Here is a 72,089-nt window from a genome sequence, read left to right on the forward strand (position 1 = left end):
ATATACTCAATAATATCGTCGCACTTTATGCTCCTATCATGGGCCACTTTGTTCAACACGACACGAAGTACTTATTAAATGGGTTAAGCGGGTTGAAAACGGGTAACCCGTTCAATAAATAGGTTGGGTTTTGGTTTAAATTTTTGACACGATTATTAAATGAGTTGGGTTTGTGTTTGTCTCTTGTGACACGACAAATACCTTAACCCAACACGACCCATTGATAGCCCTACTCGGAATAGGAAATCATTTCCATTCCATAAAGTTGTGTTGTTTGGTTAACTTTTCAGCCCTTAAAGGAAATGAAAAATTAGGTTTGACAGGAGTCAAATTCCATCAAACAACCTGAATTGATTTACCTACTACATGGTGGTATTCTAATTCCATTCAATCAGGAAATGTTAAATTACCTAAACTACCCCTTCTAAGACTGCTAAAGAACTCGATCAAGACTGCTAAAGAACTCATACAAACCTTTTATCATCAAAGCTATCTCACTTTTCAGATTGATATATTTTTTTATATTGGGATCAAGGCATCAAGCATGTTTTTGAAATTTCTTGCTGATAGATCTTGAAATCCTTTGAATTCTTGAGTCCTCTTGAAATTTTCATAAAAGGCGATATAGTTTAAGCTCCATTGCAATGATGAAGCTTCTATTTCATATGAAGGATGGTGCGTTCATCTTCTTCGCTGGTGGTGAGCGGTGGACACGACCAATTGGAGGAGAATAATGCCAATAACTCCATCATGTCGTTTATCATTTTTTTTTTTTTTGAAAGGGGTTTGGAACTTGGGAGGCTCAGCCCCACGCCCGGTTCCATTTATTATATTAATAGTAAAATTTTGCATCGGGGGGGGGGGGGGGGGAGACATATCACCTATACCCCGAGCTATAGATAAGCAATGACAATAATCCTCATAGAGAACATCTTGTATAATAGCAGGTGTCTCCCCTAAGCAAACATCATCAACGAAACAACTACTAGCAAGATGGGCAAGCCTATTTGCAACACCATTTGCTTCACGGTAAATATGTCAGATTCGAATGGATTGGAAAGCGTCAAAATAATCTTTACAATCATCCAAAACCCAACTTACCTCCGAGAAATTCTTCTCCTCACTCTTGAGAGCAGTAATCAGGATGGCAGAGTCGCTTTCAATGTCAACGTCAGCCCAACCTTGGTGAATACCAAGAAGTAGACCAGCTCTACACGCCTCCACTTCCATATTCAAAATCTAGTGTGCATGTACAAAAGGTCTAGCCAAAGCAGCAATACCCATGCCAGAGTCATCCCTCACCATTACTCCAATACCACCACGACCATCCTCCAAGCAATAAGCCCCATCAACATTAATTTTAAGTCTTCCACTCGGTGGACACTGCCACTTAACCTTTGGCCTGCTCTTTTTCCTAACTGCTTTGGGATGATATTTATGAAAATCCTCCAACAACCTCATCGTCCACTGAATCAAATTCATGGGTTGAAAACTAACCCCCTTCCACAAAATATTATTTCACTCGGTCCAGACTGCCCAAAGACCTATGAAAAAATAATCACGTACGCTGATCCATCGTGAAAAAATCCAGCATCTCCATTACCCAATCCACCACATTACCCGCTGGGTGTGTCCTAGCATTTAGTTTCAAGGGCCCAAAAAGCCAAAAACAATGAAGAGCAGGACATGATTTGAACACATGCGTACCTGTTTCCATTTCCCCTACAAAAAAGACAATGTGGGTCCTCTACCCTAATCTTCCTTCTCAAAAGGACTGACTTAGTAGGCAAACTATCATGCAAAAGACGCCAGACAAAGGACTTCACCTTTGGAGGCACCCGGGCCCCGGCCCCACATCACCACCCAATATTTGTGGTCCACTTTGCCGCACCCATTCAAAGATGTGGAAGCCTTGTCCTTATTGCACATGAAGCTATTAAGCACATGATACCTACTACGAACACTGTAAAGGCCTTTTTTTTTTTTTTTTTTATCATAATGTCAGATAAGACGATCCTCCACCCCACGCAAGCTTAGAGGGATGCATGCAATTTTCTCAACCTCACCCTCCGTAAACAGCTCCCTCATAAGCTCTACATCCCATTCACTTGTGTCAGCATCAATCAAATCCATCACCCTCAACTCCTCTGTACCCTCCATCATAGGAGAATAAGGCCTAAAATGACAAGGCTGTGGGACCCACGGGTCTTCCCACACTAAAATATTCTGGTCGTTCCCCACCTGATACCACAACCCCAATTTCAAAACCTCCCTACCTGAAAGAATACTCCTCCACGTGTAAGATTCCCCTCCTTTAAGCGCTGCATCCATGAAGGAACAGTGAAGAAAGTACTTGGCTTTTAGAAGCCTAGCAATGATCGACTTTGGTTGTTGGATAATACGCCAACCCTGCTTCGCTAAAAGTGCCAGGTTAAAAACCACCATGTTTCTAAACCCCAAACCTCCTTCCTTCTTCGACCGACATAGCTTCTCCCAAGCCATCCAATGAATATTCCTTGAATCACCCTCATCCCCCCACCAAAAATTAGCCATCAATTTATGCATTTTCGAACAAAGATGTTTGGGAAGCTCGAAACAGTTCATCCCCGCATTGAAGAAAATAAAAGAATCATCCGCAAAAAAATAAATGGCTTATACTAGGAGCTTCCTTACAAATTCTGACCCCCTGAAGAACCTGCCTCCTTTCCGCAATTAGTCGTTTATCAATTGGTAGTTAGAAGCTCTAGAATTCATCTTCTTCAATGTTGTTGAAGACCTTAATCAATATTTGGATTTGATGAGGATTAGATATTTTAAATCAAAATCAATGGATAATAGCTTACAACATAGAATTTTGGATCTTGAAATTTAAGGGTTTAAAGACATGGGTAATTATAGAAATTTAATAATTCATTTTGTATCTTCCTTTTCTCTATGCTAATTATATACCAAATGCCAGAAAGGAAACATTAAAACTATTTCATTCCCATCTCACTTGGAAAGGAATTCAACTCATTTCATGTTTCAACTTTCCTGTCAAACAAATGGGAGCCTAAGTGAAATAGAGAAACTAACCACAAATAGCACATTGATCAAACAAGACTGAAGATCATGAAAATTTCGATTGTAAGCAGTCAAAAATCTAATTAAATTATAACTAACAACAAAGTTCAATACATAGTCACGACTAGAAAAGAAAGAACGGTAGTTAAAAGAGAGTCTTGATACCAAAAATAAAATATAAACAACATGAGAGCTCTGCTCTCAATCAAACCTAGTCACCACGAGCTAAGATTTCAAAGTCAATTTCTGTCGACAATTGTATCCTCACGAGTGACATCACTATTCGCTTGGTGTGGGTCTAATCAAGAGATGGTTTGGTCATCATAGGGAATGTTTAGGGTGCTCTTCGGTTCATCTCATTCCACAAGGATGCACTACCAGTAGCAACAAGGGACATAGTTTTCTTGGCAATACCAGGCTTCTGTTTTCGGGGGAGATACTTTTCCTATGATTTTTTGTTGGGTCGTCGATGGCGTATCTGACTTAAGAGGTTCGACAACACGTCTTTTGGAGATGCATGGTTTTCAATGGGCTAGGATTGCTGGAGCAGTGGCAGTTTGCCTCAATTTGTACTTGCTTTCTTCAATCTGATTTCGATCAGAATTGGCGTTGGTAGCTTGGGCTGATTGAATCTGGGAACTCTAGACTCTATGGTTGATAGGAGCATTTTAATGCGACGTTTTAACTGCATTTCTCTACATTTTTCTGCGCCATTTCCTTGAAAAATCCTTGTTTTGGAAAGTTTCCATTCTTTGATTGGGAAAGTTCCTATTTGTATAAAGTTTCTATTTTTGTAGTTTTCATTTCTCATTTCTGGAAAGTTTCTATTTTTCATTTTTAGTAACTTTCTATTTTTCATTTTTAGTAACTTTCTATTTTTCATTTTTAGTAACTTTCTATTTTTCATTTTTAGTAATTTTCTATTTTTCATTTTTAGTAAGTTTCTATTTTTCAAATTAGGTAAGTTTCTATTTTCAGGACCTCCGAGCTAAAAAGTGGAAATGAACTCATAAATGGAAAGAGGAGCTTGCGAACATCAAGGGGAACAAAAATGAAGGACATTGGACCACAAAAATGAGCAGAAATGAAGAAAAGAAGTTTTCCTAGTCCAACCAGGAAACCCTGCGAAATGGAGGAGAGCTTACCAATGAAGTTTCCAACGCAACTATGAAAAGAAATGAAAGAAATGAAGTGTTTTGCGTTGGAAAATAAGAAGGCTTGAAGATAAAGCAACGAAGCCCAAGAACACTTTGAATTTTCGGCAAAATGGATCAAGGCCCATCAAGGCCCAAGCAACTAGGGTTTGTGACGCATGGAAGAAACCCTAGAAGGGTTTGCCGTCCAAAGCAAGAGAGAAAGAAGGAGTTTTGCCGTGAAAAATCAGAAAATAATAAGAAGATTTCGTGGAGATTTTATTGGGAGACTTTTAAGGTAAGAGAATATGTGTTGAACACAAAGAGCTCTCAAAAGAAGTCTAGATACATTCCTATATTCTCTAAAGGAGTTGTGGCCGAATTTTAAGAGATAAAATCAGAATATTATCATGGTATTTCGGCAAGAAAATCAAGGGGGATATTTTAGAGAATTATGTGATTGGTTGAGACACATCATAGGGCTTACTTGGCAAGATTTCATTGGAGGAAATTATGTGGAGTTATCAAGTCTTTGCCGTGAGAAACCCTAGAGACTTACACGGCTTGGAGACCAAGGCTTGCCGTCCCCTATATATGCTCCCTCTTTCTCAACGTCTAGGGGCCTCTCTTCGATACAATTTACACTTTAGAAAAAATCAGAAAAGTTCTCTAGAATAGCCGTGAGTTCTTCCATCCTCTAGAGCAAGCCACGAGTTCAAGCAAGGCCAAGGGAGAAGAAGAATTGCCGTGAGCATCATCATCCACCACCATCCTTGAAGCTTGCTTTCGAGATTCAAGAGACCACCACATCAATCGTTCATCACCATCTCCATCTCACGTTGTAATCTGATTCTCCTTTGTAACCTTTGCTTTGATTTCGTTGGTTTTGCTCTAGTTGACATATATGTTTGAATGAATATTAATTTCTGGAATTTTTTATGATTGAATGAAATTTTCAGATTCATATTATTGTTCTTCGAAAGTTGCTTATGTGAGTTTGGTTAATTAAATTTGCTTTATAGATATCTTTTGTATTTTAATCTTATGTGGTTGCAAACACTTAGGGTTTTTGTATGAATGGTGCTACAATTTAAGAACATGAATCAACTTTTTGGTTTTGTGTTCTTGAATCGAACAGTAGTAAAGGTTTTGTGCAAAAACCGAATTTAATTAAAGAGAATTGCAATTAGGTGGACTTTTCCATACTAAGTTGCACACTTGAGTTGATAGCCTTTCTATGTGTTTCATGCGTTAAGCATGTCATGATTTACTAGCTTTCTAGGGATTGAATGCATGTTTGATAGGATTAGTCTTTGTGCTTTCACTTAGATTAATTAGCATTGAAAAGTAAAATATGGGAAATTGTTTGCTTTCTAACATTTCACATGATCAACTCCTTTCTCATGACTTAGATGAACAATATTAGGGTTTGAATCGATTTTAATCATATGTTTCGGTTTTTGATCTTTGTTCTCTCATTCCATCTTTATTTTTATGTTTTTGCATTTTAATTGTTTTGTTAACTTAGTTTATTTTCGGAAAAACCAAAATCAAAAACCCCCTTTTTCGTGTACAATGTTTATAATTGTGAATATCTTTGTGAATATTATACTTTGTTTTAATTTTAATTGTTTAATTGTTTGACAATGACAGGTGTACCCTCAATCCCCGGAATAGAACGATCCCTATTTGCTTATACTACTAACGATATTTTCAGGGTTAAATTATGCGCTTGCTTTGAGCGTGTCAATGGTGGTGATGATGTGTAGAGTGTTGGGGAGTCCAGTGCTTTTGGGCTTGACTGCACTAATGAGCCTGGATTTATATATATTAGGCTTGCTACTACGCCTAGGCAGCTTTCGCATTGTCAAGAGAGTGTCTTGCCACCTTCACTTATTACTTAATGCTTCGGTGTTTTGCTTCAACTTGCATGTACAAAAATTTTCGAAGCAGCTTATACCATAAATCCTAAATCTTGCTCCAAATCCTACAAATTAAATCATGTTAGATCCTTTTCTTTTTAGCTTTTTGAGGAAATAAGATATCGTCTTGTTCAAAAAAGTAAATAAATAAAGAAATTAAGACATCGTATAGAGTTTAGGGTTTATAGTATATTGTTTAGGATTTAGGGTTTAGATTTTTAGTTAGAATTTTTAAGTTGGATATCAAATATGTCTTAATTTGAGTCATTAGACTAATCTAAGAGTGTAAAATGTGATTAGTTATATAACGTAAAGTTAACTTGGTCAGTTCTAGTGCCCTATTTATTTTTGGAGTAATTTTTTTTTTTTTTGAAAATGGATCTAATTAATTTTCCTTCACATGGATCCTATGAAGGTCTATTGATACACACACAGACACACACACATAGAGGCTTTATGGAACAGATTTCCAGTTTTTGGCCACGTTTCGATCACATATTCACATCTTAACCGTTCAACTTTTAGGTCCTAATGTATAGATCACTTTTGCAAAATTTCAGCCGAATTGATAATCGTTAAGGCATCAAAAACTGCAAGTTACACGAACGAACTGATTTTGTCAAACAGGAACCGTCCGTGTACATTGTTGTAAATTGCAGTTTTGAATGCTTTAACGATCATCAATTTGGCTGAAATTTTGGCAGAGATGATCTATACATTAGGACGTAAAAACTGAACGGTTAAGATGTGAATATGTGATCGAAAAGTGGCCAAAAACTAGAAATCCGTACCTAAGCTTAGGTAAGAATGTCCTTAGCCAAGAAGGATTGTATATATATATATATATTTTTTTTTTTTAATATCGAAACATACTGATAATACAGGATGGGATCCGAGATGAGCGAGGGCTCTCCTTGAAACCCTCTAGCTTCCACCTGTTGCTATCAACCATGGAAGGCACCATTACTTCCCTATTAATGATTACCTCGGCGCTCAAGCATACCAGAGTGCAGTGTGACCCGACTCAACGACTTTAAACCTTTTTCTTATCTAGATCGATTAGGTTTGAATACTTGACTTGATAATTGTGGTTTCAACAACTAATGGTTGAAGAACAGAATAGTCAACATTCAACATATTTCGTATTTGAGAGAAAAAATGAGCAAACCCTAGGTTTTCTTCCAACCCTTCTCAACATCCCTCGCCGCTCTCCTACAATGGTTGACGATATCTCTTTCCGCCTTGCTACTGCATTGACGATCTTTGACAAGGGTCAGGTTTCATTTGGAGTCACCGAAAAGTCGGTGTTCTCTTCTCACCACTATGTTGTAGGCCGACTTCTTTTTGTCAAGAAGAAGATCGATCCAATGGCCTTCATTAATCAAGGTTTGAGAGCAGCCGCACCGGCTCTTATTTCAAAAAAACAAACAAAAACAAAAACAAAAAAAAACCTTTTTTTTTTTTTTTTGGGTTCTTGACACAATGCACCAAAATAATCCCACTTACCTCAGCAGCAGATTTTTGTTCCCGCCTACACAATTTAATAGTATATGACCATTTTTCCCTTAACTTAATTAAGAAATCACATCATGCCACTCTATCTCTCTTATACCTCCAGCAAATTGATCTCCTCTCTCTCTCTCGCATCCCTCCGGCAGATCGATCCCTCCGTCACCATCGTCCTCGATAAGCCGGAGACCTGTAGAAGCCGGAGTGGAGGAGGCCAGGGTCTGTTTCTTTCTCACGGCGCGGGGATGACCTAGACCAGTTTTGGAAGGATGAAAGACTCAGCCGGTACTCCCATATTTGGCCGCAGAGCTGCGGTGGACCACAGGCGTTGGAAATGGCTCGACGTCGTCGACGTCTCTGTGGTATTGGTTTTCCATGAAAAGCAACGATGATGGAGAATCAAAGGAGAGAAGGTGACGACTTTTCCGATCGAGTTTTCTGATTCCTGCCCTTTTTTGGCGTTTCACCGATAGCTGAAGCTTATTCTTGACGCCGTGGACCTCCTTGTGCTCTTCTTTTGTTCATACAACGACCGATGACGAAGGAATGAAGCTCGGAGGCTGCAATAGTTTTCAGGCAGTTTCTGGGTAATTTCCAACTACGTTTAGTTTCAATTCAAGTATAATAGTTGCTCTATTGGTCGAGTTGCAGATGATGATATACATGAATTCGAGTTTTAGTCAAGATTAAAGAAACTGAAATTTTGGGGTCTGCTAACTATTTCGGGTTGATTGTGCTTGGCTGCAATTTTGAGGGCAATCGTAGGATTACTGGAATTTACATATAAACCAAGATGAAAAGCAAACCTCAGCTTTTGGTTGAATATTGTTTTGGACGTTTTGGACTACTGACAAAGAGAAAATGGGGGCTTTAGTCAAAACATTTTGGATGTTTTAGTTGAATACTGTTACAAATTTATCTTTTTGTAACCAGAAAAAGAAAAAGAAAAAGAGGGCAGAATGCTAGAAAGAAAGAAAAGAAAAAAAAAGTTTTATTAGGGGCAATAGACGTCTGTTGGGGGACAATAAATGTTGTGAATTGATGTAATCTCCTCGTTTTTTTTTCCTTAATCAAAGTTTTATTTGTCTAATTTAGGGAGATTAGTTCCCATTCCGGCTACCAAAAGGTCTATTGGGGGACAATAAACCTATCCGACCCTATATGAGATCTTCGACAACTTTTTTGGGGACATCCGCGAGGTTTCATAAACCTCTATTGTCCCCCAATAAAGGTCTATTGGGGGGCAATAGAGGTTTATTGGGAGGCAATACAGGTCTATTTGGGACAATAAACCTTTCCGGCGACCTATGAGATATCTGACGACCTCTTTAGAGACATTCAGCGAGGTTTTTAGAGAAGTCCGGTGGGTGGCGGCCGATGACCGGAATCTGGCGATCGTTGGCCGGAATCTGGTGACAGGTGACTGGACTCCGGCGGAGTCCCCTATGGCTTCCCTCTCTCTCTCTGTAACAAATGGGTGAGGGTAAAATAGTCTCAAAAAAAAAAAAAAAAAACATAATTGGTTATTAGGGAATACCTTATTAGAATCTTTATGGATAAGGGGAATTAAAAAAACTTAACGGGGTAAGTGGGAAAAAATACCTAGAATTAGGGTAAATGGACAAAATATCTTTATTTTTTTGGATAATTTAATTAAAATAGGTCCTCCTCATGTGCATTATCATCACTTGTGTCTGGGATTGGGCTCACTATGTAATTATTGTATTGTATTTGTTTGAATCTGCCATGCAATCTTTTCTTTAAAAAAAAAAAACAAAAAACAAAACAAAATTGGGTATGCCGTCACCACTTAAATGGATGTCCTACAAAACTCATTGTTGATTTACCTAAGGAATTATAAGTTTTTCACATTAATTATTAAGACCTAAAATGCTAGCACATCTTAATATGGATTTAATTACATGCTCTCAATCAAAGTATGCATCCAAAGGTCAATTAGATGCTCTCAATTAAAGTATGCATCCAAATATCAATCAACATTTAAGCGATGTGATTGAAGCACAAAACTAACACGCATGCATAAAACATATGAAATCGCAATTCACACTTTGAAAACCTAAAAGCTAAAACATGCTTCATAGTATTCGAAAACTAAACATTTGAAATCAATACTTCAATCTAACATGAAATCGCAAAAGCCAATTCAATAAAACAAAACTCAAATCTGAAATTGTTTTACAAAGTATCAAAACCAAAAACAAAATAGAGATGTTCATGGCTATACTCTTGAATTCTTCAAGGACGCAAGTAGCTTCAAAGGTGGTGGATTGAATGATGGCTATGGCAAGTATGCTTGAATGGAGAGGATGATGCTTCACGGTCTTGAACTTTGAAGAATGGAAGAATGCCGAAATCTTGAGAGTAGAAGGGAAGTGTTTGTGAATTTGATTTTGAATTTTGTGGTGGTAAAAACGTCTTCACATAGCCTCCTATATATAGTGCACGGCATAGCATAGAGTTTTGATTACTTTCTACTTCAATAACCTCATTCAACCAATCAAAATATTCCTTGAGAAGTCGAGAACAATCTTGATTCTTCATTGTAATCTTCTTTGCCGAAATTATTATGCACTTTCCCTCAATTTGGACTTCATTCAACTCGTATGCAATCAGGAAACCTAAATTAATATTTATTCTCTTTTATTTTCTTTTCCATAATTCACACGAAGTAGATATTCACCCAAACTCTCCAAATTTGAACTTTACCGAAATCTTCTAGTATTTTCCTCGTAATTCTCACGGCAATAATGAATAAATGTGGGACTAGGACACCTCCTTAACGTCAAGACTATTCTAGAACCTCACATGCAAGTCACATGCTTCAATCTTTGGGCCAGGCTTCTTCACTTGGACGTTTCAAAGCCCATTCTCTAGTTGTGATGCCAACTTTGTTATTCTAGAACATTCTTATACAATCTTGAGTCATCTTGAAGCTAGCCACAACATCTCCTATCCTTCCGAGGTATCCTAGTATCATCAGGGCTCCTAATGCTAACAGGTTTCCTAGTTCATTTAGGACTCTTTATTTCTGAGATGTTTTGGAACCTTCCGAAACTCTCCTTGTATAACAAGGACTCCTAGTCATGTTAGGTTTCCTCTTCCTGGCAGGAATGAGTTTCCTTGTCCAACTGGGATTCTGTCATTTCTCATTTTTGTATCATTTCGATGAGCTTACTCCTAGTTGACTTAGGATTCCTACTTCAACTGGGATTCCTTCTCCTAGTAGGATTGGGAAAACTTCATTTGTCCATTTCTACGCCATTTCTTCCTTGCCTGCCTTTATAGACTCAAAAGTATCTAAAAATATTTGCTATGATAATGTCGCTCTCATCATTAAAATCTTAGCAAATATCGCTCTCATCAATCATTGGCGTGAAGCGCAGCTAGACCTGTAAATGGACCGGATTGACCTAAATCTGAATCCGTTTAGTAATAAAAGATTTCAATCTAATCCAATCTGATAACCTGCTACAGATTGTTAATAGTGCTCAATCCAAATTCGTATCCGGTAGATTAACAGATACCCGAACGGCTTATCTGATCCATTCATAACAACAAATATTTTTAATTTTTAAATAATAATTAAACTTTTATCATAATACTTCATAGAATATTAATAAAATATTAAAATCAAATGAAGAGTATCACCGAAAAGTGAATTACATAACCAAAATATTTCTTAGAATGATAAGCTAAGGTAACCAAAATACTAAACAAAGCAATGCTTCATTGATTTTTTTTTTTTTGGAGAGCAAAAAGAACATAAGCATCAATAATCTTCAATTTCATATTCTCAATATTGACAATACTCTTAATTATCCCGTACTCTCAATATTATAAGCTTAATTAAGAAGACTACGTCCTTTAGGTATTTGCAAAAATTTTGTTATAATATATGTATATTTATTATTTTATTCAAAAAACTAATTAGTATTCTTGATATTTTATATTTAATATTTTCAAAATAACATTTTATTATTATAAAAACAGACCAGATTATTAATGGATCAGATCAACCTAAATCCGTGTTTAATCAGTTAAATAGACAGATTAACAGATCCGGACCACTAACACATCAACGGTTCAAATTTTCAATCCAAACATGTTCAATAACCATGGATCCGGAGCGGATACGGATCAAAATTCAGTCCATTTGCAAGTCTAAGTGTAGTGCCTCTTTGGCTATAGCGACATAAAGTAAAGTTGCAACAAGGAGGTTGTTCACCCTACCATTCCTGTGGCTCTGGACTTTGAGCTGAAGTTGGACCTTCCCAAAAAACAAGGGGACATTATTGGTGTCTCCTCTGAAGAAGAGAAAGATTGGTATATCGCTTGGAGCCTGCAACAAGCCAAAGATGGAGGATGTGGCGCCTTGAAAGGTGAAAACCAGTGTTGCTGGTGATAAGAAGCCCCGGAAGAAGAGAACCCTAAAGCCACTAGAGGGCAAAGTCAAGCGACTTCTATGCAATTAGATGGTGAAGAGATTGAGGAAGTTTTAGTGGACGAGTTAATGGACACTAGAGCTAAGTGTGCACTTCACGTGGTTGATTACACGCATTTTTATGTGCGTAATTGCACTCTAAATACTAGAATTAAGCTAATGTTTAAGTCAATTATTATGTAATTAATCCATTTTTATTTATTTGTAGGTTATAAGCGGAGTTGCGGAAATTGAGAGAAAATGGTGCGAAATTTGAGCAAATTAGAGTCAACTCCGACTAAAGGATGAAAAGTCAACTGGTTGACCACCGGATCAACCAAGTCAACTTGGCCCGATAGCATGAAGTCCAAGGCCCAAGACCAAAGAAGCACAAGTGAAGACCCAAGCCCATTTGTATTCAAATTTCAAATTCAAAATGGATGTAATGACAATAATAATAGTAGACCACACCTCACACACATCACACATGTGGATGAGATATTTATTTGTGTTCACACTAGACACACACTCACTTACACTTTTACCCTCCGGTTTTCTTTATATTTTCCAAAATGTTTTCTAATCTTCTAATTCTCTACATTTTTATTAGGTTGTTTTAGTCTTTTCATTTTACCAATTTTCTATTTGTTTTTGAGCCCTTGGATCTAGGGTAAAAGTCCAATCTTGACCCTTAAACCCAAGGGAGTATTTAAGCACCTTTGCACACACATTTCATAAGCTTAAGACCCATTTTTCTACACCCTAGGTGTCACGCCCCTGATTTTTAACACAATTAAAAATCGATATATAACCCCATAATTATACATGCGTGAACGTTCAGCCATCAATACCAAATACCTGGAAAACTTTTTCCCTTTATACAACATAGATATTGATGCCCTGAACCCACTATGTCAATATTGACCCGCCCACAGAGTCATATATTACATAAGCTTACGAATTAAATTGTCTACAACAAGATAAAACGCAAAAGCTCCTCAGAGTTTACTACATAGCGGAAGTCATAACAATGGCAAAGCTTCACACGCTTATACACAAGCATGTGACTCTTAGTCCTCTGTAGGTATCTCAATACCTTTTTGCCAGCAGTCCAATGCTTGTGTCCAGGATCAGATTGAAATCTAGACAACATGCCACTGCAAAGGATAAATCTAGCCTAGTGCACACTTGTGCATACATGAGACTGCCAACTAATCTAGCATATGGTACAGACTCCATTTCCTTTTTCTCAACACTTGTTTTAGGGCATTGATCCTTATTTAATTTATCTCCCTTAGATATTGGAACCACCCCATGAGCACAAGTAGCCATATCAAATCTCTGAAGTATTTTTGAAATGTAGGCTTGTTGAGATAATCCCAATAAACCTTGTGCTCTGTCTCTCTTTATCTCAATTCCTAATACATAAGAAGCCTCTCTCCTAGATCCTTCATATCAAAAAAATTCGACAGAAATATTTTGGTATCTTTCAGTAACTTAATGTTACTGCTAGCAAGGAGAATGTCATCTACATATAGGATAAGAAAAACAAACTGGTTTCCAACAACTTTAAGATAAACACATTCATGTACTAGATTTTCTGTAAAACCAAAAGATGCAACCACAGAATCAAATTTTCTATACCATTGTCTAGATGCCTGTTTAAGTCCATATATAGATTTCTTAAGCTTACAGACTAAGTTTTCTTTTCCAGTTTCAATATAGTCTTCTGGTTGTGACATGTATATCACTTCCTCCAGTTCACCATTTAAGAAGGCTGTTTTTACATCCATTTGATGTAACTCCATATCATAGTGAGCTACAAGAGCCATTATGAATCTAAAAGAGTCCTTAGTTGAAATTGGTGAAAATGTTTCTGTAAAGTCTATACCCTCCTTTTGTGTGAACCCTTTAGCTACAAGTCTTGCTTTGTGTCTCTCAATGTTTCCCTTGGCATCTCTCTTAGTTTTGAACACCCACTTGCTGCCTATAGGCTTGTGATTTGGATCTGGCTTCACAAGCTCCCACACTTCATTATTATACATGGATTCAAGCTCTGCATCCATGGCTTTCTTCCATTGTTTTGACTCATTACTTTCTGCAGCTTGCTTAAAATTTACAGGGTCATTATCATCTGCTAAAGTGCTCTCAACTTCTTGCAGATAAACCTCATAAATATAATTTTGACCACCAAAAGTTGGCTTCCTAGTTCTTTGTGATCTTCTAGGTTCAGCTACATTTTGTTGAGGTTCAGGAACATTTTGATCTGGTATAGGTTCAGCCACTTCAACATTTTGGTTTTCAAGTTCTAAGTCACCACCTACTGCATTGTGAACTTCACTTTCAGTTTCTGCATTATTTTTAAAGTTTGGCATTTCTATTTCTGTATCCTCACTTTCTGCAATTTCCTCAAAATCATTAGTTAAATCTTCAAATTTTGTATTGCAAATACTCTCCCCCAGAAATTTAACCTGATGAGTTTCAAAAATTCTAGGTGAGTAGTGAGGTGCATAGAGTTTATAACCTTTAGATTTTTCACAATAGCCTATAAAATGACAAGTTACAGATTTAGGGTCAAGTTTTCCTAAATTGGGATTGTAAATTCTTGCCTCAGCTTTACAACCCCATACATGGCAATGATGCAGACTAGGTTGCCTACCACACCAAGACTCAAATGGTGTTTTATCCACAGACTTGCTTGGGGACCTATTGCAAAGATAGTTTGCAGTTCTTAAAGCTTCTCCCCAAAACATTTTTGGCAACCCAGAATTACACATCATACTTCTTACCATATTCAACAGAGTTCTATTCTTTCTCTCTGCAACACCATTCTGTTGGGGATTGTATGGTGTTGTATATTGAGCTTTTATACCTACATCCTGCAGATATAAAGCAAATGGACCCTTTTGTTGTCCTTGCTCAGTATATTTACCATAAAATTCACCCCCCCTATCAGACCTCACAGTCTTAATTTTCATTTCTAGTTGATGTTCAACTTCAGTTTTGAAAATTTTAAATGCCTCAAGTGACTGTGATTTTTCTGACAATAGGTAGATGTAATAGTACCTTGAATAGTCATCTATGAATGTAATGAAATAAACATTTCCACATATTGTTCTATGCCTGAAGGGACCACATATATCTGTATGAATTAACTCTAGCAGTTCTTCACTTCTGCTAGCAGTCTTTTTTCTTAAGTTTGTCATTTTACCCTTAAAACATTCAATGCAGTCTGCTAGGTCTGAAAAGTCTAGTTCTGGAAGTGTTTTGTTCTTTACTAATATTTGCAGTCTTTCTTTTGAAATGTGGCCTAGTCTCCTATGCCACAAGTAAGCTGATTTATCATTGAACAAGGTCCTTTTAACACCTGTGATGGTGTTGTTACTTAATGTGTTATTTCTGTCTTCAACAAGTGAGATTACTTGTTGAGGTATTGAACAATTCAATTTCATATAATTATCCAAAATAAAACCATAACCATATAACAAGGAACCTTTAGAAATTTTTATTCCATCCAAATCAATGTAAAAACAGCAACCAGTCTTAACCAAAAGAGACATAGAAAGCAAATTCCTCTTAATAGAGGGAATGTAATAAACATCATCCAAAACTAAAAAATTTCCAAAACCTAGATCTAGTCTTAAGGTTCCTATAGCCTTCACTGCAACCCTCATGCCATTTCCCACACAGACATTGGTTTCCTCACTTCTTGGTGCCATCTTCTTTGTGAATCCCTGTAAAGAATTCGTAATATGCAAGGGTGTGCCAGAATCTAACCAATAAGTGTGAGGTTCAATATTGACAAAATTAATTTCTAAAGAAAAAGTTTCTGTAGTACTTAAGAAATTCTTACCCTTCTTCACCAACCAAGCCATAAAACCTGAGCAGTCCTTCGTCATATGTTCTACTTTCTTACAAAAGTAGCACTTGAACTTAAAAGCTTTGGTGGTGTTAGGTGCTGCAGTGTTTCCAGATGGCTTAGTGATGGTTTTGGTGACCTTAAGCTTGTTCTTCTTTTTCTTTGGCTTTTCCACCAGGTTCACAGAGGTTGCAGGCTCTCTTTCTTTCTTAATTCTATCTTCTTCATCAGCACAGATAGATATGATATGATGCCCCGGAAATTCGTATTTATTTTCCGAGGATTTTCCGGAATTAAATTAGTAATTATTGGATGGTTTCGTGGCTCGTGGATGGAGCGGAAGTGTTTCGAGCGAATAATTATTCGGGAAGCGCCATTTTAGGGGGGGCGCAAGGGTTGACTTTTTATTCGTTGGGATTCTCCGAAAACTTCATTCACAAAAGTTGTAGAGCGCGTCGATACGAGTTTGTGGACGTGTGGAACGCGTCAATCGGAGTTCGTATGAGAAAGTTATGGCTATTGGAAGGAATTTCCATTTTAGTATAAATAAAAGTTTCCAAAGTGGGAAACTTACTATTTTCATTTGTTTCCTTTTCCGGAAACCTCTCTTTTCTCTCTCTTTTCTCTCTCGGTCGATACCTTCAGTGTCTGAGATTTCCGTCTGACCCGACCCGAACCCGGAAACCCGACCCGACTTTTCAGGCTGTTTCCGGCGGTCTCCGGCCGAGAAATTTTCCAGATAGGATCGTCTCCTCCGTCTGGTCGTCCCTGTGGTGTCCTCTAGCTCCGATTCTCCTCCACGGCGGCGCTGCAAGGCGTTGGAATTGGGTGTTTTTGGACCCGATTGGTTTTCCGGCTTCCAACGTCGGCGGCGCTTCAACCTTGGCCTGGGGAGTTCGCAGCAGTCTCCTTGTGCGATCTGTGGTGGTTGTTTGGAAGGATTCACGTGAAAACTCGATCAACTCAGTTTGGATTTTTGTTCACGGCTTGTGAGGTAGTTTTCGACCCTTTATGCTTGTTTTCTGACTTCGAGCTAGTTATGAAAATCCACAAGCATGCTTAGATGAAGCTTTTTGATGTTGGGAGTTTTGTGAAATAATGAGTTTTGGCCGGCGGCGGTGCGCCTCCGTCTGTGGCGGCGTTCCGGCGGTGTTCCGGCCATGTAAGGGATTGTTTCTGGTATTATATATGTTTTACTCGTTGATACGAGCGTTTCGATATATAATATGCAAATTTTGGAGTTCGTATGGATTTGTTATGATTTTAACCGTTTCATATCGGTAAATTTATTCGATCCGTGAGGATCCGAGCGTTCGATCGACTTGTGGTTTGGACATATCGATCGTAGAAGTATTCCGGAGACATTGGGTGGTCTCGGATGTGGTTTCGCCTCATTTGGCGTCACTTTGGGAATTTTGGTTCGATTTAGGGTTTCGAACGTTATTCTTTGTGTTTCATTGACTGAATCAAGGCTGTACTTTCCTTAGGTGCTTAACAGAGTGCATTCTGTAAGTAGTCTAGTGGTGTGAAGACGCAGCGGGAGTTTCAAGGTGAGTAATCTCACAATGTTCATTTACGAACGGGCTTACCTTATCGTTTTGTTAGTTATTTAGTTAACTGCAAACTATAGTTGGTATTAGTAGGCATTCCTGAGAGGATGACTACGTATATATATATTTACGTGAAATATATATGTGTAGGTGGATTTGTGTGATAAAACAATAATTGTGGGTGCGTTCATTTTATTGTTTTGGGAGTGACTTTTCGTGAAACAATATTTTGTGAAAGAGTTGATTTCTATTGTTTTGAAAAGTGTTGTGTTTGTGGAACATTTTTGTTCGTGGGTGGTTTATTTAAATGTGGGTCTTGTACCGGGAGTAATTGATAGGGATCAATTACGGGGAATCTTTCATTTTAGATTCGTGTAACATTTTGGGTCCTGTGCGACTCCTTTAATGTTTTGGTATTTATACCGTGGATCCATAGACTTACGAGTTGAGGGTTGTGGATCACGAAATGTGATCGTGGGTGGGAAATCGGGACTTCACGCCTTTGGCCGGGTTTGTGGATATGATCAGTTAGAGCTCTAGTCTGTCCGCCGTGCATTGTTTCTTGATTGAAACGTGATTTGTTTATTGATTTAAACGTGATTTGAGTGAGTTTATCTCGTGATTCGTGTGGGTTTATCCCGTGATTTGTTTATTGATTTAAACGTGAATTTGTGTGAGTTGTTTCCTCCATCGAAACGTGCGGGCTTTTATCCCGGAGTTTTGTGCGAGTTGTTTTGAGTTACTCATACGGGCTTGCAAAAGCTTACCGGGTTTGTTGTGTGACAACCCGGTGCACCATTCCAACGGTGTAGGGGTTAATCCTGCAGGGTAGGATAATCGGGGCTGAAGCTGAGGTAGCTTGTTGGCAGCATAACTGGTAGGAAGCAAACTTGTTTGCCTTTGCCATTGTTATGACTTCCGCTATGTAGTAAACTCTGAGGAGCTTTTACGTTTTACTTTGTTGTTGACAATTTAATTCGTAAGCTTATGTGATATATGACTCTGTAGGCGGATCAATATTGACATAGTGGGTTCAGGGCATCAATATGTTTATTGTTAAGGGAAAAAGTTTTCCAGGTATTTGGTATTGATGGCTGAACGTTCACGCATGTATAATTATAGGATTATATATCGATTTTTATTTGTGTTAAAAATCAGGGGCGTGACATATGAGCTCATCTATGGTCCAGGTACCCTTTAGAGCATTGTAGATAGTTCTAAGCCCACTGAAGGTATTTGGCAAAGAATGCAGTGCAACATCCACCACTTGGTTATCATTCACTCCCATCAGTAACTCCCTGAGCCTAGCATTAATGTGGATTAGCTTCATTATATGCTCTCTAACTCCCCCAGATCCTTCATACTTCAGCTCAAAGAAAGCTTTAGACAATCTTGCAGCCTCTGCTTTCTCACTCTATTTAAATTTTCTCTCAATGGCCTCCATATAGTCAGTAGCCAAGTCAGGTTCTTCTACACTACCTCTTACAGTGTCAGACATAGTGTTTCTAATGGTGTTCTTGGCAATTCTATTTGACCTGTGACAGGCTTTAAATGCCTTAACCTCCTCAGCTGAACTATCTTTAGTTAATGCCTCAGGTTCATCCTCATGAAAGACTAGGTCTATATTCTCATGCATCATCATATAACGCTCTACCAAATCTCTCCAGGCTCTAAAGTTTGTTCCAGTGAGCATCAAAATATTGTTGAGGTTCATGTAAATACTTCATAATGAGCAAAGTCAAAAAGACAAAATTCTGTAAGTTTCAGTTTCAAAACTCAAAAAATACAAAGTTTCAATTTAGCAATATTTCTGCAGATTTATGTGTTAGTTCCAAAAGCAGTTCAAAAACACATAAAACACCAAAACAAAATATCAACCATAATGGCAACAAGTACCACAAGATATTATGTCAATGAAAATACCCCAAATCTGAATTTCACATTAGGCAACACTTTTGTAGCAGTAGACATAATGTACTTAAGTTTCTGAATCTTCACCCCATAATTAGATAACTCAAGTTATCCAAAAAGACAATCAACATCTTATGACAGTAGAAGAGTCTTTAAGTATCAAAATATGAATTCAAAATCATGTGTGAAGCTGTTTGTTACCAAACTATGCTATATTAACACTTCTTTGGAAGACACGAGTAAGCACAGTTTGAAAACAATTAACACAAGTTTCCAGGTCATTTTTATCTTAATGATCAAATGCAAATAATAACAGAAATTGCTTTGTGCAACATGCCTATTTTTATTTGCAACAATCTGTGACCTAAATAAAGTTTAACAAAATTCAATTCAAGATATCAAGGCACTTGAAAAGAAACTTTACTCAATCTGCAATTTTCTCAATGAAAATATGACAACATTTACAGGGAGATAGTGAACTTCTTAACTCAAACATTCATCAATTCATCATATAATCATTGTTCAATCACAGATATATATTAGCAGAATGCAAAATATTAAGCACAACCATCCATAAGCAATCACAGAGAAAGCACAAAATCGTTTCAATTCAACTCAATTCAATTCAGAGACACAAACACACCAAAACTTAAATTTCATCCGGTCACCATCTACTCTAGCCTAGGTGCACGCCGGGAATGCTTCTAGTGTTCTTGTAATTCAACAGAAAACTAATTAAAGCTTTGAATCGAAACATGGTTCTCGGAAGGCCTAACCTTTGCGACTGCAATTCTGCAACAATTTTAGCGGAAGCAATAATTCCCAATACTTGTATTCCCCAAGAACGATCTTTATCCGATTTTAATTTTTTTTTTCTTGGCCTGTTAACCAAAACCCTAATTTCCCAAAACGTTTTGCAATTCAACATAACACAAAACACTAGTTCAAAATACAATGAATTGATCTTCTAAAAATGATTTATGAATTGTGAAATTTGGCTCTGATACCATTTGTTAACTTAATGAGAAAACCAAGATCGTTTCACAAAATGCATAAACACAACCAAATGATCAATACAATATGAACTAGAATACAACAAGAGGAGATGCATCACCTGCTTCATGCAGAACATCCATTCCTTCAAAACCAGTAGCAGCAACACAGCTATTCAACACAAATAATCCGAGCTCCAAAACTTCAAGCAGCCACACGCAAGAAATCTTCTACTCAACTATGTGTTTAACTCCTCTCTATGGGGCAGGATTGAATGTTTTGTCACACAGTGAATAGGGACTTCAAGCACCTATATATACAAGCTAGATAGGTCTTCCCATAAAAGAATCCTTGATTCTAGCCAATGAGTTATTTATGAAAGATGCTATAATTATCATATCAACTAATTAGATATTTATCTTTATCAAAATGGATTCCTAACCATATGAGTGACATACCAAAGCTCATTAGGTGTCTAGGTAGATAATTCATATATTTCCCATTTATTGTAATAAGTTTAATCAGTTTGTTATTTACTTAATGTAGATAATATTAGGTCCAAATAATATTTTACAAATAAGAGAAATTGACTTAGTGGCCTTAACCGGCATTAGGTAGAGAACTACGTAACCATTACATTTTAGGTTGTAACTATTGCATGCTTAAATCCCTAATTTCTAGAGCTCTACGCCTTTAGCTCATGTTTTGGTAGCCCTGGTAAGGTACTAATTTATGAGTTAGAGAGTTCATATTTGTCCTAACTGAAAATGTGAATACCCTCAAGGAAATTTGGCTTAGTGGCCTTGACCGGCATTAAGTACGGGATTTGGTTCTCATGAAGATATGTTTGTTTGCTTGAAATGTGTTCGTTGCATTGAAATTGCTAGAGTGATCCTTAGTACCCAATTCTATCTCTCTTTTATTTTTTTTCTTTGTTTTTAATTGTTGTTGTTAATTTAGTTTTTGACTTAGTCTTTTTAGAAAATTACAATCACAATGTTTAATGACAATTTCTACCTCATTGTAAATAGTCATCACTAGGCTCTTAGTTTGATTACGCTTTGGTGAAAACCAAAGCCGAGCATTGCTAAGGCTTGGTGCCTTAGATTAGCCTTTTATTTGTTTTACTTTCCTTTATTTGCTTGTGACTTTGGTTCCGACTACCCAAGGATTGTGGGTTAGCCACTAATCCCCGTGGTACGATAACTTTGGGCATTATACTTCCCTATCTTGACAATGATACGTACACTTGCGTAAATGTGTATCAAGTTAGTGGTGAATGAAGAAGCTATGGTAGCTTCTATGGATGAGTTAAGGGACTAAGTAGGGGGTAGTTGTTTTCTAGGTTCTTTGAATAATTTAGGCTTTCTATTTGTTGTTGCAAATGTTATGCGACATTCATCTAGGTAATGGATGGATATTGACGTAGCCCACTCAGGGTGAGGTTGTTGTGTAATGTTGATTACAAATTCATTTTAATGGATTGACACCCACTTTCTTTCAAAAGAAAAAAAATATATATATGGTTTATTCTGCATTAGGATGTCTATTTAACTATCTAGGGTTAATGCAAACAAAACTAAGAGAGTTTTTCGGTGCTAGGATTTTTTCGCTCTGCTAGGGTTTCTCTCGCATCTTCATCTCTTGGCATCCCTCTCTCCCGCCATGGTTGATCACGTCACGCTCATTTGGGTAGCAGCATTAGCGATCTCTGAAGATGGTTGGACGTCCTTTGGTCTGGCTGGTGCTACTGCTATGTCCACCCACCATTTCACGGTGGGGTTTCTCTCTGTCACGGCTAAGCGCCGGACCGATCCCAAGGTGTTCTTGGGGACCATGACCTCTCTCTTGGGGATTGGGAATCGCCTCTCTGCGCGTGCAGTTAAGGATCATTTTGTGTTCTAGTTCTCAAATCCAGAGGATCGCTTGAGGATTGTTGAGGGTGGGTCGTGGTTTTTCTGTAAGTGGGCGTTGGCTATGGCTAAATTCGATGGTCTGCAAGATGAGGCGCAGGTGCCGATCTCTTCCATTCCCGTTTGGGTTGAGATTATGGGTTTACCACTAGCCCTTGTCACTGAAGGCGTTGTGGCGCTTATGAGCGACCTTAGGGGAGATCGTGTATCTGGACAAGGCTGGCATTCGAAAGGGTACGACGGCTTGGGTTCGCATTCGGCATGCTGTGTCGTCTCCTATCAAACAGGTATTCCCTCCACCCACCTTTGATTTCACCACAGGTGCATCTGCCACGGTAAGGTTCAGATATGAGAGGCTCATAGGGTTTTGTTGGGTTTGTGATATGATGGAACATCAACGATCGGGTTGTGCTGGCCCCCCGGAAGCACTGCAGGTCTCTATCGGAGCCAACCCTAATCCTAACTCAGCCAGGATTGCAGTTGTGGAGGTGTTGGCTCAGTCCCCAACACCAAACCTCTTCACTTCCATGGCTAAGTCGACCTCAACTTCATTCCAGGGCTTCTCGACATCAGCTATAGCGGCTCAACTGGCGAAGATCCTGTCTCCGGTCCAGCCGATCATCAATCCTATGCAAGCTGCTGCTGATGTCCCATCTCTTAGTGGGAAGAAGAGAATGGCCTCTATGGCCCTAATGCAATATACCAAGCGCAAGAAGACAGTTGAGGTTGTACCTCAGGTGGAGGGTGTTATTCTTGATTTTGAACATGAACTTGCTTTGAAGAGCAATAATGGGGTAATTCTGGTCTCCTCGGCGAAGAAGGCAAAGTTGGGATGTCCGCCAAGGCGTAAGAACAATCCGAAACCATTGGGATTGAAACCTAAAAAGCTGATCTTGAGGGTCCAAAACCTCGGAGAAAGAGAATCTTCAAGGCAGTGGAACATCTCTCATCCTCTGGAGAAGGTGGCTCGGGCTTGGCTACAGTAACATTAACCCCTGCTGTTGGGGAGGAGCACATGTCTTCTGGTAAAGGATCTGAGCCAGAGGAACGCACTCTCATGGGTGCCTTAGAGTAGGGTTACGTCAATGGGAACATGAATAAATTGGGATGGTCTTTTGACTGCAGTCGGAGAGACAGGACTAGCCCTGGATTTCACCCTGAAATCCAAGTGGCCCTGTGGGGCTCACCTTAGAAGAAATTCTACCAAAAATTTGGCGGAACTTCCCCTAATAATGGACTACCTAAAACCTGTAGAAAGACAATTACACTTCTAAACAATCCATCCTTATTCTCCTGGAGCCACCTTATTCACAACAAACTCCACCACAACACAAGTCTCAACTTAAGAATATTTAGCCATTAGGTTATCAGAGCAATCTAATATATAAGGTATACAAGAAAATAAAATAGAAATGTAAAGGATCGATAAATCCTACAATGTGGAAGTAGGCCTCAACTCCATGTACGCCCGACCTCAAGTAATTTAGCCACTTTCTGTCGTTGACCGGAGTCCGGGTGAGTCATATCTTGTAATGTTTCCTATTTACTTTAATGGACGTCACTCCACGCATTCCAAAAAAAGAAAAAAAGAAAAAGAAAAAAAACTATCTCGGGTTAATTCTAGCTTCTGATGATCATGATGCCATTTTTAACAATAGTAACCATCCGGCATACTAAGAGAGGCCAACTTCCTAGCAGATGCCATTGCCAAAATTGGACATAAGAGGACAGGCGAGCTCAAAGCTGGGTTCGAGCACCTCCTTTTTCAGCTTCTTTGATTTTTCTTTTGGACAATTTGGGTGTTGGTTGAAATCGTGGCTTTCAGTTGTAATTTTTCAACTTTTCATAAAAAAAAAAAAACAACAACAACAGTGACCAGCCGGGTATGATTTAATATAGTTTAAGTTCTTCAATTACAAAAAAAATATATATATATTTTTATTTTTTTAGATAATTTAATTAAAATAGGCCGTCCTCATGTGCATTACCATTTACCACCACTTGGGTCTGGGATTGGGCTGTCGCTGGCAAAGATTGCAAAAAAGACACAAAGTCGGTTATGCCATCACCGCTCAACGGATGTCCTACAAAACCTCGCATCGCATGCCATAATTACGACGCAGTGATCTATCTTCCTCTCTCACAACGCCACCCGGCACTCTCCTCTACACTAGAAACTTCATCACCATTCTCTTTTCTCCTACCCTCTAGCCTCTAGCCTGTCATGGCTCAGCAGAAAGAATCCGATCCCATTTTGTTCGTGAGTGATGACCAACTGAGCGATGATATTGAGGACAACAAGATCGAGAGTGGCAGCAGCAGCAGTTCTGGTAGTGACAATGCTCATCGTCCTCAGATGTCCTCCCCCGGTAATAGTTTTTCGTCTCAGATATGGCCGCAGAGTTACAGGTCTGTATCTTCCATCTCTCTCTCTCTCTCTCTCTCTCTCTCTCTATATATATATATATATATATCAAGACATAAATCTACTGCATGCTCAACCTTGTATTGTGAAACAGGGAGACACTGGATTCTTACGTTATTGCAGCATCACCAAATTTTGGTAATCTTGGATTTGTTCCACCTGGTAGTAGCTATTCCTATTCCAGCTTTAAGAGTAGTTCCGATGTGGGTTCAAAGGCTCCGTTATTGTCTGCCGACGAACGTGAACGCTTTTCTCAGAATTGGGACAAAACCTCTAGAGCCCAATCATTATGGTCACAAAGGTCGACACTAAATAAGCAGGTCACGGGAGAATTGCCTGCTGCCTATGGATGTAGCTTGACTCAAACCGTATTCAATGGTATTTCACGTTCTCTCTTCTCGATCTGCTTTTACGTATGATACCATTTGTTCACTTTTGGGTGTCATGTATGCTGTTGATGTTGCTAATATTTCTTAACACATCAAAATTGGCGCTTCCTTAATCAAATCATGCTTTTCCTCTCCAAGTCTTTTTTCTGTGACAAGTTTTAAAATAATTATCTATCTGCTTCATTCTTTTGTGGTTGCATCACTAAATAATATACAAATATTGGCAACTATCTAATAGTAATATACCAATAACTTATCTTGCTTAATCTATGGATCTATTTCCCCTCTTCAATTACTCTATACTTGATACGTCTGTATCATGGCTCTCTTTTGATTTAATTCACAGTGTCTCTTGCACTTGGACAGGAATTAATGTAATGGCGGGAGTTGGGCTTCTGTCTACACCTTATACAGTGAAAGAAGCTGGCTGGGCAAGTATTGTGGTGCTACTTCTTTTTGCAATCGTGTGTTGTTACACAGCCATACTCATGAGATTCTGCTTTGAGACCAATAAAGGAATTACAAGTTACCCAGATTTAGGAGAAGCTGCATTCGGAAGATATGGGCGTATTTTCATATCTGTAAGTTGTGGCTTTATTTATTGGCCGACATATATGGCTTGAGTTTTTGAAAAATGAAGTACTGGCTGTTGCTATTGCTGACACACCGATGTTTACGTTCCTCAAGTCCAATTTAAGATACATAATAGTTATCTGAAATAATCTAACATTCCTATGAGTATATTTGCCAACAAGATGATTTTATTTTTCTCTCATTTTCATTCAGTTGATTCTGCACCTTTCGTACTGGCACTAGATGATTTGTGTCTCTTACTTTATTGATATGAATTTGTTCTAGTTTCTTGATGATTTTCTTTGTACATCTGTGTGGAGTTACTTTTCTATATTATATTTTCTCATGTTCTATCATTTTTTTTTTATTATGGTGCAGATCATTTTGTACGCAGAACTCTATGTAAGTAAAACATTGATTCTTGTTTTACATTATACTTGATCCATGAGTTGTTAATTGAAGAATATTTCATTTGCATATGTGCAGTCTTACTGTGTAGAATTCATCATTTTGGAAGGAGATAATCTCAGCAGGCTATTCCCAGGGACATCCTTGACTTGGGCTGGTTTTCACTTGGACTCTTTGCACTTATTTGGAATTTTAACTGCCTTGATTGTTCTACCAACTGTTTGGTTGAAGGATCTTCGTTTGATTTCATTCCTTTCAGGTGTTGCAAAACTTTTCTGTCAAACTCCCCATTGATTTCTAATTTTAAAAATTTCAAATGATTTGATATGCAATCATCTGATTTCCTTCTTATCTTCTTTGCAGCTGGTGGGGTCATTGTTACAATTTTGATCGTTCTATGTGTAATTTTACTTGGTACAACTGGTGGGATTGGATTTCATCAAACTGCTCAAGTAGTGAACATTAATGGAATTCCACTTGTAATTGGTGTATATGGGTTTTGCTTTGCTGGGCATACTGTGTTTCCAAATATTTACCAATCCATGGCAGACAAAAAACAATTTACTAAAGCCGTGATTATATGGTATAGAAGCTACTGTTTTCTGGTATTTGGCACACACTTCCCTTGCCTTCTTTCTTATGCCTGCTCTCTTTTTTGTCCTGCAGCTTTCTATTGGTTGCTCTGTTATATGGCAGTGTTGCAGTCATGGGATTTCTCATGTTTGGTCAAAGCACATTGTCTCAGATAACTTTAAATATGCCACCGCATGCACTTGCTTCCAAAGTTGCGTTGTGGACAACTGTAAGTGAGAGATTCTGGGTCCTCAGCTCATAATGAGATGTTTATATGCATAAATATTTTTGGTGGACAATTATATGGTTCTTAAGCGATTTTTCTTTCTTTTTTACAGGTTATCAACCCCTTGAGCAAATATCCATTGATCTGTTATGTTTGTGTGTGTTACATTTGACAATCATTTAAGTTAATATTATCAGACAACTTTCTATGTTTAAGTCTGTTTGTGTGTGCGCGTGCGCCTGCGCTGTGTGTGTGTGTGTGTGTGTGCGCGCGCGCGCGTGCGTGCATGTGTGTGTGCGCGCGTGCGTGCATGTGTGTGTGCGCATTCTGAAGTTATATTAGTGGATACAATCAGATAATTTGGTAGCCTTATTTTCTTCCTTGACACTGAACAAATATGCCCTCTTGATGAACCCATTAGCAAGGAGTATAGAGGAGCTTCTGCCTGTTGGACTTTCTAATAGTTTTTGGTGTTTCATTCTTTTAAGAACAGCACTTGTCATCTCTACTGTTGGTGCTGCTTTTGTTATTCCTTTCTTTGGTAAGTTTAGCTTCCAGTACATAGTTTCATCCCTTCAAGCTCAATTAGTTGTAGATTACTTGATTGCTATACAGTGAACTCAGTATATTTTTCAAATAGGATAGTAATCCATCTTCCAAATGAAATTTATGGATTTATAGTGCCGATCACTGTTTCTTATAACTTCTATGAGCTTTAATTGGAAATTTCGACATTCAGGCTTTTGTCAAAGAACAAAACAGAAAATGGAAATAATGATCTGCAATTTTTTGTTTATTATAAATCTCGAGCATAATCACCAATTTCATGTGCCAATCAAATTCAGTACACCTAATCACCTCAGTTGTAATTTTCTTGTTTCAGGTCTTGTGATGGCTTTAATAGGCTCTCTACTCAGCGTACTCGTGGTAAGCTTACACCTCTATTCAGCAAGTACATAGCTGTGGTCTTTAAAATGACAATATAATTAATAGTTGTCAACTTGTAATCCAGAGTAGCATAACCAGTCATGACAGCTAACCTTAGAATCAAAACGAGGTCATTGTGTACATTTGATGTTAGTGTGGTCTGCTCAGCAAACCAGGCAGTGACATTTGCACATTGTTGGGTCATACTTACATGCCTATGAGAAGTACAATTTTGAGCTGCTTGCTGTCTTGGTGAACAAAATTGGTTGGGTTTTGGGTCTTGCCAAAAAAAAAATTAATGCATGATACCCAACCAATCACATGATCCATGATCTGGGATTATGTATAGATTATTTAAGAATCCCTTTTTGTTTCACTGATCAACAACATTACTGTTAAGTAAATACATGTAGTCCGTGACAAAGTCGACATACATGCATTTTTTATAACGTGGCTCATCTAAGGATTGAACAAATTCGAGTAAATAATTCTGATCTGAGACAAAATTTTACTACATGGCTCGTCTGATACTTTCTTGTTTCCATGAAATGATAAAATAATAGATTTGGTTCATAAAAGTATCGAGGGTGTTGTAACAAATTGTTGAATTTATGCAATTGTGTGGGGAAAATTGCCTTGGCAATGGATATTGATAAGGTCTGATTTCTGATTTAACTCTTCTTTTCCAATTCTTCATTAGACTAATTTGTTTGAGAATCCTATATGCAAATTGGCATGCTCTGTTGTTGCTTGCAAACTGTGATTTCAGGAATTACACATAGCATGAGATACACGTCTAAATGTGTGCTTCTCTCTCTGTGTTTTTTCTTTTTCTTTTTCCTATTGTATTAAGATTATTAAGAATGTCCAAAGATATCCATATTCAATTTGATGTATTGTGTTTTTGGTTCAGTCGGTGATAGTGCCAGCACTATGCTTCCTGAAAATAGCAGGAATGAAAGCTTCGAGGATACAGGTAAGACAGTTTAAAAGAATATCCCTTTTTTTTGTTTTTTTTTCCCAACAATTTTCTTTGGTAGTAACTTTTGGAAAAAAAAAAAATAGTGAAGGAACTGACAATTTTCCAGTCCAGTGAGGGAAATTTATTCAATTTTGAGTTGAAAGGAAAATGCTTTAATTTGATGCAACTCTTGAGTCTAGACAACAATGGTAATCATATCAACAACTGGACCGGAATTGGTTTGGTGGTCAAACTCGTAGCAATTATTGCGATCTATTCAGTGATCTTTTATTTTCATTTTTACTTTTGTGACAGTTTCCTCACTTTTTTTCTTTTTTTTTTGCACTTTAATCAGGTTGTTTCAAGTATCACTGTAGCTGCATTGGGAGTTGTTGCTGGAATCCTTGGTACATATTCTGCAGTATCAAAAATCGTGAAGAGTTATTGAAGTTGAAATGCCGAACGTTTCTGCTATGTTGATGCTCTAGTTATATATGCATTTACTACATCTTGAAATAGTATTTCTATTAATTAGAGAAGTAGGCCACTTCGGACGGCCATTTCGGAAGCTGTATAAGTTATATGGAGCCTTTTAGGCCATTATGAGTATATGTGACGTTGAGTCTTCCATACTCTACTCACTGCGAGTTCTGTTTTTGTAGAAAGTTGAAACATACCGATACTTTTACGGATTTATCTATTTACTAGGGACTTGAACTGATTATGTTAGGTTGGAAGTTGAGCATACGGTGAACTTGGCACACAGTAGCCCGAGCATACGATGATAGAGATTAAAATACCATTTCCGTCCGTAAAATCAAATTTTATCAACATATTTACAACATTTATTCACCAATTTATTTCATATATCAATTATATACAATACTCAAGGTTTGAGAATGAAAAAAATATTGATTAAATAACAGTTAGCTTGTGAATACTTTTACAATATATCAACTATATACAATACTTTTCCTAAACCTAGGGTTCTCAGCTCTCTTACCTCAATGTTGGTGGAGGAATACTACGTCCCGTTCATGGTGTACGTTGTGCATTATGAGCATGGCCTACGGCTAGACTTGTAAATGGACCGAGTTTAGAGCAGATCGATCTAAATCCGAATCCGTTTAGTAACAACTAATTTAATCTGATCCGATCCGTTAACCTGGTGGATCGTTAGGGTGTGTCCTGTAACGTTTTATGAAACTATTTTTGTAATACTGGATTGTAGAATGAAAACGGGAAATTAAACTATAAGTTTTTAAGATGTAAATACATGTTCGGTACAAGTATTTCAAAACTTGAAATATTAAAAACATATCTATCATTTAAAGATCTATAGCACTTAGTTTAGTTTTTCCTCAGTAATCATGAAAGATTGACTATTTTGTTTGTATTGATTATGAATCCTTTATTGGTTGTTATGAGAAAAGAAACGGAGTATTGTGAAGGAGATTGAACAAGAAGAATCAAATCCCTCAATTTATATCATATACATGAAGTTGCAAGCTCTTGAATCTTTATTTCAAAAAGATAATTCAATCAAATGTCTCAACCTTAGTTGTTAATTCCTCTTGCCCATGAGATAATTCAATTATATTAATTGAAGCATAAAATACCAAAACTTTCACCCTAAATCATCCGTATAAATTAGATCTAACACGTGAAATCCTTCATTCTTCTCTACTGCATGATTATGCAAGTTTCAATTGATTGAAAAAGACGGGGAATGTGGCGACCCAGAGACCGGATTACCACAGCGCCGCCTCCCTAAGGAACCCTACACCCACGACACTTGGAGTAAGTGTTTTGGGCCTAGAATCCTCAAAGAGACAAGGTCTTTAGGTTGGAAAACAAGATATCTATAAGCCCGAAATTCTAGGGCTTGAATAGTGGGCTTGGCTCGTAATCACAAGATTACGAACTAGGCGAGGAAGAGGAAAGGAAGGTGGTGTTGTGTTGAATTTAGAACCTACGTCATTTTTTAGTTCTTAGCCCAAGTTTACATTAGGTTCATTGAAAGGTAATTTACGTGAGTCTTCTAGGTCTAGCCCACTAGGACCTAAACTCAAATGGAGGTTCTAACCCTAGGGTTCCACTTTGGTGGTAGACAATCACACACATCATCAACCATACATAACGTTACAAAAATTTAACGAAATCAAACAAGCCAAATAAAAACAAACTTTAAATAAAACAAATTATGGCCTCCAAGGATTATCCTCCGTACCCAAGCTTCGACAACAACAGCCTGCAAAACAAACTAAAGTAGGCGTTAGGCTCCTACATCCAGTCATTGCCCATGCCCGCCCCCATATCTAAGTTTAAAAACATGAGTTATCGTTTTGAGAAAAAGTAATAGATAAAAACCAGTTTGCGATTCCACGTGATCGTCACCACGTAATTACAATCCCACGACAATTGATCATCTTTCACACTTCCATCACAACCGTCCATCTAGCCAATCACTTTCTGGAATTCAATAATCACAAGGCTAGAGACAAAGGGGATAATTCAATAACAAGGGCATGGTGCACACTGCCCACCACTGGTGGCTCAAGGAGGAACTAACCTCTCCTTACATCTTCATCAATTGCCAACACATCAATCCAATCCACGCAAACCATTTCAATTGTAAAACAGATAATTTCCAAAAACCATGCAAGAGGCCTCATATAAAACATTGTATATGCAAGAAAAGCATAGATAGAGTTAAAGGCATCCCCTACCTGGAACTCGAGCTTTCTCTTGTAGCACTTGGCCTCAATGCAACCTTGTAGCAACCACCAACTTCACAAGATTCCACCACAGTATCGAGCCTAGATCAATAAGCGACGTTAATAACGATAAACTAGGCTAGCTATTCACTCTCAATACTCTCCGAAGAAAACCTCTCCTTTAACCTAATTTACTAACTAATAATCAGACCATTTGGGCACTAAGGGAGAGTTGGTTTTTCAGGAAAAAGTGGCAGAAACACCTTTAGAAGACAAGTTGTCAAAAGCTGGAAACAGTGTTTAAGTAGAAACTGTTAAGGGCCAAGGAAGAGTGTTCAAAGTACTTGAGATAAATACTTGAGAAATTTTGAAAGAAGGATGGCTTGACAACCAACTCAGTAAGATTGAAACAGTTATAGAACTCTAAGTGAAGCCATTTTAAAGAGTAAGGGTTTTAAAGGCTAAAGTAAAACGATGTGCAGATTCTTTCCAGAAATAACAGCTTCTGTCCACATATTTCAAAATTGCATAACTAATTCTAGAAAAATGGTTTTGAGGTGATTCAAAATCCGGAATGTTCATCTATGTGTCTACTATATTTCCCTAGAAGAGACTGATCCCAAATTCCGAGCGGTTTAGCACCAGTTTTCGAATAAATGCAACTGGGTCAGAATGTACCGAAAAGTCAAAAACTGCAGAAAGTTGCTCTTTTGCTCAAAGTTCTTTTGGTACCCAATATGGCCAGTCGAAGCTAACCCAACACACTTAACAGGCATGTCTAATGCTCCTAATGATCTATAGCTCAAGTTACTTTCTAATACTATATGGGCAGGTGATGTAGCTCGATGACATAATGCATTGAAACATGATATTTGGACAGCTACAAACAACAAATAACCTTTGAACCAAATACGATTCTAATACTTAAGGTGTCACGCCCCTGATTTTTAACACAATAAAAATTGATATATAATCCCATAATTACATATGCGTGATCGTTCAACCATCAATACCAAGCACCTGGAAACTTTTTCCCTTTAAACTACATACGTATTGATGCCTTGAACCCACTAAGTCAATATTGACCCGCCCCCAGAGTGATATATTACATAACTCAGAGTCATATATTACATAAGCTTACGAATTAAATTGTCAACAACAAGATAAAACGTAAAAGCTCCTCAGAGTTTTACTACACAGTGGAAGTCATGACAATGGCAAAGCCAACCAAATTTGCTTCCTACTTGTTCTGCTGCCAACAAGCTACCTCAGCTTCAGCCACGATTACTCTGACCTGCAGGATTAACCCCTACACCGTTTGAATAGTGCACCGGGTTGTCACACAACAAACCCGGTAAGCTTTTGCAAGCCCGTATGAGTAACTCAAAACAACTCACACCAAAATCACGGGATGAACCCCGCACGTTTCAATCAAGAAACCAAATCACGCTTTGATCCCTTAAAACACGAAATAAAGGAGAACAACTCACACTTTAATTCCCATTCAAATCGAAATAAAAGAAAGCAACATACACCTTGGTTTCTTTTAAAACGAAACATAGAAAACAACACACTCCTTGGTTTCTATCAATTATAACATAGAAAACAACTCACACCTTGAATTCTATCAATTGTACCAAATCGTACCATAGAAAGCAACTCACACCTTGAGTTCTATCAAATATAACATATAAAACAACTCACACCTTGAATTCTATCAATTGTACCAAATCGTACCATAGAAAGCAACTCACACCTTGATTTCTATCAATCGTACCAAATCGTACCATAGAAAGCAACTCACACCTTGATTTCTATCAAATCGTTAATAAGGAAAACAACTTGCACCTTGTCCCCTTAAAAACCGTTAATAAGGAAGCAACTCACACCTTGTTCCCTAAAAACACGTAATGTCATGAGTTATCAATAACCAATTCCCGTTACCCCATGAATGACCTATATGGCAGACAGCCTAGAGCTCTAACTGAAACGTAACCACTCGTCCGGCCAAAGACGTGATTACCTGATATTCTGCCCAAGGTCATAGACCTTCGTTCCTCGGGCCGCACAGTCCCTTGGAGCAAATCATTAAGCAGTCGCACTGGACTCAAAATCATTACACAAATCTCAACGCTTTTGAAAACAATCGAAATCAACATTTCCATAATCATTGTTTTTCGAAAAGCCACAAAACAATAAAAAGCATCATTTCATGCATATTGTTTTCATACACAAATCTCAACGCTTTTCAAACAAATCGAATCAACAATTCCAAATCATTTGTTTTCCAAAAGCCACAATCCAAAACAATAAAACGCATCATTCATGCCTATTGTTTTCCTCAATCCACAAACCACCAAAACATATATATTTCACGTAAATATATATATATATATATATATATATATATATATATATATATATACGTAGTCATCTGCTCAGGAATGCCTACTAATACCAACTATAGTTTGCAGTTACTATATAACTCTCAAAATAAAGGTATTCCGTTCATTAATGAACCTTGTGAGATTACTCACCTCGAAACTCCCGCTGCGTCTTTAACCAAGAACAAAGCAGTCAATTCCCAAAACAACCGTCCAAAATACTTCGTCAAGTACCTAATCACATACGGTTTCTACTCAGTAACAATTCACAACCGATTTAAGTCTGAAACCCCTGTTTTGAACTAAAATTCCCCAAAGTGGCGCCAATCGAGGCAAAACCACATCCGAGACCTCCCAAAGTCTCCGGAATACGTCCACGATCGATATGACCAAACCACAAGTCGATCGGACGCTCGAATCCTCACGGATCGAATAAATCAACCGGTATGAAATCGTAAAAATCATAACAATTTCATACGAACTCCAAAATATGCGTATTATATATCAAAACGCTCGTATCGACGAGTAGAAAATATATAATACCAGAAACAGCCCCATACATGGCCGGAACGCCACCACAGGCAGTGGCGACTGCCGCCGGCCAAAACTCAATATTTCACAAAACTACCAACATAAAAGTTGTTCATCTAAGCATGCTTGTGAATTTTCATAACTAGCTCGAAGTCAGAAAACAAGCATAAAGGGTTGAAAACTACCTCACAAGCCGTGAACAATAATCCAATTTGAGTTGAACCAAGTTTTACGTGAATCGATCCAAACAACCACCAAGGATCGATCAAGGAGGCTGCTCTGAGCTCCCCAAGCTCAACTTGAAGCCCCGCCGACGTCGGAGATCGGAAAACTGATCGGGTCTGAAAAAACTCAACTGCGCCGCCTTGCAGCGCCGCCGTGGAGGAGAATCGGCGCTAGAGGACACTAGAGGGACGACCAGACGGAGGAGACGATCCTATCTGGAAAGTTTCATCGCCGGAGACAGCCGCAGTTCGCCGGAAAAGCTGGGTCGGGTCAGACAGGTTTCTTCGATTCTGAGGGTAGCAGCCGAGAGAGAAGAGAGAGAGAAGAAACTTTCCAGAAAAGGAAATGAGGAATTATGAAAATATTTTCGGAAATTCCCTATTTATACCAAAATGGAAACTTCTTCCACTGGCCATAACTTCCTCATACGAACTCCGATTTCCGCATTCCACATGTCCACGAACTCGTCTCGACGCGCTCTACAACTTTCATGAAAGAAGTTTTTGGAGAATCCCAACGAATAAAAAGTCAACCCTTGCAACCCCCCTAAAACCATATTCTTTACTTAATTATTCGCCCGAAACACTTCCGCTCCATCCACGAGCCAAGAAACCGTCCAACAACCACAATTTAAATTCCAGAAAATCCTCAGAAAATAAATACGAATTTCCGGGGCATCACACAAGGTGTAGCCATGACCTAGCATAATCCCTAGACATTAGAATGGATGAGAAATCAAAATTAAGGCAGCAAGATACCAACAACAGCAGTGACAAGTTCATAATCTTCAAGAATTCGTAATAACAACCAAAAATATATAGAGTTTTATGGAAAAGATGATACTCACCAAAGACTAATCAAAAATGTGAGTTTTTCTTGAGGGTTTCAACAGGAAAGAGAGCTGAGGGAGCTGATTGGATCGAGCCCAGTTGCAGGTCAAGAAATTTGCTCCATCTCGAACATGCAGAGTGAAACAGAAACTTCTCAATATGTGGAAGAGTTGTTTTGAATGTATTGAGCCTAAAATCGAGGAAAGAAAGAGGAACTTGATGGTTCCAGAATCTTACCAAGTGTTTGTATCAGTCTCAAGGAAGATGTGAGGGATTCAGGTAGAGCAAGAGAGGGAATTCAAGCAGAAATCCGGAACAGGCTCGCTTCCGAACAACTTCTGATTCGAGGGGTGTACAGGTCTCCAATCCACTCCGATGGAGCTGAAATTTGGAGACTAGATAAAGGAGACGTAGACGAACAACTTTGATGAATAAAGTTTTTGATCGGAGGTTCCTAACTAGGAGTTTCGAGGCATGAAAACACACTGATGTGCCAAGAAAAGAGAGAAAGGGCGAGAAGAGGAGGGTGGACGACGGTCTCTGGTTTGGGACTCTCCCTTTTGAATATCTGGAGTGATGTTCTTGGAGGAGTTTCCATATGCATGGTGATAACGTGGAAGGGAAGAGCTGAACGACGTTACTTTTCTCTCTGCCCAACTCTGACGTGAACAAGGAAAGAAGGAAAGACTTGGGCTTTGTATAGGTAGAAGCAAGCTCAATGTGTGGGCAGAAAAGGGTTTGGATCAGCTAAGGCATGTGATAGGAAAAATAGGGTGTAAAAACCAATATGATGGGGAAATAAAAGTTGAACAAATAAATAAAAGAAAACTCAAAAATTAAAAATGTTGGCAAGACTAAATAAGAATTGGGCCTTACCAAACTTGTATGTAGATAGAGAAATGGCAAGGTAAATTTGGTCGGAATTTTGTTTGAGTTTGAAAAATATAAGGAGTAAATAAATTATGCTTTTGAAAGTCGGTGAGATGGTTGACGAGTAAGCGTCGGGTAAGGCGAGTAGGAATTCAACCAACGGGTAAGGAATAAGGTAAATCGAGAAATCGTAAACGCACGCACAAGTATATTTCAAAATTATGCAAAGATGTCATTATGAGCTACAAGGACCATACTGGATCAAGGGAGATGTTCGGGTCAAAGGTCAACTAACTTATTGGGCTAGGTTCACTAGCATACCCGTCTGTTGGGTGCCAAAGTAAATGTTGGACTCTAACCTTACGCTATTCTTGGGCCCAAGGCCCAAGCCCAAACTATTTCCAAAAGTCTTTGGCCAAACAAAGGTCGCGAGAAATTATCTTGTCCAAAAGTGACGTTCGGAAATTCACGGGGTCTACAGGGAAGAAGAAAGTTCAAACAGCAGATAAAGTAGATGAGATCATGAGAAGAGAGGATAAGTCTCAATGGAAATTGTGGGAAAGAAAGAGAAATCAAAAGAGAGGAGAAGAGTTTGTGGATCTATGTGCTTAAAAGTAAACAAAAATATATATCACTTTCTCTAATTGCAGGGCAGGTTGTTTTCAGGAAACAATAAAAACGTCAAAAAGTCATTTTCCATATTTATTCATAGTTCTTGAATTGTTTCCTAAAATTCGTTTTCCTTGTTTTTCAAATTTAATGCACCGAACACAAATTATATAAGTTTTTGAATTCATAAAACAAAAAACAGTATCGCAAAATGATACCGAACGGGCCCTTAATAACTCATTTCAATTCCGTAAACGGATATCTGGTCCACTAGTACGATCTGTTTATTATAATTTTTAAATTATAATATTAAATCTTCTATTATGATACTTCAAAAAACTTCAATAAAACATTGAAACAAAATGAATAATATCACTGAATATTGAGTTAAATAACCAAAGTACTTTTTTAGAACACTACTTAGTAAGCAAAATATTGTCTTCACAAAAAAAAAATAAATAAATAAATAAAATTAAATAATTATAAAATTGAACCGGATCATTAACAGATCGGATCAACCTAAATCTGTATTTGATCCGTTAAAAATGGATAAAGGGATCAACAAATCAAATTTTCAATCCAAACCCGTTCAGTAACAACGAATCTAGACCTGATCCAGATCAAAATCTGGTACATTGACAGGTCTACTTGCGGACTTGCTTCTCAATTTTCAATCGTGCAAAGCGATCGAGATTTTGTTTAGGTGACTCAATTAGGAGACAATGGCGAGCACGCCTCACTGGCGGTCGTGTGCGATCCCTTGTGTGTAGTATGATCTATCTAGGTCAAGGTACCAGAGTTTGGCGACACAATGGGGTATGGTTACTACAGTGCTGAAGTGGAGTGACTTTAGATGATTGCGGGCAACCGCTGGTATCCTTGATCACTTGGATCTGTCTCATGTTGCGGTGATTAGATCATGCTACTGCAGAAGACAACATGAGGTCGTGGTTGGGTAACTGGAGTGCTAGAGAAGATCGGGCCTATATTCGGGTTGGGGTGAAATTTGAGCTTTTGTTGGAGTTTGGGTCAAATTTTCAGCGGTTCCTGAGTATTCAGTTGGCGTAACCATGTGTTGAGCATGTGAATTGACGCTTGGTAGATATAGCATAGACACACACATCCGCCAAGCGCTAGCTTCTAGAATGTCGAACCTTGTCCACACATGCGTACGAGCGAGATATATCTAGTTGTCACATAATTATTAACCGACAACTCACATAAGTGGTCACTAAATCAGTCTTCAGTGACAAAAATCTAGTTGTCACATAAACATTAAGCAACAATTCACACAAGTCGTCGCATAATTAATCTTTTGGGAGGAAGTTAAAGTTGTCACATAAATATTAACCGACAATTGGTAGTTCTACCAATTGTCACCTAATTAACATTTTGCGAGGAATTGGGTGTCGCATAATCTCATATGGGCGACAACTGTCAATTTCTTGCAAATTCCTACTTTATGCCACAAATTGATTGTCGCCGATGAGATCATGTGCGACAACTGAAATTTCCTCGTATTTGCCAAGCTTTTGCGACTAATTTTGGGTTGTCACAATGAAATTCCTCGTTTTTGCTATTTTCTCTTGTAGTGATAGTAGGGTGAGAGTCGGTTCAACAGCTGGCACCGACTCTCACCGACCTTCAAAGCCTGTAAATAGGAGTGCACTTCTCATTTATGAAGTAATCTTCTTTGAGCTTTGTTACCACTCTTTTCCGTCAAAAATGAACTCTGACTTGAGCGTCAGAGGAGCGAAGACCGAATCACTTCGGTCTTTCTCTTAACAATCATGTGTTTCCTTGCAGCATTCAGCGGACAACAAAGCCCCTGATCAGCTTCAGTGACTCAACCACAGCGTTCACTTCCCCAACAGATTCTCACCTACACATACTGGTATGTCGGTTACCTTGGTAGGAGATTGCTTCCTATTCAGCGTTTATCTTACGTGAAAACTGGTTGGTCGATCACATCACCATTTATATTGATAGAAGATTGCCTAATTCTGGTCGGTCATATAACCGGTTACATTGATGGAAGATTGTCCAATCTGATTGCCCAATCAGATTCAACTTCTCCAACATTCTTATTGAAGGTGACTGGGCTCTAGTTATCAACTACAGTAAAGACTCTTGTGAAGTCCCTTGGCGTCTTCGTTCCTTTGTTCGAGATGTCAAGATCCTTTTTATCCAAGCTCAGCTATTGTTCTATCTCTCACGTTCTTTGAGAAGCTAATTTCGTAGCAAATGCGATGTCGTCTTTAGGCCACAATCTTTCTAACCGTACGATTTGGTTAGATCATATTCCTAATCGTGCGAGTGCTACCTTTAATTTAGACTTATTAGGTTGTGGAGGCTTCTCCTTGTAATTTCCTCTTCTTCTAAAAAAAAATAATAATAAATGAAAAAAAAAATTCCTATCAATAACTTTGTAATAGCCCGATTTACTTTTGTTGCTTCATTAGATGTGTTCTTGCATATATTAGTATCTTGCTTAGGTTTAATTTTGATGTTTGTGGCATCTCGTGTAATTTTTGTTATTTTTTATTTCGATGTAGTTTCTACATTTATCATCATCATCATCATCATCATCATCATTATCAGAGTTTTCATTTTTCCAAAAAAGGTTTGACAATGAACTTTATAATTTTTTTTCTTCGAAAGGGGGCTGGTGCGGTCAAGGATTGAAATATCTGTGATATTTCTGATATATTCCCTGATATCTCCCTTTTTGGAGGAACCGCGATTACACGCATTTCTATGCATGTAATTGTATCTAAAACACTATAAATAAGTTAATCCCTAAGTCAATTAATATATGATTAATTCGTTTTATTTGTTTTATAAAAAATAAGCGGAGTTGTGGAAATCGATTTAAAATGACATGAAATTAGAGCAATTTGGGATTTCCGATAAAAAGATGAAATAGTAGATGCCGGTCAATTGTGGTCAACGCTAAAAAGAGAGCAAAACTTCACTACTCATGATGTTGTGTGCGGAAATATTTTAATTTCGAGAAAGAAGAGAAGAAAATTGAAGAAAAAGAAGTTGGATAATTAATCAGTGGTTTAATTAATTAATCAAACCCACTTTCAGCCGTCACGTGCAGCATGCCACTAGTAATTAAACAATAGTTGTTTAATTAGGTTCAAGCAATTCAAGACCAACACGTGGCAATAATCTATGTTTCTTTCATTCACAACCCTGATCCTTTTTTCTTAAATTTTTCCACCCACAGACCCGTGGCCTTCAGATCCTTTTTTTTGGGACCAAAACGACGACGCACTCTATTCCCTCATCCTCTCTCTTCGAGCACACAGCCCATATATATTCATTCCGCCCTTTCTCTCAATGGAGGCACCACACACACACAGCGCCGCAACCTTAGAGCAAGTTCACCCGTTGGGTCACCAGGTCACCCACTATTCACTGCTTTTTAGTGTTAATTTCACCCTCTGGGTCACGAGCACAGTGTATTTCGTGCCCTGGATCACCCTGTACAGTGTTCTGGGTCACCATGGTGACCTGCACAGTGTATTTCTTGCCCTGGGTCACGAGCACAGTGTATTTCGTGACCCAGAGAATGGAAATATATACTAAAAAGCAGTGAATAGTAGGTGACCCGATGACCCAACGGGTGAACTTGCTCTTAGAGGAGGGCTGCTGCCCTCTCTCTTCTCCCTCCTCCATTTCTTTTTCTTTTTTTCATCTTTGCTTTAATTTTATATTGGGATTTTAAGGAGATCTCACCCAAACCTTCAAGGATTAATTAAGGGCTTCAACCACTACTAGATTCAAGATTTAGGTATTTGTGGGAGTTGTAATTCAAGGCTAGTCATACTAACTTCCTAGTATTGGGGAACAATCATATATATGATGTTCAAAAATAATATTAGAATCATGAAAATACCTAGCGCTATGCTAGGGTTGGGAGAGCGCCGCTCTTGGCCTCTCTATACCTTTCTCCATCATCGATGGAGTACCTTTCTGGCACCGATCTCGGCGTCGTTTCCTTTGCGAACGGTTCCTACCGTGTCTCCTTCGTGTGCTCAGATTCTATCTTCTCATGGTGGCTCTGGTCAGGGTGGTGAAGAGGATGCTGCGCGGCTTGGCTGGATCGGATTGCCGTCGAGAGTTGGCCAACTCAATCCAAGAAGAGCACGGCTGAAATTGGATTTTAACTGGTCTGGTTCTGGTTTGGTGGGGTTGTGGCTCGGGTTGGCACGACGGTGTGAATGGGGGAGAGTTGCTGGTGCTCGGCGCGTCCCAGATCTGGCCAGAATGGGATTGGATTGGTTCCGGCGAGGGATGGAAGTGTGGCTGTTAACAGGTGATGGCGGCACAAGGATCAAGCTGTTGACGGTGATGAGGCATACCGGCGTGGGAGGTGGTGTTTGGTGTCATTCCGATGAGGCCGCGTTGGTCAGTTTCCGACGAAGGGTGGTGGAGCAGTGGTCGGGGATGAGGTCAGGGAGGGTTTGGGTGCCCAGAAATTTGGGTGTCCAAATGAGTTTCCCGTGGGCCTGGGCCTCTGCCCTTTTGGAGTTCTCAAGTAGGGGTTGGGCCTATTCTCTTGAGACTTTGCCATTTGTGTACGAACCCGATGTTGTTAGGGTTCGCATTTGGGATCCAGGAGACTTTTTATGGGCCCCAACTATTTCTGCTTGGTCGAATTGGTGTGTTTGTTACATAGGTAGAAGATTGCTCTCTATTCAACATATTAATTTGCGTGGAGTAGGCAAGGTCGGTCATACTACCGCCGGTTGCCTTGATAGAAGGTTACACTCTATTCGACGCATTTATTTGCGTGGAAGTATGGTCGACATACTATTGGTACCGTTTTACATAGCCCGGATTCTGCCCGGCGCTTCATCAAATGCTTAAGTGCATCCCTTCGTATCCTTGTTAGGTTTTATTTCCGATGCTTTGTTGCATCTAGTATTTTTCTTGTTACTTTATATTTTGATGTAATTTCTACATCTACAAGTTGTAATTTTTCTTATTGTTATTTTTAATAAAATGGTTGACTATTGCTCTCAAAAAATACTAGATTCCTAGCTAATTGTGACTATCTTTGTTTTCTCCTACACTTCTCTACTCTTTTATCTTCGAATTTTGTAATTTTGATGTCTATGATTATGGGTTGTGAGTAATTTATTTGTTGGGGGTTAGGGTTGTGTGCCCTAGCCCAAATTTGATGTAATGGATGCTTAATTTAATTTATATATGGAATTTGTTAATTATTGGATGCTTGTGTTTTGTGATAATTGATTAGAATGCATGCTTAGGAATTGTCAACTCTTGGGTATGTGTTTTAATAAGTCTAGATTAAAATTTAGGGGATGACATCCTTAGATTTTAGGGCTAGAGCCCCGATTTAATATTCGTGGGAAGTATAAGCATGGTTCACTACATGATTAGCTTGATCGCAATTATGGTGAGCATGGTTGCCTAATTCCTCGATCTCTAGGCCTCTTGATGTGAATTAGTGACCATTGAACCGGCTCTAATTCATGTCAAGTGAGTTCCTATGGCCTTTGAACCAGAGTAGGAATATAATGAAAGAGAATTTCGGCCCTTGAGCCTTAAAAAGCCTTGGGTACGGCTTCTACCATCTTTATTAAATTGCGTGTAAATCAAATCAGCATCTAGAGCATTGAATTAAGGTTAGGAATCATCCCTAACTACCAATCCCCTATTTCTATTCATTTCTTACTTTTCTTTCCTTTATTTAATTTAGTTGTTGGTTAAAGTTTTCATTTAAATTCTTGCACTTTAGTTATTAGAAATGCAAATTACATTTTCAGTGACACTTTCTACTTCATTATAAATAGTTATCACTAGGGTCATAGCTTTGATTAGGCTTCGGTGAGAACCAAAGCCGAGCATTGCTAAGGCTTGGTCCCTTAGAGTAGCATTTTTTTTTATTTCTTTTTTCTTTTTCTTTGTTTGCTAAGTGTCTTTATTTCCGATTACCCAAGGATTCTGGGTTAGCCACTAATCCCCGTGGTACGATAACTTTGGGTATAATATTTCTCTATCTTGACAATGATACATACGCTTGCGTAAAAATTTGTATCAAGTCAAACCGATATATCTTAAGGGTAAAATATCTTATCCACTGCGAAATTTCTCCGATATCGTCAAATATCCTCGATATATAAGATATTTATGATATATCTCGATAAAATGAAGAAATATCTGTAAAATCTGGTGGAAAAAAAAAACTCAGTTATTCACAGATTAATATACATTATGGAATATGGAGGTTATACGGGGGTGTAAAATTTTAACAACGGTTTTCTAGTCCGGATATGGCCTAATTAACCTATTTAAGAGATTATTCCTTTGAAGGTAGATTTGGGTGAAGAGAAATCCCCTCAAGGTGAATTTAGGTAAGGAGAAATCCTCTCAAGCAGAATCTAGGTGAGAAGTAATTTCTCTAAATGCAAATCTGTGTGAGGAATGATCTCTTCAAGAAGAATATGGGTGAGGAGAAATATTCTCAAAGCGAATTTGGGTGAGAAGTATCTCCTTTGAGGGAAATCCGAGTGAGTAGTGAAAATCATGTGAGAAGAAATTCCCTCAATACGAATCTAGGTGAGGAGAATTCATGATGGAGCAATTTCAACAAAAGAAAACAAACTTGATGGAGGCATGTTTTAAAAAGTAACTCATTGTAGTTCAAAAACTTGATGGAACCATCTAGAGTCTCTTTTTGGATGTAGATGAAGTTGACATTAATATATATTTATATGTAAAATTGATTCGTTCAAAACATATATGTTTTCCAGAATATCCCCGATATATCTCCTATATTTCTGATATCTCCGTTTTTCAAAGTTCTGATAGATATATCAAAACCGATAAATTAATCCTTGGGTACGGCTTCCCTCAAGACTTGATTATAATACAGGGGGGACGTAGAGTCTGAACCCCAAATTACAATGAGCATAAAGAGAAAATCCTAGAATAATACCAGGAGCCTCCACTAAAACTATATATTCTAACAAGCACCAACTAGCAAAGAGTGCACGATTGACTACTCCATTTGCTTTGACTAAGCGGTGACATACCAGAAAGATAACTCTATCCCGAATAAGCATCATTAAAAAAATAGCACAGCTTTCCCACTATGTTGCTGCACGGAAACATATCCGACGATATTTCGTTTCATCCTGCCACTAGGAAGTTGTGTCCATTTGATCATGCAAACAACTCACCACCTCATTAGGCCAGACAAGACACACTAAGTGTGGATATCGGAACAAAGCCCACGTCGCCCTACCCAAAAGTGGTAGGGACTTATTGCCGGCATACAACCACGTCTAACAAAAATTAAATAACAATAAAACAAAACTGAAAAGTAAAATGGGTCAAGGGTCAAATCTCACACCCAAAAGCTAGCAAGTCTAGTCCAAGTTAGAAGGCTCCAGACAATGGCGGAGCCAGAGTTTCATATCAACTGGGGCACTCAGAAATTTTAGAAGAAAAAAAAATTAGAATTAAAAATCTATCCTAAAATTTTAATAAAAAATAATAAATTAGATAAAATTATAGTAAGATTAATATTTTTAAAATGACATATTTTATTAGTAAAATTTATTACTATGGAGACATAATTTATTTTTAACTTTAAAATTATAAGAAAAAATTGTGCTAATGTTCTTAAAAGGAAAGGAAAATTGATAAAACTAATCTATCTAGATAACAAGCATGATTCGAACCTGGGACCTTGCACAATTCATGCAAGCCAACAGCCTTGCCACTGCGCCAAGTTGGCTTGTAGTGAAACTAACAGACTCTCAGTTACTTATATTGATTTTCATATACAGAAATTTAAAAAAAAATATAAAACTCAGTGGGGCACGGGACCCACTGGATCCCCACGTGGCTCCGCCCCTGGCTCCAGATGCAGCACCACCACCATCTCACCAACACTCTTGTCGTCGCACCACGAGCAGCGGCTACTCCGCCACACCACACGATAGCTGGCCGTCCCTCCATCCCTCCATCATCTACATCCAAAAAAGGTTTGACAATGAATATTAAAACTTCATAGAATTACAAAACAATACATAATGTGTGTATATGTACGTATAAATATTTAGTGAGAGCCATTTCATTAAGATTTTTTATTTTGACATTTTAAGAAATTCCTCGTGGAATTCACTTGTTATTCATATCTCGACAAGTAGTATGTTTAGTTTTTAAGACTTTATGAGTATATTGCTTATGTAACTTTTCATCCAAATTAGGTTCTAATGCATCAGTTTTCCCAACTCCGATTCCCATGAAAACCTCTTGTAGATTTGAAGAGATTGCTGGTGTGGTGACTCGGTGGCGAAATAACATGGGTGGAAATTAAGCTCTGAAAATCCATGCCTGAACAAACTTTAAAAGAGGATTAGAAAGAAATGCCAAAAAGAAGAAGAAGACGAGGGCCGGGTATTGGACTATATGGAGAGGAATTTTTTTATATAATTTCCTACGGAGAATTCTTGGGTACCTTGGTGTTTGCCATACCCGGATTTTGTTAAATATTTTGGACCATTGGATTAGTAATATATCCAATGGATCAAAATATTTAACAAATTGGTAACTTGTTTAGCCCTTAGTCTTTCTAATTTTTTTGGTAACACATACTACTAATTGATTTGAAAACAATTAATAAAGATAGCTAGTGAAAACAATAAAGCCAATTAATGTTTGATTATCAATTGACAATTCACAATTATGATTTTTCCTTTTTAAAAAAAATTAAAAGAACCTTCTGTCCTAGGTTCACCGAATTACTTTTAGTTAAATAGTCTATATTACTAAATAATTTTATTATTAGTGAATTAATGCTTGTTATTAATGGACAATTACACAATTGAAAATTACGTTTTTTCCTTATTAAAAACAAAAACCTTCTAACCTAAGTTCGCAAAATTAGTATTAGTTAAGTAATCTTTATTACCAATTAATTATATCATTAGTAGTTTCCTTCACCAAATATAATTCTTTTTACATGCATTTTACGACAACGACAACAATTAGTGTAAAAATAAATAATATTTGTTTTAAATGTAGTCAAATGAGAACCTACTTGTGATGCCCCGGAAATTCGTATTTATTTTCCGAGGATTTTCCGGAATCTAATTTGTGGTTATTGGACGATTTCGTGGCTCATGGATGGAGCGGAAGTGTTTCGGATGAATTTTTATTCAAAAAGTATGACTTTAGGGGGGGGTTGCTAAGGTTGACTTTTGATACATTGAGATTCTCTGAAAACTTCATTCACGAAAGTCGTAGAACGCGTCGATACGAGTTCGTGGACATGTGGAACGCGAGAATCGGAGTTTGTATGAGAAAGTTATGAGCGTTTGAAGTTTTGGGAAAGTTCTATAAATAGGAGTTTCCATTTTCGGAAACTTACTATTTCCATTTTCACATTTACCATTTCCGGAAATCAGAAATCTTCCGTTCTCTCTCATCACCCTCGCTCGACCTGACCCGAACCCGGTGATCCGACCCGGATTTTCCGGCGAGCTCCGGCGACGACAAACCACCAGACTAGCCCAGATCGGTTCGCCTCCTCCGTGCGCTCCTCCCTGTGGTGTTCTCTAGCGCCGATTCTCGGTGGTGGCGGCGGTAGAAGACGGTGCAGTTTGAGGTTTTTCGACCCGACCGGAAATCGTAGCTCCGACGACGGCATGGCTTCAAGTTTCCTTCCTTGGCTTCGTGGGGGTCGTCTGAGTCGATCTATGGTGTTTTTTTGGATCGATTTACGTGGAAATCGGTTCAACTCAGATTGGATTACTGTTCACGGCTTGTGAGGTAGTTTTCGACCCTTTATGCTTGTTTTCTGACTTCGAGCTAGTAATGAGAATTCACAAGCATGCTTTGATGAAGCTTTTTGATGTTGGGAGTTTTGGGAAATATTGAGTTTTGGCCGGCGGCGGTGCGCCACCGCCTGTGGCGGCGTTCCGACGGTGTTCCGGCCATGTATGAGACTGTTTCTGGTATTATATGTCTTCTACTCGTCGATACGAGCGTTTTGATATATAATACGCATATTTTGGAGTTCGTATGGAATTGTTATGATTTTTACGGTTTCATACCGGTTGATTTATTCTATCCGTGAGGATCCGAGTGTCCGATCGACTTGTGGTTGGGACGTATCGATCGTGGATGTATTCCGGAGACTTTGGGAGGTCTCGGATGTGATTTTACCTCGATTGGCGCCACTTTGGGGATTTTAGTTCAAAACAGGGGTTTCGAACTTAAATCGTTTGTGAATCATTACTAAGTTAAAACCATATGTGATTAGGTACTTGGGAAGTATTATTGGACGGTTGTTTTGTGGTTTGGCTACTTTGTTCTGTATTGAAGACGCAGCGGGAGTTTCGAGGTGAGTAATCTCACAAGGTTCATTTACGAACGGAATACCTTTTTGTTTTCAGAGTTATTGCTTTAACTGTAAACTATAGTTGGTATTAGTAGGCATTCCTGAGCGGATGACTACATAGATATATATTTAAGTGAAATATATATGTTTTGGTGGTTTGTGGATTTATGAAAACAATAGGCATGAATGATGCGTTTTATTGTTTTGGGTTGTGGCTTTTGGAAAACAAATGATTGTGGAAATGTTGATTTCGATTTGTTTTGAAAAGCGTTGAGATTTGTGTATGAAAACAATATGCATGAATTGATGCTATTTATTGTTTTGTGTTATGGCTTTTTGGAAATCAATGATTATGGAAATGTTGATTTCGATTGTTTTGAAAAGCGTTGCGATTTGTGTAATGTTTTTGAGTCCTGTGCGACTGCTTTAATGTTTTGCTCTAAGAGACTGTGCGGCCCGAGGAACGAAGGTCTATGACCTTGGGCAAAATATCAGGTAATCACGTCTTTGGCCGGACGAGTGGTTACGTTTTCAGTTAGAGCTCTAATCTGTCTGCCATATAGGTAATTCATGGGGTAACGGGAATTGGTTATTGATAACTCATGACATTACGTGTTTTTAGGGAATAAGTGTGAGTTGCTTCCTTATTAACGGTTTTTAGGGAGACAAGGTGCAATTTGTTTTCCTTATTAACGAATTGATAGAATTCAAGTGTGCGTTGTTTTCTATGGTACGATTTTGGTACAATTGATAGAAATCAAGTGTGAGTTGCTTTCTATGTTATATTGATAGAATTCAAGTGTGCGTTGTTTTCTATGGTATGATTTTGGTACAATTGATATAAATCAAGTGTGAGTTACTTTCTATGTTATATTGATAGAATTCAAGTGTGCGTTGTTTTCTATGGTACGATTTTGGTACAATTGATAGAAATCAAGTGTGAGTTGCTTTCTATGTTATATTGATAGAATTCAAGTGTGCGTTGTTTTCTATGGTACGATTTTGGTACAATTGATAGAATTCAAGTGTGAGTTGTTTTCTATGTTATATTTGATAGAAATCAAGGAGTGTGTTGCTTTCTATGTTTCGTTTTAAAAGAAACCAAGGTTTAAGTTGCTTTCTTTTATTTCGATTTGAATGGAAATTAAAGTGTGAGTTGTTCTCCTTTATTTCGTGTTTTTAAGGGATCAAAGCGTGATTTGGGTTCTCGATTGAAACGTGCGGGCTTTTATCCCGTGATTTTGGTGTGAGTTGTTTTGAGTTACTCATACGGGCTTGCAAAAGCTTACCGGGTTTGTTGTGTGACAACCCGGTGCACTATTCAAACGGTGTAGGGGTTAATCCTGCAGGTTAGGATAATCGGGGCTGAAGCTGAGGTAGCTTGTTGGCAGCAGAACAGGTAGGAAGCAAATTTGGTTGGCTTTGCCATTGTTATGACTTCCGCTATGTAGTGAAACTCTGAGGAGCTTTTACGTTTTATCTTGTTGTTGACAATTTAATTCGTAAGCTTATGTAATATATGACTTTGTGGGCGGGTCAATATTGTTATAGTGGGTTCAGGGCATCAATCTGTATGTTGTATAGGGGAAAAAGTTTTCCAGGTATTTGGTATTGATGGTTGAACGATCACGCATATGTAATTATGGGATTATATATCGATTTTTATTTGTGTTTAAAAATCAGGGGCGTGACACTACTTTAGGACTCATTTACTCAAATGAGAATCTACTTTACTCTAATGAGAACCTATTACAATTAATTATCACTTTTAGGACTTAATTACTCAAATGAGAACCTACTTTTCTCTAACGAAGACCTTATTTACTTTAATGCGGATTTTTTTTCTAATTACCACATGTGTTCTCAAAGTGGTTACATGAGTCCTCAAAGTAGTAAATATTATATAAAATAGAACATGTATGAATCTTTTTGTTTTTATCATTAGTGAAATTATTACTACAATGACTACACATTTTATCACAACCCACAACACTTGATGTAAAAGCGGTAACTTTTGTGCTATTTGTAGTAATTACTCCACCTAAACTATTGTACTAATTTATAGACAATTTAACAAGTATGACAACAAATTTGTTGTCAGAGTGGTAAATCTTTATGTTTTTATCAATAATGAAATGATTACTACAATGACTACACATTTTACCACAATCACAACAATTGATGTAAAAGCGGTAACTTTTGTCCTATTTATAGTAATTACTCAACTTAAACTAATGTACTAATTTATGGACAATTTAACAAGTGTAACAACAAATTTGTTGTCAAAGTGGTAAATCTTTATATTTTTATCATTAATGGAATAATTACTCAATGACTACATATTTTACCATAACTCGCAACTATTGGTGTAAAAGCGGTAACTTTTGTTCTGATTGTAGTAATTACTTCAAAAACTATACCATTTACAAGATTACCAACCATTTTACAATTCCGACAACATTTGTGTTGTGAGCATGGTAAAATTAAAATTAGACCAAAAGATATGTAACAACTCAGTATTGTAAGGAGCTTCTCCACTTGATAATCAAGGTTCTAAATTTGATAAAAGTTGTCCAAATATGATATTTACATCTTTGACCACTCAATTACAATAACCACAACAACTGTTGTTATAAGTCGTAATTGTAGTTCAACTATGTGTAATTTATTATTTTGACAATACTTGTTACATGATTTTTAACAATGTTACATGTCAAGAAAGAGTGTGTTGTTAATATGGTAAATTTTATTTTTTAAAATGACACATGTCGATATTTAATTGAGTAACCTGTTAACCAGTTCAGTAGGTTTCCACTATATTAATTTACTAAAAATAAAAAAAAATAAGGGTATGACAAACACCAATGTACCCAAGACGACCCCAATTTCCTACTATGATGAACAGTATATTTTTTTTTCTGAATTATTGATGATAAAAATATCATCATAACAAGCCAAAAGTAGAAAGTGAACTTAATTGGAAAGTAGCAGATAGGTATATACAGAGACAAAAACTACTTTAATTTGAGAAACATGTAATACAGCAACTTCATATGTCCAAACACCACAATATCCAAGTTGCGATCCCAGACTCGAGATGGTTTTCTTTATCATACTTACACTACTGCAATGTACAAAGAACTGAAATCGATCAGTTGTCCACGGTGGTCACTTGAAGATGGACTGATTTTCTCTAAAAACCGGCCGCCTCATGATCAGCTCAAACTCAACTGGAGCTGATCAAGTGTTCGTTATGGATACACGATCATGGATGTTTAAGATTGAGCTACACGTGCAATTATTTAGGTAACATTTATTTTATATATATATATATATAGGGCATTTATTATATAAATATAGGGTTAACTAATTAACGAAAAACACTTCAGAGATGGAAAGAAATTACATTGCTAACTGCAGTTAGCTAATTAAGCTTGCTGAACTGCGGTGCGGTTGGCTCCAGTTAGCAGCAAATGCAAGGAATTACATTACCATCGGTGAAAATTAATTCAAAAGCACCATAAACATACATTGATATATAACATAAAATCAAAGAAAACCCTTGACGGCAGGCACAAAGCTATCAAGCATTTCAGGCACAAAAAGACCATCGACGTCGTCATACAAGTGCTGGTGATGCTCATCATGATCATCATAATATTGGGTGGTGGTATTTGAGTTTGAACTTTCTGGCTGCCGCCTGCTGCTGACCATTGGTGTGATGAGGTGGTTGTTGCTAGTACGATGGAGATCTGGCAGGTCGTCAGCATCTTGGCCGGTGAGCTGCTGAACCAAAGCCCTGAATTCGGAGGCGCTCGTTGTAATCTTCATCGGGTTTGATATGTAAACCACTTTGATCGGCTTCTTCTTGGATTTGCAGCTGGAGCTTCTCGTCTTTGCTTGACTTTGAGTTTGATGCTTCATCTGTCCACTGCTACAACTACTACCAACTAGGTTACTATTAGTATCATCCATCTCTTTCTAGCTACCGATCTACTACTAAACAGTATGAGAGAGAGAGAGAGAGAGAGTTGTTTGTGTATTAATGAAATTCTTTACATTTGTTTATGCCTGTGTGGTATGGAAGAAGAAGAGGGATCGGAAGAAGAGGGATCGGAGGAAGAGGGAGAGTAATTTCGTCTTTCCCGAGTGAATAGAGTCAAATAATCAAGTGGATAGAATTGGTAGCGGCAATTAAATGGACATATTTTTTTGGAAGAAAATTGAATGGTTGTGATTTACCATTTCGGTGTATACCAATTATTCTTGCACGTGGCCTCATCTATATATGTCATGACGTCATCTCTTTTCGATACGGTTACGTCATGCAAGTAAAAGTATTCTGTCCGACTATAGGCTTTGTAGCATGTCTGAGTTGGCTCGCTTTCGCTCGGCTCCTCCGGTTGGCGTTTATATATATATATATATATATATATATATATATATATATAATATATGAAAATGTTCTAAAGAGGACGTCCGCAACCCAGAAAAAGTGCAGACGTTCCTCTTTTCTCAGCGATCAAGCTCCGACGGCGGCGCGCCTCTTGCCGGACGGAGGCTACATGCATCCCAGACCAGTTTGCAGTGAAGACGAAGGCCAAAGAGATCGAGGTCGGAGGTCTGGGCAGCGTGGTCGACTGCAAAGTGGTAGTCCGATCAAGGTCGACTGGAAAGTGATTACCGGCGAGTCCACCTGACTGGAAAGTGGTCCGGGATGTTCAGAGGGTTCATCCGGCAACCGCAGCACAGCCATCGCCGCCTTCTCGATGCCGGAGGAGGGACGTCCGCACTTTTTCTGGGTTGCGGAAGTCCTCTTCAGAACGGTCCTATATATATATATATATATATATATATATATATCTTATCCAGAGCGAGGTCTCGTTCTGAAATTAAAGTGCACTTTTAAAGTTTAGGATCACTTTTCCGTCGCATATCCACATGTCGACCGTTCAGTTTTTAGGTACTAATGTATAGATCATCTCTGTAAAATTTCAGTTAAATTGATGGTCGTTAAGGCATTGATAAATGTCTTAAAACTAATACGGTTCAGGTTGGACAGATTCAGTTCGTCCATTGGTTTAAGCGAGTCACATACATTAAAAATCATTAATTTGGCTGAAATTTTGCAGAGATGATCTATACATTAGTACCTAAAAACTGACGGTCGAGATGTGGATATGAGACCGAAAAGTGACCATAAACTCTAACCTCGCACTTTAATTTCAGAGCGAGGCCTCGCTCTGGATAGGATCTGTATGTATGTATATATATATATATATATATATATATATATATATATATATATATATATTTATTTTCCATACTTTGCCAAATCTTCCAATAATCGGGTTCGCTATATATGAAAAAGAAAAGAAAAATAAAAATTTCACTCTTCATGTTGATAAAAAATTACAAACTCTCACTTACAAATAAAATTCTTATGTTATTAGAGTAAATATTTTTTTTCAAAAGAAAAAAATACAATACAAAGTTTCTTACACATCTATAGTCGAACTTATCAAAACAACAAGTAAAATAAACTTCTTAAGATAAGAAATAGATCTAGACCCTCTCCAAGTCCTAGTTATGCCCAAGAGAAGTAAAGACATCAACAAAGGTAGATTTTCTCGACACTTGATAAATTAGGCTGAACAAAAGCATGCCGAATTGATGAATTTCTTTGATTATCATACGAGCTCTCTATGCAATATCACATTTTTCTTTGACCGAATCAATTAACAACTTGGAATCTCTTTCGATCATTGTTTTAGAAAAATCTGCTCTTCTTGCTTAATTTAGAACTTGAATTAAAGCAAAAATCTCTGATTGAAGAATTGTGTTTGTAAAACAAATTGTTTGTCAAAGGAAAAAACAAAAAAACAAATTGTTTGTTATTATTTATGTATTTATTATTATTTCAAGTTAAATTGGCTTTGAAGCCACAAGTAGCAGGCAAGCCGCAATGACCTACTGGGTGATAATAATTTGCCGTGTAGCAGAAGCAATTAATAGCAACAGCCAACAGGGTATAGGCGATAAGAAGTGGGAGGGGCCTCCTAAAGTCCTACGGCTTTTAATTGCAATCAATGAGATGTTCATTCTCATCCACACATACTATACAACATAACCAAAAGATAAAAGAAAAACAAACAAACAAACGAGCAAAGTAGAATAGTTATCGATGCAGTCATCGACACTGTACATTTTTCATACAACTTTATGCATGTTTTTATATTTAGAAATTAATTTTCAATTAAGTCAGTAAATTTAAAAATCTTTCCAGTTAGGTTTATGTTTCTTAATGTTTACCAACAAGGTCAAATATTATCCAATCAAGTTTTCAAGCTAAATTTTGATACTAACTGTGCCCCACTTCAATCAATTGTGTTTATTCATGCTATTATTGTCAAACAATAACTGCAAAGCTGACAATAACTACTTTTAAAGATAACTACCTTTTTATTTTAGTTAAAGGAGGTCAGACAGTCAAATATGACACTATTGAGAGAATGAATTTTTACTGATATATTATTACACCCATTCTGTGGTGTATATAAACAGATTACAATCGTACTACAACTATTGTGTACTACTGTACTACCCAACATATACAAGGTAAGTAGTTACAACAATATATTCCCTTGTTAGTCTATTCCTAATAGGGAACTATGACTCACACTAACACAGACTGTATTACATTAAAAGGTCTGTGCACCATGGATGCCTTGTTTTGTCCTAATTATGCGGCATTGACTTGGATACACATTTACGCAAGCGTACGTATCGTTGTTAAGATAGAGAAGTATTAAGCCCAAAATTATCGTACCACGGGGATTAGTGGCTAACCCACAATCCTTGGGTAGTCGGTACTAAAGTCACTAAGCAAAGAAAAGAAGAATAAGATAAAATAAAAGTACTAATCTAAGGCACTAAGCCTTAGCAATGCTCGGTTTTGGAGAAAACGAAAGCCTAATCAAAACTAAGAGCCTAGTGATGGCTGTATACAATAAGGTAGAAATTGTCATTCGAAATTGTGATTGTAATTTTCTAATAACTAAATGGCAAGAATTTAAATGAAAACTTTAGCTAACAACTAAATTAAATAAAGAAAAAAAAAGTAAGAAATGAAAATTAGGTCACTAGGGTATCCTCCTAGCCAAATTCAATGCGCAAATATATTCCGACCATGGTCAAACAATTTATAATGGCATCAAGAACTGTACCCAAGGCTTTTCAAGGCTCATGGGTCATTAGATTCCTTAAAGGGTATTCCTACTCCAGATCAAGGGCCGTAAAAACTCAATTGGGACAATCTAGAGTCTTGTTTTTTTTTTTTTTTTGAATAAAGGGCTGGTGCGGCTGCCCTCAAGCCTTGATTAATGAAACTGTCGAATACAAGGGGGGGACATTGAGCCTAAACCCCTGATCACAATAAGCATTAAGAATATTTTCCGAAATAATATCAGAAATCTCTATAGAAGACTTGTATTCTAACAAGCACCAACTAGCAAATAGTGCACAATTAGCTACTCCATTTGCTTTAACATAGCAGTGACATAGCAGAAAGATAACTCCATATGTAACCCGATTACAACATAGCATAATTACCAGATTTTTTTAGCACAGCTTTCCTCTTATGTTGCCGCCGAAAAGTAAATCTGATGACACTTAGTTTCACCTTGCCACTAGGGGGCAGCACCCATTTAACGAAGCAAATAACTCGCCGCCAACCTAGAGCAGACAAGGCACACTGAGTGTGCATACCGGGACAAAGTCCATATCGCCCTACCCAAAAGAGAGGGAATTATTGCTGGCAATGAGCCATAGCTAATTAAAAATAAATGAAAATAAGAAAAAATAGAAAATATAACCGGGTCAAGGGTCAAAGCCCGGACCCAAAGTCCACCAGGCCCAAATCGAAAATGGGTGCAGAAATCACAACGCCTCCGTCCTGCCAGCGCCTCCCATGCCGTCCCAACTTCGGCAGCAACGCCACCGCCACCTTCCTCGAGCCATCTAGCCTCGCCGCCTCTCCTCAACTCGGAACCAAAACACCCAAACCAAGTCGGGCCAAACCGATCCGATCTGACCCCAGTGGCTTTCCTCACCCGGCCATCTCCATCACCTCGAATCTGATCTGAACCTGTGGATCTCCGGACACACGCCAGCAAGGCACAACCACCAGGTCGTTCGCGTTCCTCCCGAGGGCAAGGCGACGTCGACCCTGCCTTCCAGTCATTACCCGCCTCTGGCCTTCGCCGTCAAACGCGCCAACCTCCCGGGATTGCAACGGCCTCATCCTGCAACCAAAACCTCGACCGGACCCATTAACACCTGACACAGGGTCCCTTCTAGCCCGTCCGACGACGCTGCCGCAAGGGCGTGCCGTCGGACCGGGCATCCAAACTTGCCGGACGACTAGCTGCGGCTCCTAGTTTTTGAGAGAAAAGTCTTAGGGTTTCAAAAAATGAGGGATTATCTAGAGTCTTGTTAGGACCTCTAGTTGCACCAAAAGGCGAAGAGTTCTAGAATCAAGGTTCCCAAGCTAGCCAAAACGGCAATCGAAATTGGTATTCTAACCAACCATGTTCTAAACAAGTGTTCTAACCATAAATTAGAGAAGTGATTAGGCCCCATAATTCGTTCTAGACATGCTCATCTACACATTCAAGAGTTAATCAAGCTGCTAATCATGCATCTAAGCCAAATATAGAATATACGCCAAATACGAAATTGAAAACTATTAAATCAAAACATATTTATTACATTAAATCCATGCTAGGGCTCAAGCCCTAGTTTCCTAATAGACTACTCACAGCCCATTAACAAATTAACAACAATATACATCAATTACAATAAATTAAAGAGAGTAAGGTAAAGAGAAGTGAGAAGTTACAAAGACAAGTCACAATTGCTATGGAGCAAATATGACAAGCCTTGATTTATGACTTCTCATTTTTACCCAAGTTTAAATCTTGATGCTTCTTGACAAATTGATGAAGATTTATTGGTGAAGATGTGAGAAAAGAAAAAGAAAATGGAAGAGGAAGAGTTTGGGAGAGAACAGCCCAAAGGGCTGCCCCTTTAGGTTGTGCGGCTCTGTTATGCTCGGTTAGAATCAAGAAGAGTGATTGGAAAATAGGTAACTCACACGTAATCAGGTTACTAGCCGCTGGAATATTCAAGAAGATTTAGTTTTGGACTTTTATGGTTTTTCAGCTAAACTGGATCCATTCTCGTCCTACATCATATATATATATATATATAGTCGTCTCTGCGGCTGGCTGAGAGGATAAGAGAAGGTTGAGGCGGCAGTATGTGAGTGGCCAAGAGAGAAAATAAAATGAACACTAAATTAAAATTGAAAGAGGAGCACGTGCAAGCGGCTGGGAAAGAAAACAAAATTGATGACAATCTTTAGTTAATTGAAAAGACAGGAAGGTGGGGTGACACGTGCACCATATTAACTAAACCATTGGCTAGAAAACTAATTAATTAATCAATCAATGATTAATTAATTAGCCATTTTTCACTTCACTTCATTTTTCTTTTTCTTCTTCTCTCTTTAACGATTCGAAGTTATCCTTGCATCCATTATGATGTCGGATTTTGCACACTTCTTGACATTAATTGCAGCTCACGGCCATCGATCATTTTGTCATTTTTCTGAAAACTTCAATTTGCTCAATTTCCCACAATTTTCTCTCGATTTTCTCAATTCCGTTTATTTCCTACACAATAAATAAAAATGAATTAATTACATAATAATTGACTTGAGGATTAACTTATTTATAGTGTTTTAGATACAATTACATGCATAAAAATGCGTGTAATCAGGCATGTTCCTTACTTCATCAAATGGTTGCAACCTTCTAGTGACAGGTGTTACGCTAAAAACAAGCGCGTAATTTAACCCTGAAAAATGTTATCGTTAGTATATGGTAAATAGGGATCGTTCAAGCCGAGGATAGAGGGTACACCTGTAATTGCATCAACAAATAAAGAATTAATAAAAAGTATGAATTATTATTTACAAAAATAAACAAAATTACATGAGATCGAAATTAGGGGGTTTTAGGATTATAAAATCAAAAATTAAAATAAATAAAATAAAGAAATTGTAAAAACACATATACAATGGTGGAACACAAGGAACAAAGATAAAAACCACGTCCATATGAATGAAATCCAATCACAAATCCTATACTTGATCTTCTACGTCATGAGAAAGAAGTTGACCATGTGAAACATTAACAAGCAAACGATTTCCCATTTTTTATTTTTCTTGAATATTTAATCTAAGTGAAAACACCTAAATTAAACCTATTGAACATGCGATCATAGTCTAGAAAGCTAGCTACTCAAGAACACATTCAATGCATAAAGAACAAAGAAAGGATGTCAACCAAAGTGCACAACCTAGTATGAAAAAGTTCATCTATTTGCAATCCTCCTTAATTGGTTTCGACTTTTGTCCAAAGCCTTTACTACTTATGATTTAGGTTTACAAAACTATTAGATGAATTGTTTACCTAAATCTAGATCCAATTACATGCAAATTCTATAAGTGTCGACCCAAATAAGATAAACATGTAAAAGTTTTCTGTAAAGCAAAACCAATCAAGCAATCTCACATAAACAACATAGATATCACAACTATAGAAATCGCAACTTTTATTCAAACATAGAGACAGGCTTTAAACTTTTCCCTTAATGTTATATGTTAACTAATTACATAGTTCACGAAATCAAACCAAACAAACTTAAAGAGGTTCATAAAGAAAAAGGTAAAATTACACAGTGAAGGGGATGAGATGAACACTTGAGACGTTGAACTTTAAAGATCTTGAAAGCAAGTCTCCTCAAGGCTACGGCACAAGGTGGATGATGGCTAGGCAAGATGATGCTCACGGCTCCTCCTCCTCCTCCTCCTTGGCTTGAAGACGCAGAACTAAGAACTAGAGAATGGAGAAAGTTTTTCTGAAGTTGAAAAGAATAAAAGAATTGGTGAATGAGACGTCCCAGGGTGCATCTATATATAAGGGATGTCCAAGCCTTCTGGATCCTTCTTTAAATTTTTAAGACTTATCTAATTGGTCCACACAGCTCCAACCAATCAGATAAATTCACGTCAGCTTTCTTATGTCATCCAACCAATGAGAAGCCTCTAAAATTGCACCTTGATTCTAGGGAGATAATATTTGCTGAATTTAAATGAATATTTTCTGATTTTTATCTCTTTAATTCGGCCAAAGAAGGAGTGTGGGAAACAAGGAATGTATCTGGACTTGATTTCATCATTCCTGAATATTGTAAATCCCTCAAAACTCTCCATGATAACTCCAAAAACGTCACTTTCCAGAATCCCTCGTATATCTCACGGCAAAAACATTTATTTCACTTAGAATTCCTTCCTTTTGCGTCCAAGAAGCCCTAGTATACTTAGGTCTCTTTATTTGCCGCAATATCCCAAGTTTTCTAGAATATTCTTGAGTTTTCTTGAGCTATCTTGAAGCCACATGGTCTTCTAGTGCTCTCAGGTTTCCTAACCCCATCAGGATACCTAATGTCTTCAGGACTCCTTGTCAAACAAGGACTCTTTATATGAAATGTTTTTGGACCTTCCAGAATCTTCTTTTGCTTTCCTAGTTCAACTGGGACTCCTTGTGTCATTAGGATTCATTTTCCTGGCTGGAGTAGGTTTTCTTGTCCAACTAGGACTCTGCATTTTTCGTCATTTTTCATCATTTATCCGAAAATGTTTCCTAGTTGATCACCTAGACTTCCTACTTTGACTGGATTTCCTAGTCGAAACAAGATTTCCTGGCTGGACCAGGAAATCTTTATTTCTTCATTTCAGCTTATTTATGCATCCTTGTGCCTTGCCTTTACCATTTCCAACGTCCCTTTTGCTTCTCATATGCCTTTAAGCTCATTTCCTCTTCATTTGCTCCAGTGCACCTAAAAATAGAAACTACATTAAAATTGATTTATTTAAGGAAATAACTGAGTAAAATATGAGGAAATAACTATTAAACATCACATTAAAATGCTCCTATCAAATTTCCCCACGCTTAACTTTTGCTAGTCCCTTAGCAAAATCAAAAGACAGACTCAACGAAAACTTAAAGAAAGAAAAGACAAAGACGTTACAATAGACAATGACTATCACCCTTCAACTTTTTGTCTCAGAAATCTTTTACTTTCATAACATCAAGATTAGAACTCAACCAAGAATCAATATTTAGATATTCGAGAGTTAATTCAAACATATAATCTACATATAAATAAGTAGGACTTGGTTGTAACAATGGTGATGGGGTGGAGCTCAGCATGTTTCAGACAAGTATGATTCATATCCTCACAAGGTATGTCCACTCTTTCTTTTCTCAGATCAAGGCAATGCTTAAAAGTTTATAATCACTCAATTATATGTGGGAGAAAATATTTTGAGGCAATCAAATAGCTCACATATATATTTTTTCTGAATATAAGCTAGAACCCTCAATTTGGTATTGTAGGGGTTATAAGCATGGTTATTACACCCGCCGCGTGATTGCGAGGGTGAATCGCTTAGTGGTCTAATTCTTGAGCTTTATGTTAATTAGAGCGACTTAGAGACCCTTGAAACGGCTCTAGCTCTCTCCAATTGAGTTTGTGTGACCCTTGAAACGGCACATTAATACCATAGTTGAGAATATATGGTCCTTGAGCCTTGAACCGCCTTGGATACCACTACCGCCTAATCAAGAATTTTGCATCTACATTAGATTAGCTTCCGACACATAGGATTTGGGTGAAGGAACCTCCCTAGCACCCAACACTCTCTTGTCTTGAATTTTTCGCAAACTACTTTATCATTGCATTTTCATTTTTAGCAATTTTCTATTTTCGGTTATCAAATTTAGTTTAAGTCTTCACAAGTAAAAATCACAATTTCGGATACTTGTTGCTAAGATAATTTGTATTTGTGCTTAGTTGTCCGTAACCAAGTGGGGTTCCCTATTCCCTTGGGTACGATACTTGGAGCTTAATTTATTTGCCCTAAACTTGATAACCGTGTTGTATTATGCGTGAGGCGCTAGTATGGGCACCAAATCAATCCTCCACTTCATGCTCCACAAATGCTTCCTATGAAGCTTCAAGCGATGGCCTTTCATTTGAACTCGTTTCCGATACAAAATACAGGTTATATAAACAAATTTACGAAATAATCACAAGAATGTATACAAGTATAATTAAGGTAAATATGTATATAAAAATTACAACACGTATATATCAACAAATATAATGTACAAAATAAATCACACAAACACAAGTATAAATGTAAATGTATTGAAAACGTCACATTTTACAAGTATATATCGTATAATTTATTTTTATTTTTATAATAATGGTGTAAAACATGGAACAAATAATTAACAAAAGTGTTAATGCTCAAAGTCTGGCGGTAGCTAAACCTTCGTTTAAAGCGGGTCCGGTGGGCGGACCGCTACTCTGTGGATTCGGTGATCTTCGCTAGCTGTCAAACGAAAGACAGCTAGACCGCGTTGGGCGGTCTTCACTTCTCCGATGCCTAAGTCAGTCAATGCATATAGACAACATAACAATAAATGAGTAGTAAATGCGTAATTAATGAGGAGAGAGGAGAGAACCTTTTATAGGTGAGGAGGAGGCTGATCTTCTCCTTGTTTTCGATGTGGGACTGATGTGCTTCAGTCCCTAGCTTCGGGAGCTTCTGATGCTATCTTGGGACGGCGCGTGGTGGCGCGTCGGCGGTGATCTGAGGGTGATCCGAGGCTCAGGCCATAGCTCGCCTGGCTGTGTATCTGTATGTTATTCCTTTGGCGGGAATTAGTACCTCTGGCGGTACAATGAGCGTAGCTCATTATAGCTAATTATGCTTGTAAATGTACATGTGTGTACAAAAAGCTTAAATTCAATTACAAGCCTTCAACCAAGATTTAGAAGTACGGCCCAAGGGCTCTAGCCTTAACACTAGTCTCCCTTCTCAATCTTTTGGTAACTCTTTTCACACCAAGCCAGGTGACGGCGCCAAAAACTTGTTGTGAAATTTTAATTAAAACTCGCAAGCGCACGAATCGTCGTTAGTATAGTGTGCAAGTACGAGGTCGTTCCAACTGAGGATTGATAATCAATTTAAATCCTAACCTAATTAATCCAAACACAAAATCACATAAACAATCAAGCAAAAGAAGATATTGATTTTTGGGTTTTTCAATAAACAAATAATTTGAGAATTAAAGAATCAAACAACTAATGATAAAACCTAGGGTTTCGAAATCAACCACTAACAATCCTATTTATGTTTCAATGTAATTACAGATTCTTTTGTTCATTTTGATGACAATTCCCGTATCTAAGTCCAGGTACGGCACTTAGACCATAGTTTTCCTTAAGTGTATGATTCTCTCCAGGTACGGCAGAGGTCGTATATCCTAACATGCAGTTTATCCAGGTACGGCATAAATTTAACACATAGGACTCATTACGTACTAGAAAATAAGAGAATCATGCAAACCATTACTTTAGGTATGATAATAATGTAATTCACAACTCTTAATCACAAGAAGCTAATTTGAATTATATTGCAGGTACGCCTCAAATTCATCTTCTAATTACTAGATGCAAAGCCCTAAGGTGATCAATCAAAGAACTTAAACATAAAGCATCAATTCAAATAGTGACTAAGAATTCATCATAAAGAAACTATAAATTCATCAATAAATCATCAAAGTATATAAACAATCATGATAGGGCATCATCCTAACCATAGAAAAGGTTTAGCAAAAGATAACTAAATAAAACATAGGAAAAACATAAAAAGAATGGAAGGGGAAAAGAAGGGAAAGATGGATGAGTCGTCTCTGCTCCTTAGGCATCTACATTGTGCTCCGAGACTCCCTTTTCATGTAAATTCATGCTCCCTTATATAGGGAAGATTTCTGCTCATCTTTGGCTTCATGTTTCCTTGTAAAACTTGGATTTAGATTCCTTTCTTCATTTGGAATGGGAAAACCTTGAAATATCTCTTGTAGAAGTAGGAATAAGTTCATCATTGAATACTCATCTGAATTAACTTCCTTGAAACATTAGGATTGATGATCTTGTGCCACGGAACTTGAGTTCTCCACGAATGTGTGTAAAATCCCGAGCAGATTTCCTGTCCGACCTATCTTCACTATAATAATCATAACTTTCTCCAGAAGTATCGAAATCATGATCCGTAAAATTCTACAGAAAGTAGACATCCGTAGCTTTCCATGCATATAAGGATCATTGTCTGATTCGATTTAGGTAACTCCCAGTAATTCGGAGAAGTTGGATGTTCTGCACAGGCAGATTCCCAGTCTCAGATTGCACATTGTCTTTTCAATCCTAGTTAGCTCATTTTGGCTTCTTTTCTTCTTTCTATGGAACAAACCTACAAAGCCACTAAAAGATGTAAATGAATCATAAATATAGAGAACTAAAGGCATATGAGACCGATTTTGCCAGGGCTCAAGGCTCACTTGATTTCACTTCTCAGATCCAAACGAGACCTTAGACACCCAGTGCTACTAAGGTGCGCCACATCAAGAGAGAAGGGTTGGGTGACTAATATTAAAGAAAGAGTCCTTCACCTACTCTGTTATGGTTTAAGACTCATAATCAAACTTAAACTCTCATCAACCATCATTATCCACGAATTACCAAAAAAAAAAAAAAATACATATATCAATTTACACGTATAATGTATATGTATATATATAAATATTTCTTTACGTAATAACAAAGAGATTTTTCAATCCCTGGCAACAGCGTCAAAACGCTAAAAACGAGTGTGCAATTTAACCATGAAAAATGTCATCGTTAGTATATGGTAAATATGGATTGTTCAAGTCGGGATTGAGGGTACACCTGTAATTGCATCAACAAATAAAAAATTAATAAAAAGTATGAATTATTATTTACAAAAATAAACAAAATTACATGAGATCGAAATTAGGGGGTTTTAGGTTTATAAAATCAAAAATTAAAATAAATAAAATAAAAAAAATTGTAAAAACACATATACAAGGGTGGAACACAAGGAACAAAGATCAAAACCACATCCATATGAATGAAATCCAATCACAAATCCTATAGGTGATCTTCTATGTCATGAGAAAGAAGTTGACCACGTGAAACGTTACTAAACAAACGATTTCCCATTTTTTACTTTCCTTGAATATTTAATCTAAGTGAAAACACCTAAATTAAACCTATTGAACATGCGATCATAGTCTAGAAAGCTAGCTACTCAAGAACACATTCAATGCATAAAGAACAAAGAAAGGATGTCAACCAAAGTACACAACCTAGTATGAAAAAGTTCATCTATTTGCAATCCTCCTTAATTGGTTTCGACTTTTGTCCAAAGCCTTTACTGATGTGCTTATATTATCCTATATTTCTATGTCTCTTAATCTTGATATTTTTGTTTAGTTCTCTTTATTTATAAATTTATTTACATCTTTTAGTGTTTTTGTAGGTTTTGTTCCGTAGAAAGAGCTAAGTAGGATTGAAGGCGATTGCAATACCACGTTCCAGAATCTGTCTGTGCAAAACACCCAACTTCTCCGAATTACTGGGAAAGTATCAAATCGAATCAGAAAATGAACCTTATATCATTGGAAAGCTACGGATGTCCACTTTTTGTAGAATTTTACGGATCTCAATTTCGATTCTTTTAGAGCAAGTAATGATTATTTGATTGAAGATAGGTCAGACAGGAAACCTGCTTAGGAATTTACAACCATTCGTGGAGAACTCAAGTTCCATGGGACAAGATCGTCAATCTTAATGTTTCAAGGAAGTTAATTCAGATGAGGATTAAATTATGAAGTTATTCCTACTTCTACAAGAGATATTTCAAGGTTTTCCCATTCCAAATGAACAAAGGAATCTAAACCCATGTTTTACAAGGAAACATGAAGCCAAAGATGAGCAGAAATCTTCCCTATATAAGGGAGCACGAATTTACATGAGAATCTAAACCTAAGGTTTTCCCTTTCCAAATGAACAAAGGAACCTAAACCCAAGTTTTACAAGGAAACATGAAGCCAAAGATGAGCAGAAATCTTCCCTATATAAGGGAGGACGAATTTACATGAGAAGGGAGTCTCGGGAGCATATTGAAGACGCCTAAGGAGCAGAGACGACTCATCCATGTTTCCCTTCTTTTCCCTTCCATTCTTTTTATGTTTTTGTTATGTTTTATTTAGTTTTCTTTTGCTAAACCTTTTTCTTGGGTTAGGATGATGCTTTAACATGATTGTTTATGTACTTTGATGATTTATTGATGGATTTATAGTTTCTTTATGATGAACTCTTAGTCACTATTTGAATTGATGCTTTATGTTTAAGTTCTTTGATTGATTACCTTAGGGCTTTGCATATAGTAATTAGAAGATGAATTTGAGGCGTACCTGCAATATAATTCAAATGAGCTTCTTATGATTAAGAGTTGTGAATTACATTATTGTTGTACCTGAAGTAATGGTTTGCATGATTCTCTTGTTTTCTAGAACGTAATGTGTCATATGTGTTAAATTTATGCCGTACCTGGATAGACTGCATGCTAGGATATATGACCTCTGCCGTACTTGGAGAGAATCATACACTTAAGGAAAACTATGGTCTAAGTGCCGTACCTGGACTTAGATACGGGAATTGTCATCAAAAGAAACAAAAGAATCTGTTAATTGCATCGAAACATAAATAGGATTGTTAGTGGTTGATTCTGAAACGCCTATGTTTTCTCATCTTTGCTTTTCAACTTATAAACTTTATTTTGTTTGTTTGTTTCTTTCTTTAATTTTGACATTATTTCTTTATTCAAAAATCTAAAAACAATATCTTCTTTATTTTGATTGTTTATGTGATTTTGTTTTTGGATAATTCAGTTAGGATTTAAATTGATTATCAATCCTCAATTGGAACGACCTCGTACTTGCACACTATACTAACGACGATTCGTGCGCTTGCGAGTTTTAATTAAAATTTCACAACATTTACTACTTATGATTTAGGTTTACAAAACTATTAGGTGAATTGTTTACTTAAATAATATAGCTCCAATTATATGAAAATCCTATAAGTGTCGACCCAAATAAGATAAACAAGTAAAAGTTTGCTGTAAAGCAAAATCAATTAAGCAATCTCACATAAGCAACATAGATGAGATGAACACTTGAGACGTTGAACTTTGAAGATCTTGAAAGCAAGTCTCCTCAGGGCTACGGCACAAGGTGGATGATGGCTAGGTAAGATGATGCTCACGACTCCTTCTCCTCCTCCTCCTTGGCTTGAAGACACAGAATTAAGAACTAGAGAATGGAGAGAGTTTTTCTGAAGTTGAAAAGAATAAAAGAATTAGTGAATGAGACGTCCCAGGGTGCATCTATATATAAGGGATGTCCATGCCTTTTGGATCCTTCTTTTAATTTTCAGGACTTATCTAATTGGTCCACATAGCTCCAACCAATCAAATAAATCCACGTCAGCATTCTTTTGTCATCCAACCAATGAGAAGCCTCTAAAATTGCACCTTCATTCTAGGGAGATAATATTTGCTGAATTTAAATGAATATTTTCTTATTTTTATCTCTTTAATTCGGCCAAAGAATGAGTGTGGGAAACAAGGAATGTATTTGGACTTGATTTCATCCTTCCTGAATATTGTAAATCCCTTAAAACTCTCCATGATAACTCCAAAAACGTCACTTTCCAGAATCCCTTGTATATCTCACGGCAAAAACACTTATTTCACTTAGAATTCCTTCCTTTTGTGTCCAAGAAACCCTAGTATAGTTAGGTCTCTTTATTTGCCGCAATATCCCAAGTTTTCTAGAATATTCTTGAGCTTTCTTGAGCTATCTTAAAGCCACATGGTCTCCTACTGCTCTCAGGTTTCTTTGCCCCATCAGGACTCCTAATGTCTTTAGGACTCCTTGGACCTTCCAGAATTTTCTTTTGCTTTCCTAGTTCAAATGGGACTCCTTGTGTCATTAGGATTCATTTTCCTGGCAAGAGTAGGTTTCCTAGTCCAACTAGGACTCTACATTTTTTGCCATTTTTCGTCATTTATCTGAACATGTTTCCTAGTTGACTGATTTAGTGCATATACTAGCGCCTCACGCGTAATACAACATGGTCATCAAGTTTAGGGCAAATAAATTAAGCTCCAAGTATCGTACCCAAGGGAACAGGGAATCCCACTTGGTTACGGACAACTAAGCACAAATACAAATTATCCTAGCAACAAGTATCCGAAATTGTGATTTTTAATTGTGAAGACTTAAACTAAATTTACGAACCGAAAATAGAAAATTGCTAAAAATAAAAATGCAATGCTAAAGTAATTTGCGAAAAATTCAAGACAAGAGAGTGTTGGGTGCTAGGGAGGTTCCTTCACCCAAATCCTATGTGTCGGAAGCTATCTAATGTAGATGCAAAATTCTTGATTAGGTGGTAGTCGTATCCAAGGTGGTTCAAGGCTCAAGGACCATATATTCTCAATTACGGTATTAATGTGCCGTTTCAAGGGTCAGACAAACTCAATTAGAGAGAGCTAGAGCTGGTTCAAGGGTCTCTAAATCGCTCTAATTGGCATAAAGCTCAAGAATTAGACCACTAAGCGATTCACCCTCACAATCACGCGGCGGGTGTAAATCACCATGCTTATAACCCCTACAATACCAAATTGAGGGTTCTAGCTTAGGAATTAAAGGAGGTCAAGCCTCTAATTCCGTCCAAGACATTCTCAAAATACATACCCTAGAGTTGACTAGGCTCCTAGACATGCATTTCAACCCAATAAAAATTGATATAAGCATCCAATAAAATAAATTGCATCAATGACATTAAAATAGGCATCCTTTACATAAAATTTGGGCTAGGTGTGAGCCCCCGAAAGTTTTGTTTAATCTTTGAAGGTGATTTTTCGCCAATAAGATTTTTTGCCAGGTGATTTAAGTGAAGAAATTGACCTTGGAGATCAATTCGGTGTCGAGACTTCAATTTGGGCCTTATAATTTAAGTTTGGGCCAGAGTCCTTCGTTTTGGGGCCAGAAGGTTACAAAAATTTATTGAGGCAATAGCTTGTTGAAGTTTTGAAAATGATAAATTGAGGTGTAGCAGAGTCTTGGATTTTGGGCTTTTATGAAATCGAATTTTGGACTTAAGGTAAAGTTGAGAATTTAAAAAGAGGATTGTCGACGAAAAACAATCGAAGGCTACGAACCCAAAACCCGAAAGTAATCAGCTAAACGAATTGGGTAATTTGTCACAAGGGCGCAACGGACATTTCGTACGAGATATAAATAAAAGGGGTTAGAAAACCCTAGAACCCAAAACTCCCTCTTCCTCTCACTCGGCCGCGTCCTCTCTCTCTCTCCCTGACGTTTCTTTCTCGCACACACTCTTCTTCCCTCTGCAACCATAGAAAAACTTCATCTCCGGCCACCACACAACGTCACCGTCACCACAAATTGATTCAACACTCAAAGCCGACCCAAACTCAACCGGAAACACAGCCATGCACCACCGTCCTCCTTCGCACGCGACAACCCAAGACTGCGCGTCACTGTTCCTCGACCCTCATCGATTTTCCGGCCATTTTCACGCCCTTCTGCCACCGTCGTTCTACGTAACAAGCAAAGCGTAGAAAAACCCAGAAACCCCTCTGCCCGCCGACGCCTGATGACGCCGTACAAGCATCGCCGGAGGTCCCAGTTCTACATGCCTTCATTCTCCGATCTCCAGCTCGAAATCGAGCTTCAACACTCCAATAAACGAAGTCGGAGCTCCACTATCCTTCTAAACCCCAAACTCCCGACCTCCGATTTCGACCAGAGCCACCCAGCACCGCCGTGAGAGCCATTGGCTTACCTCTTTCGTCTGGTAAGCTCGATTTCGTCACCTTGTTTAGTGTTGAGGCCTCTGTTTAATTTCGCAAAGAAGTGGGTTTCTAACTTAGATTTTCTGGATTGGAGTTTGGAACCTCAAGCTCAGAGGTGAATGGAGACAGGAGCTCAATACGGATTCTGGAGGGGTTGTGGATTTCTGCGTTTTTGGAGTGTTGGAGGAGAAGGAGCTGCTGGGTTAATTTCAGTTGAAACTGGGAAGGTAAGAATTCAAGAATTCAGTGTTGGATATGAATTTGGTTAAGAATTGGATTAAAGATCATAATTCTGTCGTTTATTTGGATTATGTGAGGATTTGGTGGATTTCTGCATTCTGGGAAGTTTTGGAGAAAAGAGAAATAGTTGGGTCAGTCCGGTTGATATCGAGAAAAGGGTAAGAACCTTGAACTGTGTTTTGGATTTGGAATTGGTTGTGGGAATTGAGTATTGATGCTGTTCTGTTTGCTAGGATACTGTTCTGTTTGCTAGGGATTCAATTGGTTGATGGTTGTGGAGTACAGTCACGACAAAATTGGTTTCCAAGTTGGGAATGAAGAAATGGTAAGATGTTGGTCTCTGCCAAACCACCGGTTTTGGTGTGGTGATTGTATTTTAAAACTCTAGTGGATTGTTACTGAATGAAATACATTATGGAAGGTCACTTGATTGATTAATGCTTGATTTAGTCGTCAAGCTTGATGAGAACTTGGCTATACTGTGTATAAGTGACACGTTTTTTGCAAGCGCATAATTTAACCCTGAAAATATCGTTAGTAGTATAAGCAAATAGGGATCGTTCTATTCCGGGAATTGAGGGTACACCTGTCATTATCAAACAATTAGACAATTAAAATTAAAACAAAGTATAATATTCACACATATATACATTATTTACGAAAAGGGGGTTATTTTTGATTTTGATTTTCGAAAAATAAACTAAGTTAAGAAAACAAATAAAATACAAAAACATAAAAAAACACGAATGGAATGAGAGAACAAAGATTAAAACCAAAACTATGATTAAAATCGATTCAATTTCTAACATTGTTCATCAAAGTCATGCAAGAGGAGTTGATCATGTGAAACGTTAAAAGCAAACAATTTCCCATATTTTACTTTTCAATGCTAATTAATCTAAGTGAAAGCACAAAGACTAATCCTATCAAACATGCATTCAAGCCCTAGAAAGCTAGTCAATCATGACATGTTCAATGCAATAAACACCTAGAAAGGCTATCAACTCAAGTGTGCAACTTAGTATGAAAAAGTCCACCTAATTGCAATTCTCTTTGATTAAATCCGATTTTTGCACAAAACCTTTACTACTTATCGATTTAAGAACACAAAACCAAAAAGTTGATTCATGTTCTTAAATTCGTAGCACCAATCATATAAAAACCCTAAAAGTTTCGAACCATTTAAGATTAAAATACAAAAGAAATCTATCATGCAAATTTAATCAAACACTCACACAAAAACAACAATGAATCGCAATATAAGAATCTGAAAATTCTCAATTAATCATAAAAATTTCAGAAATTAATACTTTGTTCAAACATATATGTCAACTAGTTCATAACCAACGAAATTCAAAGCAAAGGTTACAAAGGAGAATCGGATTACACCGTGGATGATGATGAAGATGGATACACATTGTGGTCTCTTGAATCTCGAAAGCAAGCTTCAAGGATGGATATGGATGATGGATGCTCACGGCTTCTCTTCTTCTTCTTTGGCCTTGCTTGAACTCGTGGAGATGACTAGAGGATGGAGAGGATCACGGCTATGCTAGGGTAATTTCTGAATTTTTTTCTCAAGTTAAAAACGTAAGGAAAAGGGGAACCCCCCACGTTGAGAATGAGAGAGTATATATAGGGGACGGCATACTTGGTCTCCAAGCCGTGGACTTCTCCAAGCATTCTCACGGCAATTACTTGATAACTCCACATAATTTCCTCCAATGCTAGCTTGCCACATAAGCCCTATGACATGGTTCAACCAATCACAAAATTCTAATTTAATTTCCTAATAATCTTGGCCGAAATACCATGATAATATTCTGATTTTTATAGTTCAATTCGGCCAAACTTCCTTTAGGGAATTAAGGAATGTATCTAGACTTCTTTTGAGCTTTTCTTGGTCTCCACCTTTTTCTCTTTCCTTTTATTTCTCCCTTGAATCTCTCTTGGCGTCATCTTTGCTAGGGTTTCACGTTATTCCTCCTTTATCTCATAGCTTTGGACGGCAAATCCCCAAGATAATCTCCAAGTGTATTTTCCTTCCATAACAATTACCCTAGAAAATCTCAACCGAAATTCTCTTTGATAATTTCTGATTTTCACGCCACTTCCTTGTTTATCTCTAGGTATCTCACGGCAAACATCTCTCTAGGGTTTCACCTTTGCGTCACAAACCCTAATTCCATGGGCTTTATGGGCCTTGATCCATTTTGCCGAAAATCCAAGTCAATCCATAGAGTTCTTGGGCCTTGTTGCTTCAACTTCAAGCCTTGTCTCTTTCCAACGTCAAAACACATTATTTTTCCATTTCTTTTTCATGGTTGCGTTGGAAACTTGCTTGGGAAGCCTTCCTCCATTTCGCAGGATTTCGTGGTTGAAGCAGGAAAACTTCTTTTCTTCATTTCTGCTCATTTCTGTGGCTCATTGTTTCTCATTTTTGTTCCCCTTAATGTTCGCAAGCTCCTCTTTCCATTTATGAGTTCATTTCCACTTTTTAGCTCCGAGGTCCTGAAAATAGAAACTAGTAAGAAAAATAGAAACTTTCCTAAAATGAAAAATGGCAACTTTCCTAAACTGAAAATGGAAACTTTCCAAAAATGAAAAATAGAAACTACAAAATAGAAACTTTCTATAAATAGGAACTTTCCCAATCGAAGAATGAAAACTTTCCTAAACAGAGTTTTATTAAGGAAATAACGCAGAAAATGTAGGGAAATGCAGTTAAAACGTCGCATTAAAATGCTCCTATCAATAAGAGTGAACTGGCAATTTGTATGGACATAATAGGTTTTGTTAATAAAATGGTGAATCTGTTATCTATATATTTGGAATGTTGTATTGCAAGGTAAACTCTTTAAAGGAATTGGTAGTAAGGAATTTGATGAATAACCACGTCACGTGGAAATTGATGGTGTGATTAAGCCAAACTTGTATGGTTAAGGAATTAGGTCACTAGCGAAGTACTTTAAAGCTATCATATCCCGGAATGACTCTAAGAATTGTGGTCATTCGGGAATGGTAATTGTAAGTTGTTTTCTTAAAGTAGAAATGCTAAACAAATAAAGGTCAAAATGCCAAGTATAATGACCATATCCTAAATGATTCAAATGCTGCATCATTTGGATTATTTAGGAATGGATAATAGGTTTTATCTATTAAAGGGGAATTCGTTGGACTTCAAGGAAGTTAAATAAATGCTTTGGTTGCCCGGTTAGTTGAGTTATAATGAAGTCAAGTTACTTATTGGTTTAATTTTATTATACAGGACTCGAGCGTGTGCACATGAAATTGGAAGAAGTATCAAAAATCTGAAACGAAGCTAAGTTTGGGCGAGCACTCCAATTCCAGGTAGGGTGAGCTGTCTCTTCCTTGTTAGAGGCTTTTCAGTATATGTGGAATGCTATACTAAGATAGTATGTTGCCTGTAAGAACGTTTTTGGTTGTTCATTAGTCGATGCCTCGTGATATATGTGTTTTCAGAACTGATAATTGCTAATTGTGAAAACCGAGGCTAGACTTGCATGTTGAGATACTGTACCCTTGTATGTTTGTACTTGTGTTAATGCT

General features: G+C 37.6%; 2 protein-coding genes and 1 long non-coding RNA gene across 3 annotated transcripts; 1 reads left to right on the top strand and 2 right to left on the bottom strand.

Annotated features, from left to right (window-relative positions):
- Positions 1-24,305: 24,305 nt before the first annotated feature.
- Positions 24,306-29,500, top strand: LOC133724741 (amino acid transporter AVT1A). Its single transcript, XM_062151569.1, has 12 exons — positions 24,306-24,703; positions 24,814-25,097; positions 25,475-25,689; positions 26,060-26,083; positions 26,168-26,348; positions 26,453-26,672; positions 26,756-26,891; positions 27,001-27,017; positions 27,281-27,429; positions 27,772-27,815; positions 28,729-28,791; positions 29,132-29,500. The coding sequence occupies exons 1-12, from the start codon at positions 24,519-24,521 to the stop codon at positions 29,222-29,224; spliced, it is 1,611 nt and encodes a 536-aa protein (XP_062007553.1). The 5' UTR covers positions 24,306-24,518; the 3' UTR covers positions 29,225-29,500.
- A 21,202-nt stretch (positions 29,501-50,702) lies between these two features.
- Positions 50,703-51,510, bottom strand: LOC133735989 (sigma factor binding protein 2, chloroplastic). The gene has a single exon (XM_062163429.1). It carries the CDS (start codon positions 51,305-51,307, stop codon positions 50,882-50,884), a length of 426 nt encoding a protein of 141 aa, XP_062019413.1. The 5' UTR covers positions 51,308-51,510; the 3' UTR covers positions 50,703-50,881.
- Positions 51,511-56,669: 5,159 nt separating this feature from the next.
- On the bottom strand, positions 56,670-58,315 carry LOC133738544 (uncharacterized). The gene is made up of 3 exons (XR_009860157.1): positions 58,133-58,315; positions 57,186-57,315; positions 56,670-57,066 (listed from the first exon to the last, which is right to left on the bottom strand). It is a non-coding gene; the product is annotated as an uncharacterized LOC133738544 (long non-coding RNA).
- Between the last annotated feature and the right edge of the window lie 13,774 nt (positions 58,316-72,089).

Source organism: Rosa rugosa, chromosome 1 (assembly GCF_958449725.1).
Source record: "Rosa rugosa chromosome 1, drRosRugo1.1, whole genome shotgun sequence".
Classification (NCBI taxonomy): Eukaryota; Viridiplantae; Streptophyta; class Magnoliopsida; order Rosales; family Rosaceae; genus Rosa; species Rosa rugosa.

Bases quoted from the DNA above. Each gene is read 5' to 3' on its own strand.
- LOC133735989 (XM_062163429.1), bottom strand. From the start codon at position 51,307: ATGGATGATACTAATAGTAACCTAGTTGGTAGTAGTTGTAGCAGTGGA.
- LOC133724741 (XM_062151569.1), top strand. From the start codon at position 24,519: ATGGCTCAGCAGAAAGAATCCGATCCCATTTTGTTCGTGAGTGATGAC. The intron at 25,690-26,059 runs GTAAGTTGTGGC...ATTATGGTGCAG, and splicing joins ATGGGCGTATTTTCATATCT to ATCATTTTGTACGCAGAACT. The intron at 27,430-27,771 runs GTAAGTTTAGCT...TTCTTGTTTCAG, and splicing joins TTTTGTTATTCCTTTCTTTG to GTCTTGTGATGGCTTTAATA.